Genomic DNA, 72,089 nt, shown 5'->3' with positions numbered 1-72,089 from the left:
TGCTTAGCTGGAATTAGCGGAAGACAGCTGGAAGAAAAGTGTACGGTGAGGGTGGATACGCAGCTGTACTCGTCGCCGTTTCATCCTTTTATGTCCACGTGGTCCCCTCACCCCTTGTCTCCCCACCGTATTTCTTTTTACCAAAAAAACCCCATTTTCACCTTCTTTTTACCCTAAATGACATTAATGTCCTTCCCTTTATTCAAGGTCATAAACGTCTTTTCATCCACAACTCAAATCTGAATGTTAACCCTTCTTTTTAAATGATTCAATCACGAACATATTCTATGGTGTAGAAGATTCACATTTCCTCTTTATTAAAGAATAAAATCTTTTAAATGAATCATGTTTGTTTTCTTAAAAAAAAATTGTTTATATGAAAAGTAAAATACTCAAAATGTCAATACCATGATACCTAAAAGAAGCTCCTTCGTTAACAAGAGAAATGAAATATACATTTTTTAAGTAAAAGATTTCATATAAAGATACCATTACTACTAGAAGATATATGTTAATAATGACATCGATCAATTAAATATTTTTTAATTAATATTTTAACTAATTGGTTATTAATTAGTATTTAGTATCAAATAAAAGAGATTCGTATTTTGAGCGGAGGATTTCCAACATTTTACCAACAATAGTTTAAAGAAAATGTTTAATCAAATAGCTAAAACTCATAATAATTTATAGTTTTATAATTTCTACTATAGAGATGTAACCTTACAAGAATATTTATATGTTAAAAATTATTGTTGTTGATAATTATAAGATAAATAAACCTTGTATAAGAAAATATAACAATTATACGATCATTAGTAAATTATTAAGGGTAAGTGAGATAGTAGATAATATAAATGTTTTACCGATACTTAAAAATATCTACCTTTTATAACAAAATATTTTCTTTCCATAGAATAACCCATAAATTAATTCAATTAATTAAGATTCTTTCGATCTTTTTACATCATATGGTCTGTTAAAGATGATAATTTATATTATTAATATTTAAATCTATTATTTTACCGGCAATATCTTGTTTAATGGTTTAAATGTTGTTAACCAATTTAAAAGAATAAACAAATACAAATTGCAATATAAAATGTAAAATAGACCACATGGTGAAGCTTGTAGAGTTGTAGTTGTCGCATTCTTTGCCCTTATCGAACACAACTTAATTGACTAGAGTTAGTAAAAGTTATTTAGTCAAACAAAATCTCTCTTTAAATTGTATTAGATTTAAAACAGAATAAAGGATACAAACACAAATTTGTATATATCTTTTATTATTGTACTTTTTTATCTTCAAATGATATAACAAGAATATTTATAGTTTTAAATGTATGACATAGGTTTCAATTCATATTTAAAAAATTAAGTACAATAGTAATATGCTAGGCCACGCTAGATAATGGAAAGACAAATGGAAAGCATGTAGTATAAAAATAGAAAATGACATGTATGATGATGGGCCGATGTAAGGCGTATGACGAATATGAAGTAATATATTCTAATGTCATATCAATGTTGTTTTAGGTGTACATAAAATTTTAATTTGTTGCATTTTACTATACAAATACAGTTTAAATATACTTTCTATGACATAAGATTTGGATCAATATTCTCACACACACACACATATATATATATATATATATATATATATATATATATATATATATATATATATATATATATATATATATATATATATATATATATATATATATATATATATATATATATAGGGTAAAGTGAATATACCTAATAACCTTATATAAACTTAAGTACCTAACTCCATAATACTACATCGGTTTGTATCATATTTACATTGTAATTGCCTAAGGTTCTTAAACTTCAACCACATAACTTGATTACTTCCAAATTCATTGGACTTTCAACAATATATTTCTTTTACAACACGTCTTTCTATCGAATACCACTTGATGGACTTTATATCCTACCGCTACAAATGAAAGGATGTAGGAGAAATATAATGATGAATTTCCAAATTTTTTTGATGTAAATCAAGTTTAGGGATGAAGTTTAAGAATCTTAGATGATTGCAATGAAAATTTAATGCAAAATGACTCATTATTACTGAGTAAAACTCATTAATTTTTCTATTTTATGCATGATAAAAGTTATAAATGTCGAAATATATAAACAAAATATTGCAAAATAAATATTTGTTTATTTAGGCCAACTCCAAATTCATTTTAATGCATAAAAATGACATCAAAACTTACTACAACCACATTATAAAATCTAAAATAAGGAAACAATTTAAGTTGATGATTAATTAATTAATTACCAATCAAATTTTGTATTATACTATTTATATTTTATGTTGTATAAAAAATTCCCAAATTTGATTTTACATATAAATGTTAGATATCCAGCTTAGAAAGTAAAAAACATAAATTACATAACATCTATAATTACCAAAATATTATCGATAGTTCTAGAATATTTATTATATATGAAATATAATTTATACCGAACATCTATCATTTTTATTCTAACAAAATTTTACAATATTGAAAACGAAGTACTATTTGTCATAATTGTTTTGTTTTAATAAAATATTAAAAAAACCCAGGGTATTTTCTTTTTTAATATTGAGTTAAAAAATCATTAATTTTGTGTTAGAGTTGAGATGGCAGATGAGGTGTATGATTTTTGAAAATCGAGAGAGAGAGAGAGAGAGAGAGAGAGAGAGAGAGAGAGAGAGGTGACAAATCCGTCAATTCACAAAGGTCTAAGGGCAAATCTGTCATTTATTGAATAATATATAAGAATTGAGCAGTTCGCTTCCCAAAACTTCTCTCTCAGTCCAAAGACCGCCTCTCTCTCTCTCTCTCTTTCGTTCTTTCTTTCTTTCTTTTCTCTCTCTCTAGGATTTTATCGAACACCTTGTTTACGTCTCACCAGCGCCGGTATTTCGCCGGAACAGTACTCCTCCGGCAAAGGACGCTGTGAAGTCTCCCAACAAGTCAAGAGTTTCCTGTTTCTTAGTTTGGCAACTGAATCGCAAAACGGAATATATGGCGGCGGAGACGGAGATTCTTTAACCAACTGATTCTTGAAGAAAGTAACGATAGAGATGGGGAAGGTAGGATTAGGTTTGGCGGTGGGGTGTGCAGTGGCGAGTTGTGCGATCGCGTCGGTGATGGTGGGGAAGAGAGTAAGGAGTCGGAGGCGATGGTGGAAGGTCGTTAGGGTGCTGGATGAGTTCGAAGAGGCGGCTTCGACACCAGTCGGAAGGTTAAGGCAAGTGGTTGATGCTATGGCCGTTGAGATGCACGCTGGTTTAGCCTCTGAGGGCGGTAGTAAGCTTAAGATGTTACTCACCTTCGTCGACAATCTCCCCGACGGGTTCGTATTGCCATTAACACATATCTCGCTCATAGATGCATATATTATACTCTAAAATTCATGTATTTGTGATTTTCTTCTATGGGTTATGGAGTTTTTGTTCCAAGCTTAACTTCTTGTGCGAAAACAAGCATTCCCTGATGCTAATTTCATCGAATTCTTAAATCTCCCTACATTCGGATACTTTTAATTAGTATATCGAATTCTCATACTGTTAATTTCATCCCTTTTTGCTAATGCTGCTGTTATAGACTAATGTGTCATCTTTGTGGGTGTTGTTTCACATTGTATTCTTCTTTAAAATATCAAATTTCTGATCAATGTGTGGTGGGTTTCTTGTAGAACCAATCTTGCCTTTTGTGTTTATTACTTGTTTTTTTGGGTTAGTGCTCTTAATATGCTTTATTTTGTTTGAAATTAGGGCAGTATTAGGTAACGTATATTATCTTGAAACATTTTCCCCTATTGACGCATCTTTTGAACCAGTCTTTCTCAAACTTCTTGTTTGAATCAATCTTTTGAAACTTCTTGCTGTTGTCATAACTCATAACTCATAAGCATTTATAATCTATGTTCATTAACTGTTCTCAACATTGTCACCTATTTTTTGTTTTTTAGGAGTGAAAACGGAATTTATTATGCTCTTCATATTGGAGGCACCAATTTTAGGCTTCTAAGAATCCAACTTGGAGGTCAAAGGTCAATCCTTAGTCATGATGTTGAACGAAAACCAATTCCACAACATTTAATGACAAGCACAAGCGAGGTTTTGATGACTTTTCATTTGTACTTTCACAAGTTTATATTATGAATTCATTTGATCTTTTTACACTTTCTTCCCAATGTTTGCAGGAGCTTTTTGATTTCATTGCTTTGTCCCTAAAGGAATTCATTGAAAGAAATGGAAACAATCAAGCTAGAGGAAAAGATCTTGGCTTTACATTCTCATTTCCTGTAAAACAAACATCTCTTTCATCAGGCACTTTGATCAAATGGACTAAAGGTTTTTCCATTGAAGACATGGTTAGCATCTTTCTTGAAAACCAAACCTATCAAATAGTCAAACATCAATTTAACATGGTCAACACTCAACAATGTGAATATGTGATTCTTGTTTCAGGTTGAAAAAGATGTTGTTGAATGTCTCCAAAAAGCGTTGTCTAGAAGAGGTGTAGATATGAATGTTGCTGCACTTGTAAGGACTATTGTTCATTGTTACTCTGTGTATTTAATTATTTATATAGTTATTAAGATTGTTGATATGATTATTAATATATTATATGTAGGTGAATGATAGTGTTGGGACTTTAGCTCTTGGACATTTTTATGATAAAGATACAGTTGCAGCAGTTGTAATTGGAACAGGAACAAATGCATGTTATTTGGAGAGAGCTGATGCAGTTATAAAATGTCAAGGTCTTCTCACGACTTCAGGAGGCATGGTATCTTTAGTCTTTCAATTATAATTTAATTTTTTTTAAAAAAAAATGGAAAATAATATCTACTCCAATAGTTCAAATTCACTTATGTAACTTAACTTTTCAATTAGGTTATAAACATGGAATGGGGTAATTTTTGGTCCTCACATTTACCTAGAACATCATATGACATTGATCTTGATGCAGAAAGTCAGAACCCAAATGATCAGGTTAATTTAATTATTATTATTATTTTTTTCATTCTGTAATTTCCATATATATGTTTTTTTACTTGATATAGTTTTTTGTGATTAATACAGGGTTTTGAGAAAATGATATCGGGAATGTATTTAGGCGACATTGTAAGAAGAGTAATTCACAAAATGTCATTAGAATCAGATATTTTTGGACCAATTTCCTCTAAGCTTTCAGCAAGATTCGTGTTAAGGTATGTCATAAAACGAATATTCTCAAAAAAAAAAAAAAAAAAATCTTTACTCTTTTGATCAAATTGGATTTTACAAAAAAAAATAATATTATATATTTTTGTTTCTTGAAAATACTCAGTACACCATTAATGGCTGCTATGCATGAAGATGAGACCCCAAACTTGAGTGAAGTTGCCAAGATTCTAGAAGAAACCCTAAATGTAAGATTTTTCCTAGTTTCTATATTAAAAAAAAAAAAAAACAGTTTTTGAATCTGGGTTTTTGACAAAAGATATGTTTTTTTAAAAAAAAAAAAAAAATGAATTATCAGATAAACGATGTTCCATTGAAAGTGAGAAAACTGGTGGTGAAAATATGTGATGTGGTGACAAGAAGAGCTGCAAGGTTGGCAGCTGCGGGCATTGTGGGAATTTTGAAAAAGATTGGTAGGGATGGGACTGCAGGGATTACAAGTGGAAGGGTGAAAAGTGGAAAAAGTGGAAAGATGAGAAGAACAGCTGTAGCAATAGAAGGTGGATTATATTTAAGCTACAGGATATTTAGGGAATATTTGAATGAAGCAGTTGCAGAAATATTGGGGGAAGAAATTGCTCCATTTGTGAGTCTGAAAGTGATGGAAGATGGATCAGGGATTGGAGCAGCTATGTTGGCTGCTTCAAATTCAAATGTGGATACACTAGTACAGGTTCTATAAACATATGTTTATATATATTTATATATATACTTATGATATATAAATATAGATATATATATACGTATAGGTCCTGTAAATTGTAAATTCCATTTTTCTTTGATGTTTTTCTTATTCATATGTATAGAAGAAGGGAAGGGAAGGTTGTAAATATGTCATATAGTTGGGTGTAGTCTCATTCTCACAATGTGTTCATTCATTTCTTAGGGAAATTTGGTTTTAGATTTTTTGTTTTTTGTTTTTGGTTTGTTGAAGGTGAGAATAGATACATGGAACAACACCTAAATGAGGACAAATTTGGTTAAAAAACAAACATATATCATGTGTTGAGGTATCCTATGAGAGAGTTTGTTTTGTTTGGAGTGGATACAATGATTGACTTGCTTTATGTCGACTATCAAAGTCAAGAACTTTAGTCCAAGAATTTCAGGTTGGCATCCATGGACCTACCTAACAATCATGATTGCCATTATAGAGACATGATGATCTTGATGATGTTTGACTAGACAAGTGTAGATTTTGGTTTTTGGGGTCTTTGTGATTGGAGAATTTAAATGTTATGGTGAAGAATGAAGATGATGTATGATAGGATGGGAAAGATGATTAATTTACCATAGGAGATTTTGATGGTGTTTTGAGGATATTCGGTTTTCGGCAAGAGGGGGAATTACTTTTGTCATTGGTCAAAGATATATGGCAAAAAGAGTGAAAAAGGAAAAGTTGGTGAAAAGATATGATTTCATCAGAATACTCCCACCCTTTTTCATTTTTACAGAATGAGAAAATCCTAGCTTCTTGATATTGAAATTGGTTATGCATGTTGTTTTTATACATCTGTTCTTTTGAAAATTGTTGATAACTGAATAAAAGTGACCAAATCCTCCAAGAAAGGATATTCAACTTGTAAGTAACAAAATTGTTCCATCGAGTCAAAGAACCACCCCTAAATAAAGTAGGACTACATGATATTCACATTGTTAATGATAGTGAGTTTCTATCTTTTGCTTAATATTCATATTGTTGGTGATAATGAGTTTCTTTCTTCGTTCTTAACGACAATGAGCAAAATTCAGTAAAAAACAAATGCACATTGCACAAAATTTATTTTGATAATGATCAGTGTCATATTGGTATTTGTTATTCAGTAAAAAGTAAGGCGTGATCTAAGCCCGAATTTCGCATAGTGGTATTCACTATTCATTAATCATTATCATAATTTTTTTTTCTCAATGTGAAATTTTTACATTTTATTTACTGAATTTGGCCCATTATCATCAAGAATGAAGAAAAAACCCATTATCATCAATAATGTGAAGATCAAGCAATCAAAACCCCAAAACCCACTATCATTAACAATATGAAGACAAGCATCGATAGAAGGAAGTAATAAGAAATAATGATAATATATTGTTAGGGAAATAAACGATACTTGTCAAGACTCAGAATCTGAAACCACTTGCCAAGTTCTTATTACCATTGTTAGGAAGTAATGTGGATAACACACGAAACTAAAAGCACGCAAAGACATAGTATTTATGTGGTTCGATCAAGGTGACCTACATCCATAGCCAGGAGGGGAGTATTCTTTATTTATGAGCTCTCAAACATAAATTACAAGTGCAACCGATACAGATTCGACCTACTCAATAAAGATATAAAAGACACACCAAATGACTTATCAGACATCCCTATTTATAGTGGAAGGATCATACCTAAAACCCTAATGGGCCAAACCCATAGGCCCATAGGCCCATGAATGGTTTCAACAAATCATAGTCCGCCATGCAGTAGCTTGTGGAACATTCATCCTTGATTTACATTGCATGAGCATCCGCAACACCCATAATGGAGCATCATGATCCATAAAGGCTCATCATGATGCAAGAGTGGCACATCATGATCACCATGGCTTATCAACCATCATGGTGGCACATCAAGCAATAATCCTTGAGCATCTTCAACTTTTGAGCTAACTAGAACAATCTTGAGCATCATAGTGAATATCATAGCATAAGCAACTCATCAAGCGATACCATGGCTCATCAGGACCACGTATAGAACATCAGGAACATATGTGGCCCATTACGACACTTAATGGAGCATCATGATGCACAAGTGGTGCATCATGATCATTAGTGGCATATCCATGCTTTAGCCACACATCAATGCTTCAGAGTACTCCATGACACACTAGAGTGGCGCACCTTGTACTAAGGCGGTGCACCTTATCCATGAATGGCGTAACTTTAACCCAAGGTGGCTCATTTTCCATAATCATAACGCATCTAGCTTCAAGGTGGCGTATATTCCTTAAAAAACGATGCATCCCCTTCTCATGTAGCACACCTTGCTACCCAATAGCGCACCATACTACTTAATAGCACATCATGATTCATAAGTGGCGCATCTATGCTAGAAGTGGCGTATCTTGAGCATCGATGGCGCATCTATGCACCAAGGTGCTCCATTCCGCTCCCATGTACTCCATATCTTTCTCAGATGCTCCATTCCTTTCCCAGGTACTCCATACCCTTCTCAGATGTTTCATTCCCCTTTTATGATGATATGTTCCTTTGTCACATGATTCGTTCCTTTATTACATGATCTATTCCTTTGTCACATGATTCATTCCTTTGTCACATGCTCTATAAACTCCAAGTGCTCCTTTAAGTTCCAAGTGCTCCATCAAAACTAAAATGCAACATATACTTACTGTGATATCTTTGTTACTTTGTAGTGGTGATGATGGTCTTCAAAATTCAAAATGGAGATCGAAGGAACACAAGTTAAAATCACAAGGAACTAAGAAATGAGGGTTTTTCTTCGTAGGAAGCAAGAGACACATTGTAAGAGCCTATAATTTTTGTATAACTATTTTAGGTTGTTATTATGCGGTTAAGGGCATTTTGGTTTGATGTGTGTGAAAAAAACTAGTTTTAATCCTACTAACTTAAAAACAAAGACAAACACACGAAAGACAGTGCACCTATCGTTTAACTGTTTAGTTTAGGTAAGTAGGGTATCGAACACAGGGAACGGTAAACAATTAAAATAAATGGTAATATTATCTAAATAAAACAAGTAATAAAAGATGAGGTTTATCTAGTTTTGCAAGACTAGAAACTTAAATAATCAATTAACACTCCAAGAAAGACAATTAACAACTAAGAAGAATAAGAAAGGACAACTAGATTCAATGATAAAAGAGACTTCTGTTCAGATTTGATTCACTTATTCCTATGGTTGATTTCGTGGCAAGTTCAATGGATCAATATGTCAATGGTTACCGATTCCTAATGTGATTGGGTTCATGTTCACTATTACCAATCCTTTAGTAGACAAGTTAATTCAAACAATGGCTAGTTGATTAAACTAACAAGTTTCCTAGTGTTCGGTTCATATCAAGTAAGACTTGTAATAATAGCTAATCAAATTTGTTCAATTCAATCAACTCACATGTGGTTGTTCATCACACATGCTCACACATTAATTTACATATTTTCTAGTTAACCCTAGTTTCATGTTCACTATTCTATTCCTAGGCATACAATCTTGTATTCACAAAACTATATGAATCAAGTAATCAAGAAGATGTTCATACAACTCAATAATTTACTTAATAACAGAAAACATTTATCATCAATACATGAGGATCTTTAACAAGCTTAACAAGATGAATAACCAAATTAATATTAATCCAACCACTCAATCAAACCATGTTCATAAGATTATCTCATCCAAACATAAGTAAAAAGCTTTTAGCTCATATCCATAGCAAGTAATAACTTAAATTCAAAACCTAATGATTCAAACATGGTTCAAAACAAAGATTAAGAAAAGAAGAATGATTATTTGCCTTTAATTCTCTTCTAAATTGTTTCTTAGGTTGCAATCTCGAAAATTGAAGCTTCAAGAACCCTTCTGGTCTTCAATAATCGCAGCTAGCCTCTAGAAAAAGTTAGGGTTTCCGGCATAGATTTTCTCTATATATAGTTACAAAAAATCAACCCAACACGTCGAGTTTTTAAGAATAACTCGACGAGTTTTTTCTACAATCCGCATATACGGCGTGTACGGCAAGGCATCTTCGAATCTGGAACATTCTGACCAACTCATCGAGTTGAGGCCCAACTCGTTGGGTTCACATGGAATCAACATTTTCTCAAAACGCGAAAGTTGTCCGAAATTGTGTCTATTTTTCAGAACATTTTAACTCTCGTCAATCGGAGTTACGGTTCATGAGATATGGCCAAAACACTGACGAGGGGTCAACCTGTCCATCAACATCATTCTTCTTCAAAATTCAAGATCCAAGCTTTGAATCGCCAATTCCGCTTCCTTTTCCTTCTGAGCATGTCTTTATTGCTGAAATGAAATATTTAAGCTAATTAAGTACCTTTTGTTCATTAAATGAGATAAAAACAACATAAAGTATTAAGATAATGCATGAATTTTATAAATAAATATGCTCATATCATGGTCCTAGTGACAATCTTTTAAATTGTAGAATGGTATTAAGTGCATATTTATATGTTAGTTTGATGTTTGTGTTAGATTAGGTGTCTAAACCCATAACTATTATTGGTATATACTTGAGTCGATAGTAGCACATTCCTTTTGGGTTGCCCTCATGACTAGCAATTAAGAATGATGATTTTGGAGAAAGAGATTGATTTATAATTTGATTAATAAATTGAAAAAGTAATTTATTAATACATTATAAGAATAATATATTAATTAGAAATAGTAATATTTAATCAAAAATTAATTAGAACTAGATTATGACCCACGTATAACGTGGGGGACATATAAATACAAAATTAATCCTAATAACTAATCAATGTTTTCAAAAAAAATTATCAATTTACAAGGATAGATGTTTTATTTGTAAAATTATAGTGATTAGTTAAAATTAATATATACATTGGAATATCTGATCGACGTTATGTACGTGTGGATATTTGATATAACATAAGCGTACAATAGTTAATACAAACTAATCATGCAAAATGTTTCGCAGATACAAACGTTGTTTAAAAATTGTAATCTTAACTATATATATGTGCTAATATTGATTCTTTTAATTGTGATTTACATCGTATAGACAACATCAACACCATTTTTTTTTTATAATTTTGTTAAGTTTTGTTTTTTCATTTGATAGTATTTATTATATGTGCTACTTTGCCTCTAAAATCTGAAAGAAAATTCTAAGTAAAATAATGACTATAAGTAATAATTATTTAAAATTTGCATCAAGAGACATTCAAACGATAACTAATTCCAACACTTGAAAAGGCTTCAACATCATCAGCTAAATTGTCGGGTAGAAACTATAAAAGAAATAGTTAAAATGTTGAAAAAAAACTAAAAATTAACATTTTTAGCATTCTTTAGAAGATAAGATACTATATAATGGATAACAATAGTATAGAGTGAGTATCTTCTTTGCCAACTTTCTCCATATCGTTAGCAATAAGTTCACCGATCTCCCTTTCTCTACACATACCCACTCTTCTTTGAGCTTTTTATTTTGTTCATAGACGATAACCGAATGATCGTTTATTGTTTATATAATCTCACTGTCATGAAATATGGATGCAAAACATATGTTTCTTCCATCATGTTAATTAAATCTACAAATTTGATTCGTATAGAAAAGAATGAAAGAAGCATCCCAATTTTCAGATATTATTATTTTCCACGTTTAATAAACATTTGAATGTAAGCATATTAATATATTCTGTTTAGGGAGGATAGAGTAATGGTAAAATTTGGAGGTACCATTGGTACCTTCAAGACACCACTCCAGCTTGAGTGGGTTAGGAGGAGTGGGTTGTTTATGTAGCTTCACTAACCCACTTCATCCTCTCTCTCTCTCTCTCTCTCTCTCTCTCTCTCCTATTATCTTAAAACTTATACATACCATAGTTTTTTTTGTATTTTTTTTAAATTGAGTGAGTTGAAAAAGATAAGGTTTCTATGTGTTGTGGGTTGGAAAAGATGGAAGAAAGAGGATAGGGAAAAGCTGATATGGTAGTGGGTTCATGAATGATGGTTTCCATATTGATAGGTAATCGTAAAATCCAGATAATAGAATGAGTAATTCCGTTCCAGAAACATATTTGTGAGGCATGGAACGGAATATAATGAAAATTTAATACGATTTTTATGTTATATATTGAAATTTAAATTATAAAGATAATATTTCACATATCTTTTTTTAGTTATTATTATGTAATTTAAAAAGGTTTATATTGCGACTTTTATACTAATGTCTTATTTTATTGTTGAGAAAACCTAGATACTCATAATGTTCCCAACCCTATTTTCAAGAGTGTAGGGTATAACCATTTATCCTTGAGAAAGTAAACTCAATAAGAAGATTCAAACCATTTAAACGAAATAATAAGGTTGTGCAAGGTTCTTATTATATTTCTCAACATGCCCAAACAATGCAGTACTTTCATAGCATCACGTTCACAACTAAAACGTATTCCAAAAAAACAAAACATAAATTAGTAATGTGAGTTCTATGTATCTCTCCTTTGAAAAAACAGAATAATATATAATAGATAAATTAGAATACTGTTTTTCACAAAAAAATAGAATAAAATAAAATAAATAAAATAACCCTACTAAGTAACCAAAAGTAATCAATCATAAACATTTTCTAATAAGGTTTATCGAGGTAATCTATTTATATGTGGTATACTAAAACTTTATATTTTTTTTGCTATTGAGTCTAAAAGATGTTTTATAATATTAAAAAGGGATCGGTGAATAACTCCATTCTGAGAGTCCAATTTGTGTTTTTATAAAAAGATGAAATCAAAACAAATATCACTACCAGGTTTTGCTGAGTTATAGGACATGTGAATCATTCATTGGTATAAGGGTTTGAATTTCATCTCTAAATCCAGGAATGGATCAAATGGGTAAAGCATTATAGACATTGACTCGGGTATATCTTCCATTCACGATTTCTAAGCCACAAAAAAAAAATCATTGACTAAACACATATACAAAAAAACGTAAAAATAAAAAATAAAATCGACATATACAAATTTACTACCTAATGGACATATCTTCCAAATCGAAACAATGGATGAGAGGTAGTTGTGCTATTGTGTCCATCTTTTTTCTCTCAGATGCCTATAACTTAAAAAATCAAAATAAACAATACGGATCATAAGAAGAAAAATTGAAGCAGATTTAGAAAACATAACCATTATCGATCTAAACTTAAATCAAAAGATTTTATAGATTGGAACTTCATAGTTGAAACAAAATAAAATAAACATAATCTAAAACTTAACCAAAATCGATCTAAACTACGATCAAATTAAAGTAGAATCCAAATAAAATTTATCTGTATATCATTTCTAATTCTTCCATGATGATTGAACACAAGATTAATCCATACAGATCGAAGCCCACAAGTACTCTATTTCTTCTTTTTCATATTTTCTTATCCAGTACAAAACTTAGGTTAGATAGATTATGTAAAGAAATGACGAGAAAGTGTAGGGATACTGGTAATATGCGGTGCAGTGGGATATTTTATTTATTTTATTTTTGGTGAGATTTAATTGTCATTAATATAATCCTTAATTTAATTTATTTTATTTTTGATGCGATGTAATTGTTAGTAATAGAATTCCTAATTTAATTAATTTTACTTTTAATGAGATTTAATTGTTATTAATAAACTTGCTAATATAAAATGTAATATACGTTTTATAAATTTGGTGGATAAAAATAAAATGATTGACAAAGATAATCTCAACAAATAATCCAATGTTAGAAAATTTAAGATTGAAATGCAATCAATGACACTGATTTCTTCAGTTTAGAATTAAAGGTTCTCTTTTAATAATATTTAGAGATTAATTTACAAGGATAAATGTTTTATTTGTAAAATTATAATGGTTAGTTAAAATTAATATATACATTGGAATATTTGATCGACGTTATGTACGTGTGGATATTTGATATAACATAAGTGTACAATAGTTAATACAAACTAATCATGCAAAATGTTTCGAAGATACGAATGTTGTTTAAAAATTGTAATCTTAACTATATATATATATATATATATATATATATATATATATGTGTGTGTGTGTGTGTGTGTGTGTGTGTGCTAATATTGATTCTTTTAATTGTGATTTACATGCTATAGAGAACATCAACACCATTTTTTTTTAATAATTTTGTTAAGTTTTGTTTTTTCATTTAATAGTATTTATTATATGTGTTACTTTGCCTCTAAACCCTGAAAGAAAATTCTAAGTAAAATAATGACTATAAATAATAATTATTTAAAATTTGCATCAAGAGATATTCAAACGATAACTAATTCCAACACTTGAAAAGGCTTCAACATCATCAGCTAAATTGTCGGGTAGAAACTATAAAAAAAATAGTTAAAATGTTGAAAAAAAAACTAAAAATTAACATTTTTAGCATTCTTTAAAAGATACATACTATATAATGGATAACAATAGTATAGAGTGAGTATCTTCTTTGCCAACTTTCTCCATAGCGTTAGCAATAAGTTCACCGATCTCCCTTTCTCTACACATACACACTCTTCTTTGAGCTTTTTATTTTGTTCATAGATGATAACCGAATGATCGTTTATTGTTTATATAATCTCACTGTCATGAAATAAGGATGCAAAACATATGTTTCTTCCGTCATGCTAATTAAATCTACAAATTTGATTCGTATAGAAAAGAATGAAAGAAGCATCCCAGTTTTCAGATATTATTATTTTCCACGTTTAATAAACATTTGAATGTAAGCATATTAATATATTCTGGTTAGGGATGATAGAGTCATGGTAAAATTGGGAGGTACCAAACCACTCCAGCTTGAGTGGGCTAGGAGGAGTGGGTTGTTTATGTAGCTTTACTAACCCGCTTCATCCCCCCCCCCCTCTCTCTCTATCTCTCTCTCCTATTATCTTAAAACTTATACCATAGTTTTTTTTGTATTTTTTTAAATTGAGTGGGTTGAAAAAGATAAGGTTTCTATGTGTTGTGGGTCGGAAAAGATGGAAGAAAGAGGATAGGGAAAAGCTGATGTGGTAGTGGGTTCATGAATGATGGTTTCCATATTGATAGGTAATCGTAAAATCTAGATAATAGAATGAGTAATTCCGTTCCAGAGACATATTTGTGAGGCATGGAACGAAATATAATGAAAATTTAATACGATTTTTATGTTACATATTGCAATTTAATTTATAAAGATAATCTTTCACATATCTTTTTTTAGTTATTATTATGTAATTTAAAAATGTTTATATTGCAACTTTTATACTAATGTCTTATCTTATTGTTGAGAAAACCTAGATACTCATAATGTTCCCAACCCTATTTTCAAGAGTGTAAGGAGAAAGTAAACTCAATAAGAAGATTCAAACCAGTTAAACGAAATAATAAGGTTGTGCAAGGTTCTTATTATACTTCTCAACATGCCCAGACAACGCAAGTACTTTCATAGCATCACGTTCACAACTAAAACGTATTCCAAAGAAACGAAACAAAAATTAGTAATGTGAGTTCTATGTATCTCTCCTTTGAAAAAAAAAAGAATAATATGTAATAGATAAATTAGAATACAGTTTTTCACAAAAAAAAAAAAAAACCCCTACTAAATAACCAAAAGTAATCAATCATAAACATTTTCCAATAAGGTTTATCGAGGTAATCTATTTACATGTGGTATACTAAAAGATCTTTTATAATATTGAGTCTAAAAGATGTTTTATAATATTAAAAAGGGATCAGTGAATAACTCCATTCTAAGAGACCAATTTGTGTTTTTATAAAAAGTTGTTTTTTACAATAAATCAAAACAAATATCACTACTAGGTTTTACTGAGTTGTAGGATATGTGAATCATTCATTGGTATAAGGGTTTGAATTTCATCTCTAAATCAAGGAAGTGATCAAATGGGTAAAGCATTATAGACATTGACTCGGATATATCTTCCATTCACGATTTCTAAGCCACAAAAAAAATCATTGACTAAACACATATACAAAAAAACGTAAAAATAAAAAATAAAATCGACATATACAAATTTACTACCTAATGAACATATCTTCCAAATCGAAACAATGGATGAGAGGTAGTTGTGCTATTGTGTCCATCTCTTTTCTTTTAGATTCCTATAACTTAAAAAATCAAAATCAACAATACAGATCATAAGAAGAAAATTGAAGCAGATTTAGAAAACGTAACCATTATCGATCTAAACTTAAATAAAAAGGTTTTATAAAATGGAACTTCATAGTTGAAACAAAATAAAATAAACATAATCTAAAACTTAGCCAAAATCGATCTAAACTACGATCAAATTAAAGTAGAATCCAAATAAAATTTATCTGTATATCATTCCTAATTCTTCCATGATGATCGAACACAAGATAATCCATACAAATCGAAGCCCACAAGTACTCTATTTCTTCTTTCCCCTATTTTCTTCTCCAGTACAAAACTTACGTTAGATAGATTGTGTAAAGAAATGAGGAGAAAGTGTAGGGATACTGGTAATATGCGGTGCGGTGGGATATTTTATTCATTTTATTTTTGGTGAGATTTAATTGTCATTAATATAATCCCTAATTTAATTTAATTTATTTTTGATGAGATGTAATTGTTATTAATAAAATTCCTAATTTAATTAATTTTACTTTTGATGAGATGTAATCCCCCCCCCCCCCCACACACACACACACATTGACTATGGATGGTTTCTAGAGCCTTAAGGTTTCTAGAATGGTCTCTTATGGATAATCAAGGAAGTGGATAATAACCCGGTTTAAGATAATTTTGGATTTGGGCTTATCTAGGGTTTCCTAACTGCACTATAAATAAGGCTTATACCCTATGATTTTGGCCACTTCTTCCTAGAGAACACTAGCCAAAAATTTGTCTCCTCTCTCGTTCTCCATAATCTTCTTCAATTGCTAGTGTTGGGTGTGAGCTATTAAAGGCGTAACAATTGTGACGCTTGTTCTCAAAGTCTCAACAACACTAAAGGATGTAGATTGTTATTACTATATAACAATCAAATGTATGTTTTGTAAACCTAATTATGTAATTTTGATTATATACTAGTGTTCTAGGGTTTCTACATTGTTGTTCACATGGTATGTTAAATTAGAGAAACCGTAGATCAATTTTAAGGTTTCATGCACACGTATGTTATGCTCAAAACCCATAAGTGGTATCAGAGCGTATGTTTAGTTTTCTTTTGAATTGATATTAATGTGAACTTAAACTAGGAAGTGAAAATAGAATCGTCATTCTATTCATCAAACACGCCGTGAAGTTCTTCCTAAACGGCGTGTTGGCTTGCGAAATCGACCCAACAAGACGTGGTGATTACTCACGACGACGTGTTAAGCTGTCAGATCCTAAAAATTTAATTTTTTTCAATTTTCTCATGGATTGATTATGATAATTACCTCAATATTGTTTTCATTAGATAAACCTGAATATTTTAAAATGTAATTTGATATCTTTATCTTGAATTCATGATTGATTTTATTTTTAATTTAATTAATTGAATATTAATTTTGAAAATTTAAAATATAACCTAGTATTTTTGAAAAGTTTTAAAAATACATCATTATATTATATATAACATTAAAAATCTAATATATATATATATATATATATATATATATATATATATATATATATATATATATATATATATATAAGACAAGCCAGTCGAACTGCTAGTATGCTTCATTCACGGAGTTGATCTATAAGGGGAGTATAAGGAGATTGCTTATAAAATGACGATTGAATGAGTGTCCACTCTCACTCATCGTTTCCTTGATTGGTGGAGGGTTGTTTATCGAATGTGTTTGATAGGACACTTAATCCTCATTAATAAGTATAATGATTTATAAAGTAACTAAATACATTTTATAAAATTTCCAATCTTAGTTACTTTAGGAAAAATATGAAATTGTATGCTGATCCATAAAATTACATATTGCACTTTATTGGCCGTTAGTGAAGCGTGTGTGGATAATCGGCACACTAATAGAGACTAATAAAGAATGGCAATGGGTGTCTCGTAAATTATCATTGATTAATGGATCACATGTGACTAATCGACACATTAACATGGGATGATAAATGGCATCGAGAGTACCAAGCTAATTTGCATGGTTATTCACATCTTGTTTGTGATCCTCGGCATCCCAATCACAAATGGAAGAGCATAATCGAGATCAAACATGTCATTGAAAAGTTCAATGATTCTCAAAAGATCTTGGAATTTCATTCAAAACCTAATTTGTTCAAATTTTGTTTTTGGTGGTGAAATTGGTAAATCGTCATTTACCTACCTTTATATAATTTACAATTAAATTACGACATTCCTTTTCTAAGTTGTGAATTATTTAGTTGTTTCCTAGCCTTGATATTTTATTTGGGGTGTTATATTGAGGATTATTCTTATCTAACTAAAACTTTCTTTTCTACTCTTTCATATGCCTAACTACGCCAAATGATGCTTCTGGTTCCTCCTCCTCCAACAACAACTTCTTTCTATTGAACATTTGCGTAAATGTGCAATTGGATGGCACCAACTACAACGATTGGAGCTAAGAAGAAGTGGGGATGTGGAGCATGCAAAGATGGACCTAATCTTGGGCAATAGGAGATCTTCACATGTTACCACGATTGGAGTTTATAACTTAGTGCTTAGTAATGGTGTTAGTTTAGATTTGATGAATTGTTGCTACTCGTTAGAAATGCCACAAAACATTATTTCTTTTCATGCATTGTTCAGACAAGGTTTTAGATATTCTTTTGAAGAGACTTTATTTTTTTTTTACATTCCTCCCAAGTGTTGTATGATATTTGTATGGATAGCCGAGAGATTGCTTGTTTCATTTGACTTACGATTTAGTTGGTTTTCTTGCTTATTTATGTAATGCAATGTAATGTAACAATTCATTAGTATGTATTTTTTATTTTTTGATGACTCAACTTTTATAAATGTATATTTGCATATATTAGAAACAAAAATAATATGATGAATTCAAATAAACAAATACTTACATTAAATTGTAAATGACTATTTAGTTGGTTTTCTTGCTTATTTATCAAATGCAATGTAACAATTCACTAGTATATGTGTTTTTTTTAATGACTCAACTTTTATAAATGTATATTTGCATATACAGTATTAGAAACAAAAATAATATGATGAATTCAAATAAACAAATATTTACATTAAATCGTAAATGATTACATTAATTTTAAAACATAAATTCATAATAACTTTCATTTCTTTCTTATTTCAACATGAATATTTGCCATATAATATGTTTTTTTATGTAAAATATAAATTAAAAATAAATCTTAATTTTTAATTATAAAAAATGATATAGAACCGATCCTAAAAAATTAAATATTAAGAAGCTAGATAAAAAGAGCCTTATTGTTATTATTTTAAATAAAAATTTATATGTAATATATAATAAACAGATCCTAAAAAATTAAATATTAAGAAGCTAGATAAAAAGAGCCTTATTGTTATTATTTTAAATAAAAATTTATATGTAATATATAATAAACAAATGGCTCCCGTACAATTGTCCATTTTTGCCCTCCCACAACACCCCATGAAGTGATGTACATTGTTGCTCCTATTTAACTAATAAATATAGAATTTTAAATCAAAATATCATTTTCCAACCAATAGGATTTAGCAAATCATATCAAGAAATCGGACAACCTCATAGTGAATATTACCATCCTGATAAATAAACTTACACAACATGGTCGACCTTTAAACCCCACCTTTGGTAACTTTGAATGAAAGAAGTCGACATGCAAAGGTTTTTGAAAAGCGACATATTGAAAAACATTATAAAAAACCTATGAAAAATTGTGTTCCCAAACATTCAATATATATTGTAAGAGTCTGCAAACTTAATTTATATGTACTTAAGATGTTAGGTGCATTTAATATCTTAGGTGAGGAAATATTTCCAATTATTTATATTTAATTCCAATACATACGAAACGCTACATGCATGTAATACGTTATGTGAGAATATTGTGAGACACTCGAGCAATATATTTTCAACTGATTACCTACAATATAGTGAAATTAATCTTTAACGATGTTGAAATTATATAACACATTGTTACATCAACAACGAAATAAATAAATTCCTTAGAAGATAGATGCTATTTGCTAAATAAAAAACCACTATTACACCTACTATAGAAGATACTTTGTTTGAAAAAGTATAGTAAAATTACATATATTATAAATATGATATCATCAAGGGAAAGCCATGCATGTATTATATAATGTACTTTTACTTTGTTTTTAGGCTGATCTTAGACCTTTTTTGATAACAAATGTCGGATTAATCCTTTAATTATATTTATATTTTGTGTTGCATCGTTAATTATTTTTCCTTAATCTTTCATATGTATTATTTTCGTGAATAACATACAGAATATTTTTCCTTAATAGCTCAATAAAAATTTGGCACGTCTCATAATTATCATCAGCCGAAGAGGCTTTAGGGTTTGTACGCGTCACTTTTTCGATCATCATTTCCCAGTGTAACTATAAATTCCGCATTCTTCTAGCGAATAACAATAACCATTTCTCCAATTCTTCCCCTACAATCTCCTCACTGTCTCACTTGAAACTCCGATCGAAGAGATGGCTGTCATTACTTTCTCTGATCTTCACACCGAGGCTGGCCTCAGATTCCTCGAATCCTTCCTCTCCGGGAAGACATACATCTCCGGGTTCGTAGTTATCGTTTTCGATCGTAGTATATTCGAGGTTAATTTATCTTATGTTTCGTGGTTAATTTGAATTTCGTTTTATGTTACAGGAATCAAATTACAAAGGATGATGTGAAGGTTTACGCTGCTGTTTTGGAAAAACCCAACGCAGATCTCTATCCCTCTGCCAGCAAGTGGTACGATTGCGTTTCTTCGAAACTTGCAACAAGGTTTGTCCGATAATCACACTTTCGTAATTGAAAAACTCGGGTTGCTTCAGTGTTTGTTCTTAATTTGATCCGCATTATATATGATCTAAACGTTTTTTTTTAATATGTATGATATGATCGTTATATCAATTAGTATCGATGTCAATTTCTTAGTGATGTGGATTCTTAGTTTTGTATGATTGTATCCTTATTTATTTATTGCAGTTTCCCTGGTAAAGCAGCTGGAGTGAGAATTTCTTCCCAAGCTCCATCAGCAGAAGCTGCTCTCGTCAATGGAGTTACCAATGGAGTTGCCAAGGTGTGTAATGTGTATGGATGTTTATTTTTATTATTTATTTAATTTTTTTAAAATGTCAATTTACAAGAACGAAATAATGATAATTCAGGAAGATGCTGCTGACGAGGATGATGACCTGGATCTCTTTGGTGACGAGACAGAGGAGGAAAAGAAGGCAGCTGAAGCACGTGATGAAGCAAAAGCATCAACAAAGAAGAAAGAAAGCGAGTTTCCTTTTTTTTTTTTTTTTTTTTGATATAACTTTTGACGACAATATGAAAATGCAATTTGGTAAATGAATTGTGATTCAGGTGGGAAATCATCTGTTCTTATGGATGTAAAGCCATGGGATGATGAGACAGACATGAAGAAGCTTGAGGAAGCTGTTCGCAGTGTTGAAATGGAAGGACTTTTGTGGGGTGCATGTACGTACGCTTTCCTTAATTTCTCGATCTAATTAACAACAAATCAAGACATATAAAATTGCAATGTAATTAGAAATTGTTGTACAATGTGCAGCAAAACTTGTACCAGTTGGGTATGGGATCAAGAAGCTGACGATTATGATGACGATTGTGGATGATCTTGTTTCGGTGGATACTCTGATAGAGGAGCGGCTTACACTGGAGCCCATCAATGAGTATGTGCAGAGTTGTGACATTGTTGCCTTCAACAAAATCTAAAATTCAGCCTATATGTTATCATTTGATTTGCAACAATTTTGCTTCGATTAATTAGTGTTTGGGGTTTTAATTTCATTAATTACTTTGAATTTTGATTTGGTTTTGGTTTTGCTAGCTTTTGAGTTTATCTAAACTTAATGGAAAAATGATGAAGTTCCAATCAATCTTTGTTTGAGTACTTATGTTTGTAAATCTTAACGTATAATCTTTTGGGAAAATGACTTAAAAACCCAACGAAGTTTTCAAACCGTTTAAAAAACCTCAATCATGTTTTGTCTTTTCAAAAAAACCCAACAAACTTAACATTTTATCTAAAAAACCCAACTAAGTTACACTTTCTCGAAAGTCAAATAAGAGAAACAGATGACGTGGCTTATTACCGTATCGGAAAAATGACTTGTTAGATCAACGAAGTGTCCAAAACGTTTAAAAAACTCCAATCATGTTTTGACTTTTCAAAAAAAACCCAACGAACTTAAACAAAACAAAATTGGAATTTTCTGAATGGTTTGAAACTTTGTTGGACTTTTTGGACAAAAGATTAAATTCGTTGGGTTTTTTTGAACAGACAAAACATGATTAGAGTTTTTTGAATGGTTTGGAAACTTCGTTGGGCTTTTAAGTTATTTTTCCTAATCTTTTTAGTAATAACAATCTTGTTCTATTGAGTACTAGCATGTGATGAATGCTAGGACTCAATATTAGTCCCAATTGTACAACATAACAAGTTAATATGACAACAGTTAGTGGTTTGTCTGAAAATCCATGTAATACCAAAGAGTTTTTGTACAATTTTTCCGATTGAAAGTATGTATATAAATTGTTCTATCAAATAAATGATTTAATAAGATGCAAAAAGATGCAACTTTACCACTTTTATCATAGAGAATTTAGACTTAGGATTGTAATTTAGTTAATGATCAATTGTAGACACGTTTTGGAACTTTAAATAAAAAAAACGATTGTTATTGTCCAGTTTCTCAAAAGTTGTTTTGTAGATGTTATTTTTATACATTTTAACATAATCATTCATATGTTTGTAACGAATAGATGATAGATTGAAGAGTTGCTAACTTTTGTTTTTAATTGTTTATAGCTTTTTTTTTTTTTTTTTTGAATAAAACAAAAACATTAAAATTCATAGTTTTTTCTACGCTTTACAAACAAAACTCCATATCGGTATATAAAACATATATTTTTTTTCGACTTGTTGACATTCACATTCACAATGTGAATATAAATTGCTCCTAACATTTACAAAAGCTAATTCACATGAGTGATTATTGTATATATTTTTAATAATAATCTTTGATCATTCACTAATTAATCATTAACATATAAATTATTGATACTCGACATTCGATGTAAAGTTCATCGTATACAAGAATCATGTAATAACTAACGAATGTTGAATGATATATATATATATATATATATATATATATATATATATATATATATATATATATATATATATATATATATATATATATATGTGTGTGTGTGTGTGTGTGTGTGTGGGGGGGGGGGGGGGGGGGGGGATCATTGATATGATATATTGAATTTACATATTAACTCAAATAAATATTCACATGCACACATGTCTCATATTAGATGGTTAATAACTCTTATTCACATGTAAATGTTAGTAAACTCATTTCCAAAGTTTGTTTTTAATATTTTGATCATTCACAAGTAAACTATTCATATTCATCTAACATTGAATTAACATGCGAATTCAAATAAATAATCACATGTATATATACATGTCTTTCTTTTTAGATCGATAATTTGGTTTTATGTGAGTAGATTCATAGGTGAATCTCAGTAAATTCACTTACAAAATTTTATTTACTATTTCAACATTTTAATAATTTATAGGTGAATCTCTATAAATTCACTTGCATTTAAGTTTCTTAATGGAGTTGATGTTCTAGGAGTTTATGTTGGGGTACCTAAAACTAGTTATGGAAGTTGGTGGTTGGTTCTATATCTACTTGTAGAAGATGATGGTGGGGCTCATAAATGAGGTGATGGAGATGATGGTGGGGTGCATAAGCTTGATGTGGGAGATAAGAGTGATGATTCCATTCTTCGTCAACTTGTTCTTGATGAGGGAAGTGTTAAAGATATTGCGCCAAAACCCATGTACCTATATCAATTTGATATTGTAACTTTAATACAATTTGGATACACTAAAGATGACATACAAGGCTACAAGCTACCATAAGGATACACATTCTACCATAAAATATGTCACGGTTGAAAAGAGTAACATTGTATTTCCTCTTAAATTACAAATTGAAAAGGGTAACATCGTATTTCCTCAACAAGTTAATGATATAAATAACATGGTACTTTAAGTTACACACAAGTTATGATTTAAACATAAAACGACAAACAAAATTAGAGAGACTAATTTATTAACACGTCACCTAATGGTGAGTTAATTTTAACTAAAGAAACTAAAGGGTCGAAATGTAATTATTCTATATTTGAATTGGTAAGTATACATTTATCTCTTAAATAAATGGATAAATATACAAATTTTAGAAGATATTGTGCATCAAATAAAACCCAAGGCTTGGCCAAGAAGGAATCGACCTCTCTCCTTATTTCCCCTACTCCCCTCTCGGTATCTCTTTAATTCCCGATTTTAAAGATCGAGCTACATTGTTTGGTTAATTCTTGGAGATCCAACGGTCGAAATGTCTTGTTTATTGGACAACAACTTCCTAACACCCATACCAACGTTCTGAATACTTGGATCTTCTAGATAAGCTCTGAAGGACCCAGAAACACTACTTCTCTTTGTTGGACAACAATATTTTCTGGGTTCGGTTTTTGCTACAACAAAGAGAATGACTTGTCATTTTGCTTGGTTATTGTATTGGGGCGCAACTACATTATAAGACTTCTGGTTTTAGTTTTCCCTCATCCAAGACAACTAAAGATATCAACTCACATACACAAGTAAGGTATTGGTTCGATCCATACTTCTAGGATTTAAGTTTTTGTTGATAAAAGGTCACTAGAATAAGATCCTTAGTGAGATATGATGATCAAGTTTTATATTTCGTGATTCTGTTGCTTTGGTGCTCTAATGATCATCATAAGCAAATAGTGGTTTAAGAGCCAATGTTTTAAGGTTCTACCACATTATTAGTGATTTGGTCATAACAAAGTTTTTATGGGGTATAAATTTATACACGTAAAAATAATGCATTGTGTCCTGGCTTTTAAAAATCACAATTAATTCTAGAAAATTCGTTTAAAGACAAGATATAACAATTGGTAAAAATAGGTTAACGTTGACGGTCAAACCACCGCGAACCAATATGTGTAAAATACCAAAATTGTGTAATTTTATGTTTATAAAATATATTAAATATATTATACTCATCAATACTTTAAGAATGTCTTAATTTACTCAAACAACCATCTATTTGTGACAAAAACTAATTCTATTTGTGACGTTAAAAATAAAATTTTGCATAAAGTATGTTTAGGACCAATTTATGATCAAATTTGATAGATTATGCTCTCAAGACTTTGTGGATATAAAGAACGTAAAAAACGGAGGCTGTATGCACAGAACTTACGATCGTTTTAAGAAACCAAATCAGTAAAATACTCATTTTCTTAATAAATGAAAACCGAATTGATCCGTTGAGGTATTTGCAAACCTCATATGGAAATTTTGAGAACGTTGTTGGACTCTAACACATGTCTAATATTTGATTTCATAATCACAATATTTTAACCCGTTAATTTAACAAAGTCGTGAAATCTGTCAAATCTAAAATGAATAAATCACGAAACTTTAAACGAATTTTCCCAAAGTCCTACATTTCGGTATTAGGATTCGTCTGAATTTTTAGAACCTTTGTACTATTATTCGCCAAATTCATAAAAATTATTAGATGTTGGGTATTAGGATTCATCTGAGTTTTTAGAACATTTATACTATCATTGACCAACTTTAGTAAATTTATTAGATGTCGGGAATTAGGCATACAAATCAAGAAGGTTATTTTAATGCATGTTTAGACGTCATAAGTGTGATATCACCTTGTCTTGCACTTTTGGAACATGTTTAATAGACTAAATGGTCATCCATGTGACTAAAAATTCACCATCTATCTCTCAATAATACACATAAATGAATGATGAATTAAATCAATACATCAATACATATATAAATACATGAATAATTGAAGCAATACATTGCTTCTAAATCCAACAAAAGTACACCAATTAATTGACAGCCAAATTGAAACATTCACCCTTTACCTATGAACTAACCCAAATAAACATACATAACTTGCTATCTTAAACTCAAAGTACATTAATAACTAAATGTTAGATGATGGAAAAGGTTGCAAATAAACATACATAACTTGCTATCTTAAACTCAAAGTACATTAATAACTAAATGTTAGATGATGGAAAAGGTTGCAGTTCTAGAAGACAATTGGATCATCAATTTCTTTCTTTCTTTCTTTATTTTTCTTCTTATTCTTCTTATTCTTCTTCTTCTCTACCAAAGAAACCACCAAAGGTGGCTGTTTCCAGTGAGCAATGGAGGCAACAGCCTCTCCCGCTTCCTTCTATCTTCCCCTAAAGTTCATGATGGATCTAAGCTGAAACCACACTCACAAGAAAATTGTAACGTCCCGAAAACCACAAGGTAAAAAAATTCATTTTTTAATATACTCAAAACACCAATTCTCTTTTACTCAAACATTTATAAGTATATCATAATAAAACGGTTATCAGAGTACAATCCCAAAATCACTAAGTTGCGGAAAAACATGGATGTATGCGCTGTGATCAAGTCGGGTCCTTCCCTTTTGAACCGAAAGTACCTAAAACCATAAACAATAAACTGTAAGCACAAAGCTAAGTGAGTTCCCAAAAAATACCATATACCATAATATCATACATGTCATAGAAAGTGCTATGTGCGAACCACAGTCTTGTCATTATGCCACGATTCGTATCATGGTCGTTCCTTTCCAGACTAAGGGTCGAAACCCTAGGTCTCACAGACAAGTGCCAGGAGCCACCTCCTGGTCTTCCATGCAAGCATCACAAAGACAACTAGTATACAGTTTACAACTAACTATCTACTTAACTTCTAGGGTCCGAACCCGGGTTTGATTTGCCAGGAGCCACCTCCGGGTCTTTCATACAAATGCTAAGGGCCACCCCTTGGTCTTCCAATAATACATAAGTCAATGGGTTAACATTGGTGCCTTCGACGCATAGTACAGTAAGGAGACTCCAGATAACCGAACACTCGAGCTGCTGCTATCGAAATCCGCGCACTAACAACAACAAATAACATTCCATCAATAATTGGTTCCCAAATCAAACAAGAACTCTAGCCCAATGACCAACATTTAGGGTAAAAGTCCACTTTACCCTTTCCTTACTTTGCCAAAATCCAAGGACTAATCCACTTGCATCATAAGCGTAATACCTTAAATAGCACCACAAGGCCCAATACCCAAATTGGGCCCCAACCCATCATGAGCCTAATTTGAGAAGGCACAATATCCTAAAAGGCCTAAAATATCCAATGGTTAACCCAGGTCAAACTTCTGGTCAATGGTCCTAGGTCAAAAAGTCAACACATCAAGAAAACCCAACAGATTGGATACGCCCCGCGTACTCAGTTGGTACACTCAGCGTACCTCGATTTGACTCATTACGCGCTGCATACTAGGAAGGAGGCCCAACATACTCACTCTATCCATAATTTCAACAAAGGGGCTAGTACACATGCATGGGTTGATATCAACTATCAATATTATATTTTTATGCATTTGGGACACCTAAAACGTCTAGATATAGTGTCTAAACTCTTGGGGAAAGCTCAACCTCATAAAGACAAACCAAAGGGACCAAAATGTGCCATAAATCACCCCAAACAAGATCTATCCAAAGAGATGCCAAGATGAGAGCTTTTTACCTTCAATAGCATGAAAAAGGTGAGTAACTTATGTATCTACAAGCCCCACTCGAAGTGATGATCCTTCAACAACCTTCAATCTCTTAAAAATGCTCAAGAACACTCCCTCACAATAGCTCAAGAACTCCAAGATTCGAAATTAGGGTTTAGGAGGTATGGAGACTGATAAGAGGCAAGGTTCAAAGAATAAGAGGAGCTTAAATACGAACAAGAGCCTAAAATAAGAGTTTCTTAGCTGATGGGAGTACACCCCGTGTACCCCTTAGTATGCCCGGTGTACTAAAAAGGAAGTTGCGATCAATTCACCCTTTACACCCCGCGTACTTGACCAACCTCCAAAACACTTAAATTTCAATCGGCCATAACTCCTTCGCTCTAAGTCCATTGCCGACGTTCTTTATATCTGCAAAAAGGTAACGAGAAGTTGTACACTTCTATAAACTCATCATCGCCCTAAGACTTCCCAAAAAAAAAAACAAAATTCATAAAGACCCGAACTACCAAATTGAAACATCCAAAAATTATGACTAGAGATGCACACAAAAACCAGATTCACTATTCAAAATAAGATCCAATCCGAATCTGGATTAGGTCAAAACTAGTTTTGACCAAACCGGATTGGATCGAATTTAAAACCGGATTTTCAATCGGATCGTAATCCTATATTCCAAACCGGATTTGATACCGGATCGTAAACCGGATTCACAAAAAACCGGATCCAAATCCACCCCAAAATCCGATTAAAACCCACTAAAGTCGGCTTAAGCCGGTTTCAAATCGGAATAAATCGGATTCGGATTTTGGTTGGAACCGGATCGAATTTTGACCGGATCGGATTTTTGATGACGTAAGTGAAACCGGATCGGATCAGATTAGATTCGGGTTTTGTGCACCTCTAATTATGACCCAAAATTTTCATTTTTGATTTAAGTAAAAACAGTATTCCAAACATTGTTCATACATCCCAAACAAATAAATATGCCAAACATCATGAAAATCAGAGTATGTCCCATAAACAGAATCCATATGGTGTGTGCGATGCAGTCAAACCGAGCTCTTCCCCTTGGAACCGAAAGTACCTAAAACATAGACTAAAAACAATAAGCACAAAGTTTAGTAAGTTCCCCATATACCACATAGCAAACATATCATATAACGGGGCCCGCCAAATTAGATAAGGGCCCCGCCCACACTCACATAACGTGCCCCTGCCCAATGAGACATGGGCCCCACCCACACTCGCAATACGGGCACATCCCAATAAACATACATATACAAGAACATACAAGTATAGCACAAACAACAAGTATATCACCATAACCAGTCAAGGGTTGGCCTTGGTGCCTTAGACCCGCTAAACTCAGTGAGGAAACTCGCCTCGTAAAGCTTAATGAAGCGAATGATCCTTGATTGTTGTTCCTACAGCTCCTCGAGCTATCAGTTGCCAAATAAAAACTAATTAACATTTGGGATCTACATCCTAACCAAATATTCCTACTTGGGTTAAAAAGACTATTTTACCCCCCAACATAGCTTGGTCAAGAATGAAGCCCTTAACCACAATCCAATGGGCCCATAAGTTAAACAACCCATCAAGGCCCATACCATGGCCTAATTTCCAATTGGGCCCAATTCTTTCACATGGGCCTTAGCCCAAGTCCCAATAATGCTCCCATAGCCTAAAGGTTCGATTTAAGATGACCCACTAAGGCCCAAAACAACAATGTCCATGAAAGTATCCCAAACGAGGCCTAAAAGACGTAAAGCCCAATTCATTGAGTACACGGGGCGTACTCAATTGAATGCTAAGTGTACAGGTTGCATGACTTGTACGTTGCGCGTACGAGCTTGTAAGTCCAACATACTCACTTATTAAGCAATATTTACAAATAAGCTCTTAAATCCTTAAGTCTAAGGGTCCCAATAATTGATCTGAGTCATATGAAGTATCTTAAACCATAAAGTCATGAACTTGGTGGCTTTTCATGCCCCAAATAAACCCAATCTCGAAATAACACCCACTACTTCTATAAAATGAACTCAACCTCATGCATGGATGGTTCAAAGCTTCAAAGACGACAACTTTATGACTCTAGGACCAAAAGAACACCAAGAGTAGCAACTCTAACTTCATAAATGACAATAATCCACAAGATCTCATCTATAGGACCAAAAATGTCCAAAAACTCAAATAAAGGAGATCTAAGCATTAACAAGGCAAGTTCTGAGCTTTATACCTCAAATGAGTGCCAAATGATGATGGTAACCCGGATCTTCAAGCTCAAACTACAACAACTCTCCTTCACTAACTTCTTCTTCTTCCCTCAAAGGCACCAAACTACCAAAAATGCACTCCACAAGGTCAAGAACACACCAAGATGATAAAGGGTGTTCCTCTCTTCACCCAAGGCCCGAAGCCTTATGATAACTGATGATTCGGGTCACGACCCCGAATAATGAAGCGATTCGAAACCGAGTGTTAAAAGCACTAATATAATAGCATATCTCCAAAAGAGGTCATAAGACCTCAACCCAACACAAAAACATTTAAGTTTGTTTTCTTTCTAAAATTTGTATATGATTTGTATGCGTGTCTTCCCAAAAGATTGACATTTTTATAGTAAACTTTTCACTGAATGCTAATTAAACATAATATAAGTTTTAAAACTTTTGAGTGTTAAATCATAATTAAAAAAACTTTTAAGTTGCATTAATTAAAAATGGGGTTTCAAATAAATGTGGTTTGAGGAATTTAAAAAAGGGGGTTTCAAATGCATGAGATTCAAGAAAAAATACTAGTTCTATAAGTATGTATGATGATTGTGCAAATTCATGACTTTATCAAATATCTACACATGCAGAACGTCGATAGGATATTCAAACCAGTTTATATATTAATTTTAACTAATGATTATAAACTTACATACGAAACATATATCCTTGGAAACGACAAATGAATTAAAGGAAACCTATACACAATATTTCAACATGCACCCCGAGTTCGAGCTCTGCATAAGCGGGCAAACCCAGCCCCATAGGGATCTCCAGGGAAAAATTTCCCACATAGGTATCCCCCAAGGTTTGAAACCAGAACCTCAGCCACACATGGATATAAAACCCCACACATCAATTTGGCTAGGTTGGACGTCATTTGCTTATTACACTTTTGAATTATCAATAATGTGCCTTTTTTCTATCAACCATGGTGTCCAAGAGTTATAACATAGTATATTATTTATAATATTTGAGTTTCTAATAAATATGTGTAACGCCTGTGTTTCTGGGCTTGCTATTTTTAGCAATGTAATAGTCTAGGCTAACCTTTGTAACCCAATTTGAAATAATAAGAATGTATTATTTGTGAATTATGTGAATTATGTGTTTATTTTCTTAATTATTATAATTTAATGAATTAAGAATAAAATAAGCGTCAAAATTAAAGTGTGAGATATGCCCGATATCTTTGCATGAACATGTAGTGGTTGAAACAAGGATTCTGGAGATATAATGAATGCCGAAATCCGAGTTATAACGAAGAAGTTATGATCTGTCGAAGTTTCACTACAAAAACCGGTGTGGCATAGCGTGACGTAAATAGTGAATTTACGAAGGAGTGATATTTAGCCTTAGTGATCAACACGAAAGACGTAGATAATGTTGAACCGGGAGTGTGCATAAAAAGAACGCCTAAATCTGACTTCGTATGAGGAAGTTATAATTTTTCGAAGTTTCAGCTTAGTAGTAGACAGCCCAAAAGTTCGAATTGAGATCGAGCGAGTTTTAGCCAAAACTTTCTAAACGAGAATCGAAGATCTCGTTGATAGTAGTGCATTGGTGAAAAGACCGACGAAAACGAACGTCAGACGAAGAAGTTATGAATTTCTAACAAAGTTTTTCTGTACCGACCTACTAAAAAAATAAAAAAAAATGAAGTCAAAATTAACCGACGGAGTCTAAACGAAAGTTATAGAGCATAGTCTCACCTACGCGTGGATATAAAGAACGTCGAAAATGGAGTTCGTATGATGAAGATATGAATTTCTGAAGTTTTTAAATAATTAATATTTATTTATTTAATCTTAAATCAGATAATATCCGAGGAGTCATCAACCTGATCCGAAGGGTATGCCCAGCGTAGCCTTGTGCACACCCAGCGTACCCCGGTTGTATGCGGTCCGAGAACGAGCCACGATTCACCACCAAAACATCGCCATGTGGAGCCTTATCTGGAGTACGCCCAGCGTAATGCGAGGTTCAGCACCTATAAAAGGGCATGCGAAGGTAGCCTAATTCTTTTGCCAAATTCTTACTTCCTCTCTAGCTTTTTCCTTGATTTGCGTGTCAATTATACCCCGAAAACCCGATATCATTCCCGAGCCCCGAAGCAAGTTCCGAAGCCCGAGGATCCCTAGAAATGAGATTCCCAAACCGAAGCCCTGTCCGCGAGGAGCCTAGTTTTTATGAAGATCTTCCAGATCTACCGAAGAATACTACTTCTACAAGTCGTAGTGTTGCCTGATCATCTTCTGATCAAGTGAGTGTATAGACCCTTTCAATACACGATATTATATAAGTAATCGTTGAATGTATTTAAGAATATGGGTTGTGTGAGGGTATTATTATTACCTTCTAACACATAGACTTATATGATTCTCCTTGAAATTTCTTATTATGTGTTTACATAATACTTGCTATTTGGATGGAGTATTGAAAAAGCATGATATACAGTCTTTCTTTTAAATTATGTATAAAACATGTATATTTTTATCTACTAATATGTTGGGTAGAACATGGGTAGACAGTTGGTGCGCAATGAAATAAATTGATGAGAGGCCTCGTTGATGGTGTTATTCTAGTCATTCAGCAGAGTATGGATGACGACCACGGACTATTCTAGACAGTCATGTGGAACGCTAGCAGACTTATAACCTGTAGGTGTTGTGAACGATGTGTTCACCGGTGTACTCTATCCCCCACATGGTTGCCTTTAGGACACTTATTGTGAGGAAGCCCCTCTGCAGTAATGTCCGTTCCGATGAAAATCCTAAATTAGGTTCCTTATAATAGATATTGTTTTTAGGGACGTAAAGTGAGGATAACGGGAATGGGTAATTGAGTTATTGTTGATTGTTGAAATTAAATATAATTATTTATTGTGGGTTGAAAACCATATATACTCATCAGGCCCCCAAGCCTGACCCACTCAGTTTATTTGTATTACAGGAAGTGGCGCATGGGCATAAGATAGATGAATCATCAAGTTGTTTTGTTTACAAGTATGTATATGTATATATTTGTTGTATGATTTGTAATGTTATCGTTTATACTTTATGATCTGTATCGGAACATGACATCCCGATTTTTGATTATGAAATAAAATTATATTTCTATATGAAATGTTTTGATAAAAATCTATTTTATCATGTTTTGTTTTTGGGAACAAATTCCGCATCTCTTTTAAATCAAAATGATTTACTCTAAAAATATTTAAAAAGCATAAATGAAACTGGGCTTTTCTGGCCGAGATTTTGGGGATGTCACAATATGTTTTGGTAATAGATGTGATGTTTTAAAAACCGGTTGGATCGGGAACCAGAGAAGGGAGCGGTTCAATTATCACCGATTTTATATCTATTTCTAAACCGGAATGAACAGGACAATTTTTACAAAAACATGATTAAATTGGTTAAATTAAATAAAAATACATGGAAATGAATCATTTTGCATAACAAACTTTGGTATTTTTTTCATATTGACTTAGATTTCTTTGAATAAAAACGCATGGTAATTATTATGAAGTTTTTTAGTGTGTTTGTATTTATCTAAAACTATATTTTGTTTTCGTATCATATGTTATTTTATTTTTGATGTATGTGGATTGATGTAAAACTCATGGCTATGTGTTTTTTAATGTATCTTGTATTGCTTTTATTCTTTGAGGTTGAAAGTTCAAATCTCGTTATGAACATAAGTGAAATTAAGTCTTAGTTTATGAATAGTTTAGATTCGTCGGTTAAAAAAGTGGATTGATCTTCAACTTGTATTTATATATATGTTTCATATTTAAACTCATAGGTGTCTATGTGCGTATAGGGAAATATGAAAATTATAGAAGGAGTTGAATCGACGATCAAATCAATTAAACCGGTTGAATTGGAAAACGGTAATTATACCGGTTCAACTAAAAAACCGGTTTTTAAAACATTAAATAGACGTGAACCCAAATTACACTTTATGAAAATGGAAGACATTTCTCAAATTAGTGTAAGAAAATCTCTTATTTCAAAAGGCCGACATAAAAAAAAATTAAAAATTAAAAAACAAATCTCTTAAAACCATACTAGTCGAGTAGTCGACATAAAAACAAAATCTTTTAAATCATACATGTCGACATAAAAAAACAAAATCATTTAAACCATAGTAGATAATCAAAAGCCTTTCAAATAGCATAAATTGACTATCCAAAAACAATCAATAACCAACAGATGATCAAATAATAAAAAAGCATACATTTAAAACGATTCCTCATACCCTTTGAAAGAGTTAATCTTTTAGTTTATATAATAAAATGGTTTTCAATACAAAACAAAACACATGAAATAAAATATTACTAAATCATATTATATATTTATAATTCCATACTTTATACTTTTTGTAATTAATATACATATTAATTTAACTTTGTTGGAGGAAAATAAAAATAAAAATACAAATAAAAATACAAATAAAAATGAAAATGAAAATGAAGGTCACATTATTCACAAATAATTCATGCTCGGCACGCGTTGTTACAGCGTGTAAAACACCTTGCAGAGCAGACTACTCCTCTTCTCGCTCTTCGGTTCATTTACGGAACCAAAACTGAAAAATTAGGTCAAGCAAAACGGAAAATGAAGAAAGCCGGAGCCGAGAAGAAGAGGGCCCGGCGATCCTCCGCTGCCAGCCGAGATCCAGCCACCGATACTCCTCCTAGGGTAACTTACCCCTCCTTTTTCCTTTTTTCTGATCCTACACCCACGCTATAATCGATTCACATCGTCCTTTTGTCATTTCTGTTTATCCGCTTTCGCTGGATCTGTGTGAGAAAACTCTATGCTGGTTCTTCAGCATTACATGTGTTTGTGATGAGACGCATTACGTTGCGATCATGATTTTGAACTTTGTATAGTATGTGTAGCTCTGCAGGTGTAATTCCTCGTAATTGCTACATTATAATCCTTTCGTTTTGCGAAGAATTTCGTGTCAGATTGTTAAAAAAAAATGCTTCTTATGTGGAACTATGGGGACTTAAAACGGTTGTTTTCCTCAGGGGTTTAATTACTTTCTATTGCATATGAGAACCAAATCCACTTCCTTTGGGTTTTAACTTATGAGTTGTTGATTGCATCATTGGACCATCATAGCTACTATGAAATCAATTGTTCCAGCTTTTCTCAACATAATATTTCATCAGAAAATGCTTTCTCATAACAATTGAGGTAAAAGGATGATGCATTCCTTCATGATTCCACACCATCACTCTCAGGTTATTGTTATCAACAATTGTAGTCATGTAGATGAACATCAATATGTCGAGAGTAGTGAGAAATGTGACTGGATTTTACTCTTGTATTCGTCTCCTTGTCATCTTTAATGGTTGTTTGTTAGTTTTTGTTGATTGTTGTTGCATGAATCCAGAAACAAGCGAACAAGAAAGATGTTTTCCAATTATTTGCTGAGAAAGTGAGAGATCATAAAGACTTGGTGTCTCGGTGGGCGGTGTTACAGGAAACCCGTGTTGAGTACTTTAGAGGAAAAGATTTTGTTACCTTTTTGAGAAATCATCCAGAGCTGAAAGACATCTTAGAATCAGATAGGCATCTAGAAGTAGAAGATATTGTCAATGTCCTTCTCAGCAAGAATCTTTTAGTCCGTTGCGATCGTGTTGTCAAAACAGTACGCCCTGGCAAGAGAAAACTCTCCACCTGGCCAGCTCATCTAGAGATATATCCCGTAAGTTGTTCTTAATTCTTACATATATATATATATATATATATATATATATATATATATATATATATATATATATATATATATATATATATATATCACAAATCACATGCTTTGGTTGAAAGTTTTTGATTGGGTTTGACTTTTGTTGACTACAGGATCAGGAGTTTTCTGATAATGATGCGTTTTTTGCATGGACGTTTGTAAACAAGCGACCTTTATGGCAAACACTTTTGTCATTAAGTTGGCCTGTTTTGACTCTTGCAATCTGCTTATTCCCTGTGTATCCCCACCAGGCAAAGCTGCTTATACTCTACTCTTGTGCTGGGGTACTCCTCCTTATACTTTGCCTTCTTTTGGGTAAGCCTATTCTTCTTCTTCTTATTATCTTTTTTAGAAACTCTTACTTTTAATGCATCTCTCTTGTATATTTATCATGTGAAAAATATATATATAATGTTTTCATGAATTGAATGTAGTTCGGGGGTTAATATTTGGTGCATCATGGATTTTACTGGGGAGGAGGATCTGGATATTCCCAAACATTTTGGCTGAGGAAGCAACACTGCGTGAGCTTTTCCGTTTTTGGCCCAAAAAAGATGAAGAAGAAAAGCCAAAACTTACAGCAAGATTCTTCTTTGCAATTGTTGCTGTGTTAGCCATTCTGCTTTTGAGGCATCATGCACCTGATGAGGCTGCTAGGGCTAGGTTTTATTTATTCTAATCGTTTTTATCAGTTTTCATTTCTCTAGTTGCACTTTGTTTATTTATTTGTTTTTATTTTTATTTTTCGAACAGGTATCAGAGGCGGGTTTCTAATATTATTGATGATGTCCTTGAGTGGGACCCACGGTTGGCTTTGTCCGGGATGATGGATAGTATGCAGTCAGAGGAGGTTAATGGTACTGAAACCAATGGGAATTTTACAGATGGTGAAAGGGCGGATGATGTTAATCGAAGTACAGATGAGAAAGATCATCTGTTTGATGATGATGATAATGATAATGATAAAGATCATATATAGGAGAAATGTAAACATTCAATAGAAGAAGATTACAAGTTTTTGAAAAAGGAATACTATTATTATTATTATTATTATTATTATTATTATTATTATTATTATTATTATTATGTATTTTCTCTTTTTTATATTGGCTTTGAGTGTAGAATTTGTGATTCAAGTTTGAGAATAAATCAAAATGGTTACTTACTTACAACAAAAATTAACCCCACTTTCACTTTGCCTTGAGGCTTTTGCATGCAAACTCTACTCTTCTCATTATCAAACTAATCACGAGTATAGGCTGATTATTGATATGGGTCGGGTTTGGGTTGGATACTTGGATGATTACTTGATTTGCAGATATTTTTGTTTATTTTTTGAATTTTAAAAAGCTAATGTGTTAAATCCAATTACAAAACTACAAATGTTGCTACCATAATAATGTATATTACCCTTTTTTAAATAAACAAGGATTGTGTTTTTTTAAACAAAGTAACCACGTCAATCTATTTATGTATATCTTAGTAATTATTTGACACCTCAATTTGAGATTGCAATCAAAATGGAATGTCAAACTATTTTTATCTATTCCAAAAAGAAATGTGGATGGTGCATAATTGTCTACAACATTGTTTGTGAAAATATGAGGAGTTATCTGAACCTTACCCATAAACGAGGGGTCTAAGTGAAAGTTTTTTGTTCTTTCACTAGCAAAACCAAAAAGAAGAACGCCACGCCGCCCACAAACATCGTCTCTGAAATTGTGTTAAACCTTAAAACTTAAAAGACAGCCGGAGGCGATGAGGAGTAAGCCAAACATGCTAGTCACCGGTACACCGGGGACAGGGAAGACTACGACGTCGGCGGCGCTGGCCGAGGCAACTAATCTACGCCATATCAACATCGGCGACCTTGTTAGGGATAAGAAGTTGCACGATGGTTGGGACGATCAACTCGAATGCTACATCGTCAATGAAGATCTCGTAATATCTTTATTCTCTATCATAACGATCTATTTCCCTATTTCACACACAAGAGCTAATTCCGTTTGCTACTAATGATTTGCTTTCACAATTTGATAAAATTGCGATTGTAATCGTGCTATGTATGAGATTTTAAGGAGTTGTTATCAAAGTTGTATCACGATTGATTGGGTAAAAATCATCAGTTTCTGTGAATGAATCTGCAAAGAGTAATTGGTTCAGAGATTGAAGGTTTAGGTTATGTACCTGATGATTAAACTGTCTGCAGGTTTGTGATGAACTTGAGGAGATAATGGAAGGCGGAGGGAACATCGTTGACCACCATGGTTGTGACTTCTTTCCTGAACGGTGGTTTGACCGTGTGGTGGTGCTCCAAACGGAAAACTCCATTCTTTACGATCGTTTGACCAAAAGGTGTGTTGTGCTCCTCTTTCTTCAATTCTTTTTGAGTTAATAGATTTTGATTGTTACACGCATCATATTGATGAATTTGTGGGGGGATTATGTAGGGGTTATAGTGGTGCAAAGCTAACAAACAACATTGAATGTGAAATCTTTCAAGTTTTGTTGGAGGAAGCTAAAGATAGTTACAAAGAGGAGATTGTTGTGGCAATGAAAAGTGATTCAGTTGATGACATGAACAGGAATGTAGCCACCATAACCGAGTGGGTTAGAACCTGGAGCTCCACGAGTTGACCCGAATGGTGTAAAATTTTCTATGTAAGAAAAAAGTATCTCATGTTCCATGGATTATAATGACTTTTCCATGGATTTTAATGACTTATGATTCCCCAAAGATGCTTTTAGATGGTGTAATGGTTATTGTTCCTCTAGTTGAGGTAATGATCTATGTTTTAATAGAACGATTTAAGAGCTTGCAACAATCTAATATACACTTTTATATAGGTTTTGAGTAGTTCAACTTGCTTCCTTGTTAGCTACATTTTCAGTTCTACAAATCAAGTTTTTATCGCTAAAACACAACCCTAATCATAGATCTATATTCCTTATACATTGATCAATGTAATGTTGTCCTTAATTTTCCAATCTATAAAAAAAACATGGGAAGTAAATTTGTTTGATAAAATTTGAAGTATCCTCGACAAATAACTACAAATAACTATAAGGACCATTACATAATTTTTACACAGAGACCATTACTGTAATTTTCTCAAACATAATGACCGATAAATAATTTTGCAAAGACCATTTCCGTAATTTTCTCAAACATGGGGACAATTAGATAAAACATAATTTTTTATACAGACTCCAATTTTCTCCAACATAAGGACCATTAATTTTCTCACATATATGGAACATTAGATAAATCATTAAAACCTTGATAAATGAACTAGTCACTAGCGTTACATCACATTATTCGATCACGTGTCTATTTGTATAATCTATTATGGTAAAAACCATCTACATAAAACCCTAAACAACTCAACTTTCATCTCTCAAACCACCGAACAAAATTGTTAATTTGAAGAAAAACCTCAAATCAATGGAATTGCAAAACCCCAACGATACTAAAAGGTGGGTTGATCTCAACACGAGTAGCTTTTCCCTCCAAAAACAACTGAGGCAAATTATTGGCTTCTTTGGGCTGAATGCCTTCAGCTGTCCATAAAGTCAAATGAGGCCACTCGTTTTTACAGTTAATCTTTTGACCATCAATTGACCCAGGGTTGACTTCCAATGCTGCTAATTTATCTGAAAAGAAAACCGCATTCACATCCACAGGGACCTTTTGGTTCACAAATTGACCATAGTTTGCAACCGCGGTTACACCGTGGCTTCTTTTGTGGGCCAGGGTTATGTGTGCCTTCTTTAGTTTCTCTTCCATGTCCTTCTTCTCCAAAAATGCTTTCACTTTTGCCTCCTTCTCAGCTATCTGTTGTTATATTCATAATAAATAAGTTACACAATTATACGATATACCAAAAAGCAACATCAAACCCTCCTCAACTTTCAGATATGACATTTTCCACCACCCCTCTATTTTTTTAAAATATCATTTTCACCCCCATACCTCTCTACTGACACTTTCCACCCCTATACTTTGTAAAATATCACTTTGACCATCTTAACTTTGTAGAATGACACCATACTTTTCACCCCTATACTTTGTAAAATATCACTTTGAACTTCCTAAAATGTCAGTTTCAGCCCCTCCATTTTCTAAAGTTATGTGTTTAACCCTTGTTGCACTTACTCACATTTGAAAGGAGATTATGAACGTCTGCAACAGGAACATCAATGGCAGCAAAAACTATGGTTCCAAATTTCCTTTTTTCACTTGATGGTGTTTCGTATTCTCCTTTTGTGATTTTTTTCAGCTCTTCTTTCACATGATTAACAGCAAATTCAAATGGAACCTGTAAAATAGAACTTTTTTTTATTTATTTCCATGTATAAAAAAATAATGAGCGTAATCTGGTCTTTTAATAATAAAAAAAAAAAAAAGATGTTACCTGAATAGATGTCAAATACTCAGCATTTTGAAATAAAACCTCACGAAGTTGCTTTTCCCATGTAACCCACTCCCTTATGTATGTCCCTTTAGTCGACTCTAATCTACAAATTAAAAAACAAAAATAATAATAATAATAATAAAGTTACACCAATTAAGAATTAAAGTTTTTGAGAGAAAAAAAAACCAACCTCCCGTGCCTATTAGTATGCAGCCTGTATAGATTAATTCCCTCTTCCAATATTGTCTTCACTGAATCAGGTAGTGGGCCCCTTTACACGCCAAAAAAATAAAAATAAAAATATAAAATATAAGTCACCTAAACATTAGAAAATTAGTATTTAGTATTTACATTACCTTTCAGATTTCAAGAGAGGCATCTTTACAAGGGATCCAAAACGCTCTATAAGTTCACTTTCAAATTCTCTACGACTCTGGAATATGTGAAAAATAATATTATTAAAAAATAATGGTTTTGTTTTTTTTGTGAGAAAATAAAGCATCATAGGGCTTTTTTGAGGTGTTAATGTTGTTATACCTTTCCATCATAAAGGTGATAGAACATTAGCAACACGTATCCAACATTTGGAGACGATTTATCGAGATTTCCCTATTAATTAAAAACATAAAATCATAAAAATCAAGAATTTAGACACCAAAGATATAAGAGAAGAAACTTACAGGGTGATTGATTCGGTTGACTACACGATACATGAAAACTGCTAATGCATCAAGAGAAAATGGATTTGATTCACTTCCTACAAAAAATTTAAGTAACAATCAATCAAATTTATATCCATTTATAAAAAAATAATAATAATAATAAGAACCTTCAGAATCTGGAACAATTGGTACAGCAGATGCTTTAGTGGTACGACACATGTTCTCAATCTGGAAAAAATGACAACCAAGTATAACTCCAAGGGCTTAATTGTAAAATCTTGGAAAGATGAGAAAAAGTTACCTGCCTCCATACTTCTTCATTAGGGGCATTTTTGTCAGCAAGGAGAATAGAATTCGGTTTCTTTCGTCTCTCATCCGCAACTCTTTGCCAATATTTCCCTTTCAGATTTTTATATAAATATTTCATTATAATAATATTATTATTATTATACTATTATTATACCTTTTATAAGGTCACCCATGAGACTATGAATAGGTCGATCATCTTCAAGACCTTCTGAGCCACTTAACATTTCCTTACAGAGTGCAGATTTAGCACAACCAGGTATTCCAGGAAAGAATATTATAAGACCTTCCTTTTTATGTACAGCATCTGGTTTTGGACTAGAAGCTTCTAGAACCTTCTCACTCTCCAAATCACCTTCTTCTTCTTCCTCTGCATCTCTACCTCCATCAACAATGGCTAAAAAATCTTCAGTTCTTACTAAATCTCCAGCACACCCTATCAAAGCTTGATTTTCTTCACTCCTTTTTGCATATTGTTCAAGAAAAGGCTCAGCTTCACTCAAGTAGATTGATGATGACAGCTGTTTGTTCCCGTATTTCCTTCTTATGTACACTGCCCTGAAATTTTATATAATTTATAATTTCTTTTCTTATAAAAAAATTAAAAAAATACTAAATCCTTCTTCCTTCATTACCATTCATCCAACATCTTACTGAGTTGTCTCTGCTTTCCTGGTGATGTGTTCCATATCTTCATTTGCCTACATCATGCAATTTGGTCTGATTATGACAAAATGATATCAAAAAATGACATAAATGCCCTTGTGTGTGAAGGTTACCTGAGGTAGTAGGTTTTATAGGCAGCTGGACCTTCTTTGAAAAGAATCGACAACCCGTTGCGAATCAAGAAAGTTCGCAGCTGTGTCATGACAGAATTATGTCACAAGGGTATAAAAGTAATTTCAACCACATGACTAGGGAATAATATATATATATATATATATAATACCTTATATGTAAGAAATTTCAGCTTGATCATTAGATTTGCATCTTCATCTGCTAAACTGTTTTTTGTAGACGTTTCATCGCCATCTTTGTAATTTTTTCCAAAGTCAGGGGTATTTTTGGAAATCTCCTCTTTACTTGCCTTGAACAGATTAATTTCAACAAAAAAACCTCGATATAGTGGCCATAAATCTGGCTTGAATCTCATCTCTTTTTGGTATCTCCTGAAGGTTGAATCACTATGCACATGGATCACCATTTTATAATGAAGATTATCACTAGACATTGAATTAATTTTGTGGAAATTATAGTAACACTTGAAAGCAGCAGGAAAACGTTTTTCTTTCATCAATCTGACCATTTCCTGAAGAAAAAAAAAATATATATATATATCATGTAATTAAAATACTGTTTTGGTGTGTTATTTATACTGAAACTTGATAAAAGAGTTTGGATTACCTTTAATTTAAAGGTAGTATGATCAGAAGGATTTGTTTGTAGAAATTTGGAAACAACTGATTTATCAGCATTTCTTGGAGGTATATCAGCAGCTTCAAATCCAAACCAATCCACATAATTTGGACAAAAAGATTTCCCAACATTTTCAAGAAGCGCCTTTATTTGCTGCATTGTATATCAAGATTATTAAAAGTCTCTAGTATAAAGTATTAAAAAGAGATTAAAAGATTACTTGTTTCTCATCAGATCTATTTGCAGCACATATTTCCCGTAGACCTGGTACCAAATCTTGATCAACTGCCACATAAGCAAAACAAAAATAAATGATAATGTATGGAAAACAATATATATATATATATATATATATATATATATATATATATATATATATATATACATACATGAAATTAGGTGAAAAGGGTAGCAAACCTTCCTCTATGGGTGAAGGGTAATCTTGTAAAACAAGCTCCATTTGTTTTGTGCTTTCATGACTTACAATACGTGCAACAAGACCCTCCAAAATCTCACCCTGCACCTTTATGTGGTCTATTGATCCTGTAATCATTCAACATTGTTTGTATATGTTTTAGGATTCTATATTGTATATAAGTCATACTTATTGTCGAGATACATTAGTGTTTCCATCTATCTATCCATGTTCTTTTCTTAATTCAGCAGTTAATTTGATGGAAATAAATGGTTGCACACCTGGCACAGAGATATCTGCCACCTCATCAAGAGCTTTACATACAGATGTAGCTGTGCCTTCCTCGCATAGAGCATCGTAAGAAGCAAAAAATGATGTTACAGAGTGCCTTGAAGAAACAAATAAACATGTTTCAGTTATTGATTTTTATTAAGATCCACCAATTTAATATGAAATGGAGGGAGTATTTGAGAAGATTACCTTGTGGAAAACAACCAAATATGATTTGTAGGTAAACGCCATTTTCTGCAAAATGCAATAATCTCTGGAGTGGAGTAGAACTTTGGCTTCCCATTGCCCAATTCAGTGACAGCTGTCACAACAACATAATCTTCACGAGGTCTCTGTCCATGGTCTCCTAGAACAGCAGTTACTAATTCCATTGATATGCTCATGTGTTCTCGCTAAGGGTATAATGGGAAGACATTAGGGAAATGAAGGAAGAACAAAGAGTTATCTTTAATTTACCTCATATTCAAGAAGAAACTAAACAAACAACTTTTGTAGTATCTATTATATCAATGATTATCATCAGAATGTTAACATCATAATTACCTCAAGGAATTCATTGAATTCTGCTTGCTTTTTGCTGGCTTCTGTCCCCCATGCCTTGCGAAATATTCTTCCAAGAATAAAAACTCCAACTGCAGTATAACTACATGACATACAAAAAGTTTAATAAGAGAAAACCAAAATGGCCAATTTAAGCAAAGAGTTTGATAACTGGATTGAAGATGCATTTAGTAGAAAAACAAGAAAGAAAGAAAGAAAGAAAGAAAGGGGCTCTCATCATACACATTCCCAAAGCTGTTCTTTGCATACGCTCCACCCTCATGGCCAGCATACATAAAAAGAGATCCAGAGTGTTTGAGTGAAACCTAATAACACCATGGAAGTCAATCAGAAGATACCAATGAGCATTATCAACCATAAAAGTATGTTAAAGGAGCATCAGAGATTACAGGGACTGCATACCTCCACTGTAGCTAGGCCTTTTGAGACCATTTCAATCATCCTTATCCTAACCTGGAATCAAAGAAATACAAAGAGGTAATGTTTATAGACCCCCAAACATCATAACTACAATGAAATGAACAAGAGAATTTCTTTACCTCTTGATCAGACTTCTCATTTTCAAATTTGGGATAGAATGTTGCTCTGATTTTGGCAGTGGAGTAAGTCGAGTTATCTACATTAAAATTCTCCAACAAATCTTTTTTGAACAAACGGCTCAAAGCAGCATTTTGAGCTGCTGTTTCCTGTCTTGTAGTTTCTTTTGCAGCATCACCAGAAACTGTCCCATAATACTTTGGTTGGTAGACGTATTTTTTACCATGTAAAGAGTTGGCATTTATTACGGGAGAACATCCAACTGAAACATCGGACGACTGCCCATTGCTTTGACCATGAGGAGGTGCTACTGCTACATCATTCACGGTGATACTCCCAAACTGTGGCACAGGAACAGAGGATCGTGCACTGTTTTCAGCAATAGCAAGCCTATTAACTCCATTTGTGATAGCCTCAGTAGAAGCTGCAGACTTAACTTCTGCAGCATCAAACGTTTCATCCGTTTTGCTACTGCTTGGCTTCTGAATCCACCTCTGGTCTGGGTGACCACCTCTTTTCTGGACAAAATCAAACTTAGCCAATTATTAGTAGCGATGGAGCCAAATTACATGACACTGTACAGACAATAGCGCAATCATCGAGTAAAAATAATACGAAACATACTTCTCATATATGATTAATCGATTAAAGCCTAATAATTTTTCTCATAAACCCTTGCCCACCCACGAATAAAATAAAACCAATTACTAACGAAAAGTTAAGTAAACAGAGGTGTTATTGATGAAATACCTGGTTACGCGGCATGAAATCCGAGATGTTAGAAGCGATGATAAAGCGAGGACGATGAACGAACTGGATAGAGAGAAAGCGAACGAAACTGAAACTCCTCGAAGAAGAACAGAGAGTGCGAGTAGAAGTTATTGCAGAGTGGGATACGAATACCGACATTCACGTAGAAATCGGAAGGGAGGTGGCGAGTGGCGAGCTTGGTGCTCGTTTTTGGTCAACAGATGGCGGATTGAGAGGGGTTTATGAGCTTGTGTGTTCATAACCCCCGAAATCACACTTTTTTTTTTTTTTATTGAAGTTTTTAAACCTACCTCTGCTTTTTTTCTCCTTCTGTAAATACTAAAATACTTAGTACTTGAAATTAATAAATTTATGTATAATTAACATTTAGTCAAAAGTCATATGCTTTTTCATTTTTATAAAAGTACGATGCAATTTAAATGATGTAATTTACTCACTTGCTGATAGCCGTTATACATATGGTAAATGATCATGACAAAAACTACAAATAATAATAATAATAATAATAATACAAAAAGTCGTAAGGCAACATTTATTTTTTCTTTGTGGGATGGATGTGAATTTACATCTGTAATGTGGGGAGATTTTCTTTTTTAATGATTCATTGAATCCATGCTTTAGATCATAGGATGCATGTGTTTCACAACTTACATGTAACATTTGAGCCGTTTGATACATTCCGAATTTTTTTCCCCAAAAAAGTATATGTTTTCATAAACAGTTAACACACTATTTGGAGTTTGGGATATTATAATATGATTAAAAAATTAAGATCAAAATAAAAACGACCTGGAATTACAAATCTATCATTTATTTTGTATAACCATCAAATTATCTTGCTTGGCTCGTGGATTTTGCTAATCTCTGTCCAGCCTACAAAGTGTTATTTTCATTTCAAACAGCTATATATATGAAATCACCTCTTCTTTTGTATGCATCTAAAATTTGCATATTAATCATTCATAGAACTAAATAAAAGTAACATCTGAATAACTAACTTCAACCTCTTCTTCCATCTCTTCATTTTTTTCATCAACATCATCCTTATCCTTCACAGGAGGAATCAAATCAATTTCAACAGTCAACGGACCTTGAGGGTTCCCAAATACTGTGGTCAACATCTGTCTATGACATTCTTCACAAAAATAAAAATAGGTGAAATGACCCTCGTAAAGAAGCTTATGCACCATTGCTCCCGGTAGAATCCGATGCACATATTCACTCATTGATGGTGGCACCACCCTATCTTCCATCCCCTGTAAACAAACAGATCAGAACAGAACATGACATGACATGACATAACAGTACATAACATAACAGTACAGGTTTGGTGTGTACGGACCTGCCAGATATGTATTGGGCCAAGGAAGCCGGTCAACTCTTGTTGTGGTCTTTTGTATAAAGATTTAAGCCAAAAAAATACGCCTTTCCCTTGGTGTTTTTTCTGAACATTGAGATCACTTATGCTAAAACCCCAATTTGATACTTGCAACACTGCTTCCTCTACAAATGGCTTTACATTACCTTGTCTAACTGACTCCCCTAAATCCCGCGTCCAAAACTCTTGATATTTCACTTCTTCTATAATACCCTTGTCCTGAAAAGTGCCAACTCAGCACAATTAGAATTTTTTTTTATCTATTGATCAAGGTTATATAATAAGATTGATTACTAATTACCCTTGTTCCAAGTGACATTGAGAGCCACTTGTCTATTCGATCAAGATTTCCTGACAAAAAGCTGCGTTTGTAGAAATACGGAAGAGCTACCGGAAACTTCCGTGCTAAAAAGTACATAAATTTCCGTTTTGTTGTCCACTTGTCCCATGTCCTACGTGTCTCAACCTTATTCATGCTTGCTTCATATGGATTCACCAAAGGTGCTACCATGAAAGCACCTGTAATTTGAGTTCAAGATAATCAGATTTTTAAAAAAAAAAAAGTATTTGATTTAGAAAATGGTGAATTACCTGCAATTCTATCGGGAATGTACTTGAGTGCAGCCCATGTATGTATGCTTCCACATGAGTATCCAACTACCCAAAACTTGTCTGTTATATGAACAGCATATGATAGATATAACATGTCCATTGCTGATGATTCAAGGTTCCTTTGTGGGTGAGGATCACTTTCCCCAAATCCAGGAAGATCATATGTTATCAATCGAACACCAAATTCTTCTAGCAGTGAACCCTTGATTCCAGGTATTCCTGTTTAGATAAAAGAAAGAAAGAAAAAATATTGAAACATGTAATGAATTCAAATTCCACAAAGTTATCTTTTTGTATCATGTTTTTACCTGCAAGTCTTGATGAGAGGAAAGAATGTGGTGCAATGAGGGTAAATCGAGCGGAGTCAAATGAAACGCCTTGTTCATGGTAAGCCAAGTGTCTCCCATCTGGTAATAGTATACGGGTTGCATTTGGAGGGTATATGTGTAATTTTTGTATAAGTTGGGTGGTTGTATCGCTTTCAGAGGTTGCAATTAGAACTGCATGAAGTTGATTGTTGTCGGTCAGAAGTGTAATGGGATTCTTTTTTCATTTGCAATTTGAAGTGATCGGTTTTTAAAGATTGGAAATTGAAAAGCTTCATTAGTTTATCATCCCATCAGTTATTGACATTCCGAAACCTTTTAAGCAATTTGAAAACTGAAGTTAACATGTTCAAATGTGACATTAAAATCAAGGTCAAGTATATGAAGGGGGAGATGATCTTTCATAACGCATTTAGTGCAAAAGCAGATTAAGCTAGAAAATAACTAACAAAAATTCATCTCTTCAACGGTATTTATATGTAGAAATGTTGATCATATGAGCTGCTTTATTAGTACGTCAACCATACAGAAGAAGTAATTTGCGATACTAACGATTATGATGCTCGATTATAGTGATCAATGGATAACAAGGAAAATTGAGTTTGTTCTGTTGTAAATGAATATACTGAATCAAATTAGGTGATTCTTTTGGATTGCCTCTTTTTCCTAACCCAAAATAGAGAAGACAAAGAAACCAGCAGAGGAAAAAGTCAATTATTAATCATCCCTAGAAAAAAGTTCCACATCCAGATCGATTGATTTACAATTGATGAATTCTACCAGAAATGAGAGAAATAAAATCAGAAATCAGAAGACTGGATAAGATAATCGAATATAGTGTAGTTTTCCCTTCCAATTTCCGGAAAAACCCACGCAAAATCGCTTACAAAACGAAACCGATATTACCTGCAATAACGACGGCGAAAACGACGGAAACCACACTCCACGAGTGCATCGGATCGCGATCTTCAGGCAGATACTCGTTTAAAAACTTCAATTTCGTACAAGCGGCCTTGCACGGACCTCTGAAATGTCTCACAACGAACGAATCATCTCTCAATATACTCTGCCTCACTACATCCCTACATCCTTTCCCAAATTCAACACTCAATTCCGCCACTCCCTTCGCGAACTCCGTCGCGTGAAACCTCCAGTCCTCCTCCCTCGACACTTTCCGAAAATTGCCTCCGAATCCGACACCGACACCGACACCGGCGGCGTACGGAGGCACCACGCCGTTGACTTCATCCATAGATCAATCGTGATCCACAGCCACTTTAATCCCGTGATGTTTTGCTCATAATTGTCTGTGTGGAATTAATAGATGTGGGACTTTGCGGTGGTTGCATGAGCGGCTGGTTTGGCTGAAAGAGGGAGTGTGAAAGGGGCCAAAGTGTGAGATTAGAGAAACTAAAAGGGGAAATTCTGTAACTATGGTTAAAAGGTTGGAATGATGAATGATTAGGATCTAGGGGAACATGAATATCAACGGCGGATATTCCGCCACGTTAGTAAAATGGGGGATAGTGGGACGGTAGCTGATGACAGCGGTGGTTGGTTTTATATGGGGCCCAAGGGTTTGCTGGAAAAAGGTAACGGCTGTTACCTGATTTTGCCGGTTTAATGACCGGACAATACTCAATACCGTATATCACCGTATAAATACAAATTAATACTGTAAATTGCTGTGATTTTGTAATACTAACAAATTGTTGTAGTTTTGTAAAAAAGCTGTTACTTGTTAATCCTGATATTTAAAGTATAATATTTACATATTGTAATGTAATTTTGTAATATTAATGACAACGATGTATCCAAGTATTAGGATTAGTTTGGACCAAGGAAGGATAAGCTAGGACCGTAGGTTCTCCATTTGTCGCTTTCGAATGCAAAGTTTGCTAATAAGCAAGACAAATGAGTGTGTGTGTGTGTGAGAGAGAGAGAGAGAGAGAGAGAGGATTTTGGAAGGATATTGTGAAGTTAGGTTTGAAGGGTTCTTTTAGTCTTTTACGGAAGTCATGATCTCAAATACAAGGAAATGAAGACGTAGAATTAAAATAGTGAAATAGTATAAAAGTATTATATAATCTCAAATAATGGTGGAACATGCGATACCTACATACATATTAACATGTATATACACAAATTAAATGCATGTTTTCCTAGCTTCAATTGGTATTAGGCTATGCATATATAAACTTGTATAAATTTATGTTTTCATGTAACATGGTTAAAATTTTATCTATTTGTGTCCGTAATATCTTATATAAATTAATTATGTGTCATGTTTGTATTTGATACCCAAAACATGTCTTACAGTTTATGTCGTGTTCATGTTTCACAAATTTATGTTATGTAAATTTGTGTTTGACATGCACAACAAAAAAAAAAAAAAAAAAAAAAAAAAAAAAAAAAAAAAAGTGAGATCTAGGACACTAGCTTCATTTTTTGTGCGTTTTCCACCTAGTTTCACCGTTCTACTATTGTTTCTTTTCCCCCAAATAGCTTATAGCTTACACTGCCTCGTTTTTCTACATGTTTTACTTCTAGTATATGCTTTCATTGTTCTTATATATGTAACAATATTTACATTACTTGCCCTTGCTATATTTGTGTTTCATTTTATTGCATGTATATGTAAAATGTTTACATTTCCTTTTTAGCCGCATGTTACTATTTATCTTCTATCTTTAAATAATGTTTTATATCTCATATCTTATGAGTTTATTCGGTGTGGAGGTACATACAAATAAATTTTATTCATTTATTATCTTATTTATTTATTTATTCTTTACTTTGGGCTAATATTTCATATTGATGGAGCTTATGTAGTGTGGATGCTCCTCGAACAAGACAAGTTTTGCTTATTTAGTTATCTTTTCTTTTATGCTGCAAGTCACCCTCGAAAGCAACCTTCCTACTAATAGTAGATGCTACCTACTTCTTACTTCTCATTTACACCATTTTATAGGATAATGATAATGTTTGTGTTAGGGGTTATTTTGTAACATTTAAATGATTTAAAGTTGAACCATTTAGAGATGTGAATGATTCATAGGCTTAAATGAATATACGTTGTTTGGTAAGACATTTAAATGAGTGTGTTGAATGACATAAATTATCATTTTAACCTTTTTGAAAAAACAATGTTAAATATAACTTGAGCATTTGAAAATTAGAGCATGTATAATCAAAGTTGGAGCATTTGGAAGCATTCTCAAGGAGTCTTAACATATGCCCCCCCCCCCTCCCCCCCCCCCCCCTCTTCTGGAAACAGGATGTGCCCAAAGGTTACCAAGTGCATATTGCCAAATGCGTTGGGGGCATGGTATTGTGCACTTTAGAATGATGTTGGTCCGTATGTGGAATTGATGTGATGTTGGTATCATAATGTGCCCTTATAGTGTATGATGCACCCTTATAGTACATTGTGTACCCTTGGCTAGATGGTACACCCCATCTTGATGTGATGATTTGTTATGGTGTTCAAGGAGGTCCAAGGATGCATTGTTGATGAATGTACTGAATAAAGATGTTCCCCCATGGAGCATGATATGCCCTCATGGAGCATAATGCCCCTATGGCACATGATGCGCCCTTGTAGCATCATTTTGCACTCCATGTGCTTAGCTGGTTCCCATGCATTGTTACTCAAGGTGGACGTCTCTAAAAGCGATTGTGGTCTTGTTTGTAAGTTGGGTATTAGTTGTATTAGGATTTTAGGTATTTCCCAGTCTATAAATAGGGATCCTCATAGTACTTGTGGTCTTGTTTGTAAGTTGGGTATTAGTTATATTAGGTGTCTAAGCTCATAACTATAATTATGAGTTTTAGCCATAAGAACTTTCCTATGTGCGCATGCAAACCCTAATGCTTGGATCTAGGTTTCTCTAATTGAACATGCAATGTATCCAAGGCTTACAATTTTAGATCTAGTGTAAACAGTTGAATCATATCATATAAAACAGATCTAGAAGAATACCTTAAGTTGCTTGCTTGAAACTTCTTGTTCTTGGAGCTTAGAGTCACAATTGTCACTCCTCTAATGGCTTACAAACACCAACTAGCAAGAGGATGATATTGAGAGAGAGTGGGGAGGGTGAGAAATCGGCCCTAGGGTTTATTGTCTTGCATGAATGCCGATTTCCCTCACCCAAGGGATCTATTTATATTATGAGCTATTAGGGTTTCACCCTTAACCCTAATTGAATAACTTAGGCCCTAAGCAATCCAAAGATCCTCCTAGATATTATGCTTGGACGATTTTAAGATATCCAAACCCTAAAAATCGTCCACCCTTATATCCATAAGGATTCATAGCCCAAAACACAATTATCACACATTTGACAGTTTATGCCCCTTTATTCAATTAATCTCTTTAAGTCACCAAATTAATTCTTAATTAATATATGACTTATATTAATCAAATAATATTATTATTCCTTTAATATATTATTCTCATAATATATTAACAATAATATCTCTTCTCTCTTTACAAATCATCATGTCAAGTTGCTATGGTGAAGGCAACCCAAAAGGACCATGCACAACCGGGTCAAGTACTTACCAAATATAGTTACAGCCTTAGACACTAATCCAATATATAATTGGTATATACTTGAATTGATAGTAGCACAATCTTTTTGGGTTACCCTCAAGACTAGCAACTAGACAGGATGATTTTGGAGAAAAAAGTTAACTTATTATTTGATTAATAAATTAAAATAAATAATTTGCTAATATATTATGAGAATAATATATTAATTAGAAATAGTAATGTTTAATTAATATTTTATCAGAAATTAATTAGAATTAATTTTGGGATTAAAAGAATTGATTAAAAGTTTATGGACTGAATTGTAATTGTTCAATAGTTGAGCAATAATGAATTTACAACCCTCCTTAGGCTATTGACTGTTTTTCTAGTGCCTTAGGGTTTCTAGAATAGTCTCTAATGGATAATCAGAAAAGTGGATAATTACCTAGTTTAAGATAATCTTGGATTTGGGCTTATCTAGGGTTTCATGATTGCACTATAAATATTACTAATACCCTATGATTTTTTGCCACTTGTTCTTGAAGAGTACCAGCCAAAAATTGCAACCTCCCTCCTCCTTCTCAAACATTCTTCTATTACTAGTGTTGGGTGTGAGCCATTAGAGGCGCGACAATTGTGAACCTTGTTCTCAAAGTCTCAACAACACTAAGGATTCAGATTGTTATTCCTATATAGCATGTTTTGTAACCCTGATAGTGTATTTTTTTTTATTATATACTAGTGTTCTAGGGTTTCTACATTTTTGTTCTGTGACACCCATAAAAATCAAGCCAATTTAAAACTTTTTCAAGCATCCAAAAGCCATTAGTTATTACAAAATGTTTTCAAATAATATTAATGTTAGAGTATCCCAGAAACCATAAGTCCAAAACATGAGGATATGTACAGTCACGCCTTCGTCTTGCCGAGATATCTAAAGCACCTGAAACAATAAACTGAAACCGTAAGCACAAAGCTTAGTGAGTTCCCCAAAATACCATACACACAACAATACACATATAACCACAAACAGCATACTATGGGTCAATCAACCATCGGGTTGGAATGTCAACATAATATGGGTCCAACCATCCTCGGGATGGAATACTCCAGGCCCACAACCAACAGGTTGGAATGCCCATATACTACAAGTCCAATCATCCTCGGGGTGGAATACTCACGACCCACAACCATCAGGTTGGAATACCCACAACCATCCGGAGGGGTCAGACAGACAGTGATGGAGGAGGGTCATAAGTTCGATTCACCAGGGAGCCACCAAGATGTACCGTGATTTGAGTTCGAGTTATTGGTGGCCTAGTATGAAGTGAGATATCGCTTGGTATGTTGATAGGTGCTTGACCTGTAGGATGGTCAAGGCCGAGCATCAGAGGTCGCATGGTAAGTTACAGCCTCTAGAGATTTCCATGTGGAAATGGGAAAGGATCGCAATGGATTTCATCACGAAGTTGCCGAAGACGGCAACGGGGTTTGATGTTATATGGGTCATCGTGGATCGATTGACCAAGAGTGCCCATTTCCTAGCCATACGGGAGAGTTCGTCGGCAGAGAAGTTCCAGTTTCTATCGTTTCCGATCGAGATGTCAGGTTTACTTCCCGTTTTTTGGCAGAAGTTCCATGAGGAACTGGGAACACGACTACATTTTAGTACAACGTTCCATCCGCAGACTGATGGGCAAAGTGAGTGGACCATTCAGACCCTTGAGGATATATTGAGGGCGTGCATTATTGATTTCGGTGGAAGTTGGGATTCCCACCTATCGCTTGCAGAGTTCGCCTACAACAACAACTATCATTCCAATATTGGCGCCCCGCCTTTCGAGCTGTTGTATGGGTGGAAGTGTAGGACCCCAGTTTGTTGGGGCGAGGTTGGGCACAAAGTGATGGGTCGGGCAGAGGTAGTTCTACAAACTACCGAAATGATACAACAGATTAGACAGCGACTGCAGACCGCTCAAAGCCGGTAGAAAAGTTATGCCAACTGTTGCTGATCTAAGCTGGAATTTCAGGTGGGTAACATGGTTCTTCTAAAGGTCTCACCCTGGAAGGGTGTGATCCACTTCAGGAAGAGGGGAAAATTAGGTTCCCGTTACATCGGTCCATTCAGGATTATCGCCAGGGTTGGCAGGGTGGCTTATAGGCTAGAGCTTCAGGAGGAGCTTATCCGGATCCACATCACATTTCATGTTTCATAATTACGAAAATGCATTATGGACCAGGAGGCAGTGGTATCTTGGATGACATTCAGGTCGATGAGCGCCTGAACTATGTGGAAAGGCTTGTGGCGATTTTGGAAAGGAAGAAGAAGATTATTCGGAACAAGGAAATACCTTTGGTAAAGATACAATGGGAACATCGGAAGGGATTCAAATGGACATGGGAGCCATAGGCGGAGATACGCGAGCATTATCGGGCATTGTTTATTCCAACGGACTTCGAGGGTGAAGTATAGTTCAAGTGAGGGAGAGTTGTAACGCCCTGATTCTCAGGTATTGTTAACATGAGTTTTTGGATTAGGCCCTACTCGACGAGTTGGTTTACCTACTCGTCGAGTAGCAGTGAGAAGGATCGCGGGTTAAGTGACCTACTCGACGGGTCCATAATGGGACTCGGTGAGTAGGAGCTGGCAAGTGACACCCTAATTCCCAGGGTTTGCACCCCTATTTAAAGGGACCTTAGCCTCCCTTAGACCTCCTTACAGTTCCAAAGAACCCTTGAGAGCCTTATTCATGTGTGTGTGCCTTGTATGTGTGTTTGAAGCTTGAAAGAGAGTTCTTGGAGGGAGAAGACTTGGAGGAGAAGGAGATTGAAGCAATTGGAGTGTGGGAATCAACACTCATCTCAGTCATCAACTTCAAAAGGTACCCAATCCTTCATTCTCCCTATAGGTCTCCCTCATATGGTGAGTTTTAGGGTTTTCATGGAATATCAAGTTGTTATGTTGAGCTATGGACTAGATCTGAAGTTGTAACTTCAGATCTGGACTCTCTTTGGATTCTAGAAGCATAAAGTTGAAACTCTAGTCACGATTGAGGTCCCCTTTGTGCATAAAGACCCATCAATAGCTTAGATTTGCCATTTTGAGCCTTTAAAGCCATGCATGCACGTAAAGTTTGCAACTTTACGTGATAAGCATGCCCTATAAGCTTGGATCTGTGATTTGGAGTCGTTGCATGGATCAAAATGGATCTATATGGAAAGAGGACTGAATAGACTCGGCGAGTCGCATGAAGATGGCCATTGAACTCGACGAGTTGGTTGAACAACTCGGCCAGTCCGATGAAGATTGTCATGAGACTCGATGAGTTGAAGAACAACTCGGTGAGTCGGATGAGTTTTAACCAAGAATAATGTTCGAGAGTATATTCGTCGAGTCGTAGGGAGGGAACTTGACGGGTGGCCTTAAGGCCTGATCGGGATTTGAAGGAACTCGACGAGTCACCTCGATGACTCGGCGAGTTGGATTGTGCTTCAAGGGACTCGGCGTGTAGCTGGGTGTACTCGGCGAGTTGAGGTCAACATGGACTATTGACCTTGACTGAGGACTTTGACCTTGATCAGGGATTGACTATTGGGTTATGGAGTACCTTATAAGGTTGAAGACTTATGCATATATTAAACTATGGTTATAGGTGGCGGGGTCGATGTCGAGTGATCCGAGAGTTGGAGTTTACCTTCCGAGTCGACATTTGCGAGGTGAGTTATCCTCACTATATCGATATGGTCTACAGCACCAAGTTCGGCCCGTTAGTTGTTATTGTTATGGTATGTTGCATGTGGTTATGAATTGTTAGTCTAGAATCGAGGTAGACAATATGTTATGCTTTTATGATCCATAGTGATTGGTGTGTTAGTGACCTGCTAGGTCGGTGCTCTAGTTACAAGAGAATTCTGTGATTATGATGAGTGAGATAGATATGTTGATGTTTGTATATGCCAGTATATGATAGCTATGCGCACATGGTCATTTTCTTGTTGGTTGGGTTGAGGCGGTCCTGCTTTGTGCTGAAGGCCAACATACCCTATGAGCGGTCCGGGGAGACTGTAGGCCCACGTGGTAGACCAGTCATGCCGAAGGCTCGGGATAGATCCAGACAGACTGTAGGTCCGGTAGGGCGGTCCAGTCAGGCCGATGGCCCAGTATGCATGTTGATTGATTGATTATTACTGTTATAGTATTGTCAGTGTGGTGTTGGTATTTTGGGGGTAGCTCACTAAGCCCTCGGGCTTATAGTTTTCAGTTTACTATTTCAGGTACTTCAGGAGATCGTGGAAAGGCGAAGGCATGACCGTATCGCTCCTCATCCTTATGTTATGATTTTTGGGACACTCTGATGGAAAATGATTTGAAAACATTTTGTAAACAATGCTATGTGGTTTTTAATTATGATTGAAAAAGTTTAAATATTGTGTGAATTTTATGGATGTTACACACAACCATAGGGTTGGAATGCCCACATACTACGAGTCCAATCATCCTCGGGATGGAATACTCACGGCCCACAACCAATAGGTTGGAATGCTCAGGTCTATTGGCTTTTGCACAAGGCAGATTAGCCTCAACCACCAATTAGTGCACATATAACAAATAATCACATAACAATCTATAAATATATAAACTGATCTAATTGATCATAGCAGCATAATAACATCCTATCTACCAAGATACTAATCTAACAGATCATAATAGCATATAACATCCTATCTACCAGGATACCGATCTAACAAATCATACTATCATAGCATATTAGGATAACAATCCAAAAGGGTTGGCCTTGGTGCCTTAGACCCTTGAGTATAGTGAGGAAAACTCACCTCACACTGCTGAAATCCCGCCAATAAAACTCCAGCTGCTGGTTGACAGATTCCCGAGTTGTCAACATCAAACAACACCCAGTTAATAATTGGGTTCCAAGCCCAAGGTCCAACTCACACTCCAAATGACCAATAGTTAACCAGTTGACTAAAGCCCAACATATGGCCCAAATTTCCAAATTGGACTCAGACCTCTACATGGTCTTTCCTTAAGGCACATCTAATTATTCTAATCCAAACTCTTGGTATTCCCATGGCCCAATATCACATAATTATAAAGGCCCAATTATGGCCCATCTAAGCCTAATTTTCCAAATTAGGCCCAAGACTCTCACATGGGCCTTATCCTAAAACCCACACAATTATTTATTCCATTTACTTATTCTTGGACAATCCATCAGTAACCCAATCACCAAAGTCCAAAAGAAAGGCCCAACTCAAGGCCTACGTGAAATTAGAGTTTTCACATGAAATGACAATTAGGGTTAAGTGTTCCTACTTAACCTATTAAGGACTTAATCCATTAAGTCTAATATTGCCTTATGTTAATTTGCATATGATTATTAATTAATATTTTAAGTTTAATAAATAATTCTCGTGTGGTCCCGATAAATCCCAAAATTAGGGGCAATGGGTTTTCATTTGAGTAGGTTTCGGACCAGGGTATGTTGCTAGAAGCATAGGGCTTCTCGCCACCTTTCCATGGACATAAAGTTCGTCGGGAACGGATCTAGAATGAAGGAGTTATGATACTTTGAAGATATTGGCAACTATGACCCTTATGGAGAAAAATTAACGAGAAAGGGGCATGCATGCTTTTGGGACATGCGTGGCTACGCCCAGCGTAAGCTGGGTTACTCCTAACGTAGCGGGTATTTGGATCGCGGAGGTGTGAGGCGTACGCCCAACGTACGTGAAGGTACGCCCAACGTATGCTAAAGTTCATTAAACCCTAATTTGGGTTGAGCCACTATATATAGAACATAATGGCTTCAACCCTAGCCCCCATATCAGCCTCCCTAACCTCAGAAAAAACTAGGGATGTCAACGGGACCAAACGGGAGCGGGATTAGCTGCCCCCGCTCCCGCCCCCGAAATCAATTGTTGCCCCCGCTCCCGGTCCCGCCCCCGGAACCCCCGTTTACATAGCCCCCGGTCCCGCTCCCGGTTACCTCCATCACCCCCGGTCCCGCCCCCGTTCCCCCGGTTCCCCCGCTTAAAATTCGTTTTTTCTGCTAAATGACTACTTTGTGTTAGGCTAAAAAGCTTGTTTTTAATAACTTTAAAAGTTTAAAACATAATCTTTTAGAAACTAAACAATTAAAAATTCAACATTACGGATTCAATATTACAAAACGACAATTCCATCAATCTTAAAAATATAAAATATGACAAATCCAATATTACAAATATAAAATACTTACATATCCAAAAATATATGATTAATTCACTACCTCTTGAATATCTATTAATTGAAAACGGGAAAGTGAAACCTAACCTACACTTAAAATTAGAAAATCTATTTTGTATATGTATTTTATATTAAATATATATTTTTTACATAAATGTACAACCGGGGCCCCGTGGGAGTACGGGACGGGAATACCAACTCCCGCTCCCGGTCCCGAAAATAAGCGGGGTTTAATTTTGCCCCCGCTCCCGCTCCCGGTTTTTTTAAAAATTTAGTCCCATACGGGATCGGGATCCCACGGGAGCGGGGTTCCACGGGGGTTTTTGACATCCCTAGAAGAAACCCTAGAACGTTCCAACCTCCATTTTTAGAGATCTTGGCCTTGAAAAGCTCATCTTGGTGGTTTTTAGCTTGGAAGAGAAAGGAAGAAGATTGTGAAGAAAGAACCTTGGAAGCTAGAGCTTATAGATCTGGGACAAGTGTTTCATTTCAGACCTCTTCAAGGTAAAAAGCTTTGATCTTGATGAATAATTTCTTAGATATCTCTTAGTACAATTTTATGGACTTTTTGGTCCCAAGAATGCATCTTTATGACTCTCATTTGTGATTATGCATGAGATCTAGCCACCTTTATGGAAGTATGATGTTATATTTCAAGTTTGGGTTCATTTGGTGGGTTGCAAGCCACCAATTAGCTGACTTTATAGCTTAAGACATCTTAATAGACTTGGATATGTAATTATAGCACCTGGATTGAAGTGTTAAGCACTTAATGAGGAAATGACTTAACAGAGCACTACGCTGAGTGTACGTGCAGGTACGCCAAGCGTACCGTCATCGAGCTTGTACGCTAAGCGTACATTGAATTACGCCCCGCGTAACCCTGTCTATTGGATCATGAGTTTTGGGTCGTGGTTTGGGGCATGTTTGGGTATTTGGGCCTTAGTGGGCCCTCAGAAATCATGTTATATGGGCCAAGGAATATAGTTTTAGCTTAGGGTGAGGCCCATTAAGGGATTGGGACCAATGTAGCAAATTGGGCCATTAGTGGGTCATTAGTGGGCTTGAGAAGCTTACCTAGTGTTGGGCCTTAGCCATGGACCAGATTTGGATTAAGGGTAAAATGGTCAATTTACCCTTAGAAGGATATTGTTTTGGGCTAAGTGTTATTGTGGCATTGATAGTTCAGGGAGCTAGAGGAGCAGCGGTGCGGGGATTGTCAAATAGCAGTCCGAAGGATACCAGCAGTGTTTCAATAGTTCAATGTGAGTTATCCTCACTATACCAAGGGTCTAAGGCACCAAGGCCGACCCTTTGAATTGTTATTTGAGTAATTTCTGTTTTGATATGTCGGTTTGGTATTCTGCTAGAAAGGATGATTATATGCTAGTATGGTTGATTAGATTGGCATCCTGGTAGACTGGATGTGGTTATGCTTAGTGACCTGTAGCTGCTCGGACTGTCTGTGTGCTGGTAAGAGATTGCTTGTGAGATGTGTGCATGTTTGAAAAACTGTAAAGGGTATTCCATCCCGGTAGGATAATAGGGCCCTAATATGTTATTTCAGTAGACTGTTATGTGATTATTTGATAAATGCACATGTTTGCTAGTATGTGGTCATTCCAACCCGATGGTTGTGGGCCAGGAGTATTCCATCCCGGTAGGATGATTGGACTCGTAGTATGATGACATTCCAACCTGATGGTTATGGGCCTGGGGTATTCCATCTCGAGGGATGATTGGACCCATACTAGTTATTATATGTATAGGTGTGTGGTCATTCCAACCCGATGGTTGTGGGCCGAGAGTATTCCATCCCGAGGATGATTGGACTCGTAGTATGTTGGCATTCCAACCCGATGGTTCAGGGACTAGGGTATTCCAACCCGACGGTTGATTAGACCCATGGTATGATGTTTATTGATGTATGTGTATGGTTATGTGTGTATGGGTGTTTTGGGGAACTCACTAAGCTTTCGAGCTTACGGTTTCAATTTATTGTTTTAGGTATCAGATGATCGTGGCAAGGTAAAGATGTGATCGTACCGCTCCTCATAATTCATGATTTTGTGATTTGGTTATGGGGATACTCTGATGTTTAAAACTGTTTTGAAAACAAGTTGTATTAACTTAATGGTTTTTGAATGGATTGAAATGTTTAAAATTGGTTAGAATTTTTTGGTCATTACAAAAATGTTTTAAGACTATGGGGTAGTCGTATCATTCACCAGGTTGTTAGGCAGATGTGGAAGTGTTATAAGACTATGAGGTAACCGTAGCACTCATCGGGTTGTTAGGAAGTTGTGGAAGTGTTGTAAGACTACGGGGTAGTCGTAGCATTCACCAGGTTCTTAAGCAGTTTAGGAAGTGTTGTAAGACTACGACGAGATCATAACATTAACCAGAATGCGGTAGGTCATTATGTGAATGGTCGGTTGGACCGTGGAAAGATCAGCGCATGTCGAGTCGAGGCAGATAGTATTGATGGAGAACCACCACTTGACTAGTACAGGGATTGTTGGATATGAGGTAATGTTGTTCGATTGTGTAGTATAGGTGAGATCTGGAAGGATTGGTGAGGGCAAGGTATCAGGTTCGTTTAGAGAGAGATGACTTTGGGGTAAATGGTTGGCATTCATGTGGTGGTTAGGCTTGAGTAGCCCTTATTAGTTGGACTTTTATTCAGAGACGTGCATAGGGACCGTGTGTGAGTCTGTCAGCCTCTGCAGTGGGTTAAGGACTTTATATTTCAGTTCAATGAAAGGTCGCCTTAGAATTTTAAGAGTTTGGATAGAATGCAGGTGTAAACCCTTGGATTTCGAGATAGGAGTTATATTTATGGTTGATGCAAGGGGGTTGCGAGTCGTATTGGAAATCACCAATGATCTCAATTAAAGTATTCAACAGTAATACATGGTTGGTTATAATATCGTTGGTTGGATTAGGGCCCTATTATCGGTTAATTGGTAAGTCTACTTGAGACCATCAGCCTCAGCAATCGGTTGGAAATCTAATATATCGGTTAATTGGTAGGTAATTATGAGACCAGGGAGGTCTCGATTGCATCAGAAATGTAATTGTGGGATAACAAGATGAGCCTGAGATGGTACTAATGTTGAAAACTCATGCTAAGAGTCGCCTTGGTATCAAGTGAAAGTTTTTCGGAAGCAATGATTAGACATGGATTCTGTTTCCCAGATAATCCAGGGTTAGAAGGGTTATTGCTCAGTTGTGATTGCAAATTGGAGTCGGATTAGCAGTGATTTAGAATGGTCTTCCTGTTAGGGAGTTAGACAAGGTCTTAGGCTTTCGGATTTCTGGTAGAGCGGGGATGGTTATTCTTCAGTGGCTAATGCTTGTGTGGTAAGGGTTTGTTCGTATTTAGGATTTGGGAACCCTGCTAAGGTTTGGTTCAGTGATAATATTAGAAGATCGTTGTATGTAAAGAGTCGACTTCTCCGTCCGTATCGGGGTTGTGGACGAATTGTTCAAGTTGTATGGCGTACCTGGGGTGGTAGGGAATGATTTCAAGGATAAAACTTAATTTAATTGGGGAAGAATTGTAACACCTGGTTCAAAGTACTTTTCAGTTTAGACCCTTGGTGTGTAAATGTTTTGCAGATTTGGTCACTAGGGGGTAGTTTTGCCAACTTTGAAAGTTGGAGTACGCTGGGCGTACATATGCAGGGGACAAACCCTAATTTTTAGGGTTTGGGCACTATTTAAACAACATTATGACCCCCCTTATTCTCTCATTTATCAGGCACTATTTCCCTTAGTGTGCCATTTTGAAACTCTAGACTTCCTTGAAGAGTTTTGACCCTCTTGAGTGTGTGTTTAATATGTGTTGGTAAAAGTTGAAGAACAGGAGCTTGGAGAAAGGATCATTGATCAAAGGAAACTTGTAGATCTAGAATCCTCACATAATTTCTAGCTTCATTGAGGTATAAAGTTTGGAACTTGCTCATTGTTTGCTTAGATCTAGTCTTTTTGAAGTTTTGGTTCCATTTTGGTCATATGATTAGGTCTAGTGGATTCCTTCCAGTATACGAGTTATAAATTGCTTCTTTGGATATTTCTGAGGTCCTATGTCCATAAAGTTAGCATCTTGATGGTTGTAAGTCTTTATGGTGAATGTAGAATGCTAAAAGTGCGGTTTGGGTCCTTGTGAACCATGAAAAGGCCCCAAGTTTATGACTTTATAGCCTAAGATGTTTGATAAGACTTGGATCTGAAGTTTGGGCTGTTAGTTGCAAGTATTAAGCAATTAATGGAAAAGTCAGGTGTAAGTTGGGCACGTACGTTGGGCGTACGTTTGTGTACGCTGCCTAGTCCCCTATCATGGCTCGCTTGGTGCTACGTTGTGCATACCCAGCTCGTACCCTACGCGTACTAGGAATCCTTGAAGAACGTCGAGCGTAAGCCTAAGTACCCCGGGCGTACTAATTCGTCGTTGACTGTCTCGGTTTGGGCCACTTTTGGACTAGAAGGGGTTTGGGGACTTCTTAGATAGGTCCATGATGGGTTTTGGGCCCAATTAGGAAGTTGGACCTTATTGAGATTTTGGTGCTATTGGATTCGACTTTGGTTTTGGGTCAAGTGAGGAAAGGGTAAAAGGGACTTTTACCTTGAGGATTGTCATCAAACTTGGATTTTGGTTATGGGATGTGGACTAGTTATTAATTGGATATTATTTGATGGTGTTAGAGTGGGATTTTTCTGGATTAGCAATTCGAGTTTTTATCCGAGATATTCAACAGCTAAAGGTGAGTCTTCTCACTATATCCATGGGTCGAAGGCACCAATGTCAGCCCATTACTTATTGTGTGGAATGCTAGCTGTCTCCGTGATACTTACATGAAATACTAGGATCTGGGTCCTGCCATCTGTATGAAAGACGACGATATGGCCCTGACAATCGCATAAAAGACCAAGATTTGGCCTCTGTCACTCATATGTAAGACCAAGATTCGGCCCTCGACATTGCAAGGAAAGATCATGGGGGTAGCCCATGGCTCCTGTACGTTTTGGTATGCGGTATTGTGGGGAACTCACTAAGCTTTTTGTTTACGGTTTTTGATTTATATTGTACTTCCGTTTTCAAAAGGAATGGTTCGTCTTGATCGCAACACATCCACTCATGTTTCCGCACTTTATTATTTTGGGAATTGTACTCTGATAACTATTCTACTCTGAAATACTATTGAATAATTGTAATGGTTAAATGGTGTTTGTGGTTGAACTACAAATGAATTTTTTTAGTCTTAATTTTGGGACGTTACATTGTAACTATGTTTGAAAGTTCGTGCATAAGAATATTCTATCCTTCATGTTGACATAGGTCACTTTGACCGAACTTTGTTAAATGTTGTGTCTTTCTTGTTTGTTTGTTTTCCACACTTTCTTGTTTATTTCATTGAAAGTTGTTGGTGATTTTATATCACCAAATATATTTTAGTGTAATGGATTTAACAAGTGTTTCAAAAATAATGTTTTAGTTATAATACAAATTAGGAGGTGTGGGAGTGCACACTTGTATTTACTAAACATTGTTAGAACAGTACAAGGACTAATCTATCATTCTTGAAAAATGCAAATTCAGGGACTAATCTGTTTTTTCTGAAAGATACAAACTGTTATCATTTATCCGTTAAGTGGATAAATCCGGGAAAATAACGACTCCTTTAGAACACAGAAAAGCGGGAAGCGCTTCCTTCTTCATCTTCTTCTAAAATTGATTATGATTTTGTGTCTAAAATCAGAATTGTTGCATCATGAATTATCCTAAGTTTGGATTTCATGATACCCAAGGCATATAGGGTCGAAATATCAAACAAGGAAAGTGATTACACGATTTCTGTTTTGTTATCCAGATTTCCATAACCCTATTTCGATATTTCCAACAGAAGCGGCATTTGAACTTTGCAAGTGATATCAATCACTTTTAATTCTTGACAACCAATACATGATTCATAATAAGTAATATTAGTGCACTTCCGATTCTTGACAAGTGAGACCTTATTTATAACAAACAATTTCAGTACTTGAACAACAAACAACCAAAATCATATTTAAGCAAACAAAATTCAAAATTCAAAAAATTAGGTTTCAACAATATCATTTCAAAATTTACCAACATTTCATAAATAAAAATTTCCTTAATATTTTAGATAAGCTATTTTAGATTTCAGCAAATGGTTTATCAGATTTCAACAATGTAAAAAAATAAATGAAAAAACTTCATATTTCAATATCTTACCAACAATTTCATTAGAAAAAAGAGAAAACTAAACATTTTCAACAAAGGGTTTGATAACAACGTCAGCTGCAAGGAGAAGGAAGATCAACGTTGGTGAGGTAGAGGAAGCACTAGTGATTGTAATCAGGAGAATGAAGGTTGTCGTCGTCGCCAATGCCGTTATGTTTGGAGGAAGAAACACATAGAAGTGCAAATGTTGTTGTTGTTTTTTTTTTCTTATTGAATCATAAGAGTATGAGATCAGATAATCGGGTGTAACTTTAATAACATAATCATCTTAAAATCGCACAAACTTTCAAAAAAGATCACATAATCACTTACCCGACCCAAAACCCATCACATAAGTTTTAGGTTCGTGTATTTTGGTCATCTCTAGTTCTCTGTAAGCCTAGTCAAACAATCGATATACTCTCACACTCACATCTTTGATATATAATCTTCTTTATATGCATGAATACATCACAACGGAAATAAAAATGCAATTGCTTTTTATGAACCAACATTTCTACAATCAATGTGGTCTATTCGTTTATTATTTAAACACTACAAATAAAGTACTTCATATACAAAATTCACATTTTTTAATATTGGAAGTCTGGAATGACCGACCGTGCTAAAAAAAGCATGTGTCACATAAATGTCGTTTAATCTATTTGCCTCGAAACTTTCTATCATTATGTTACTTTAATTTAGAGATAAAACTTAAAAGTAAAAAATATCAACACACTTTAATTGAATTATTCTCTTTTCTAATTAAAATATTGTTTCTAGAAGTTTTTATTTAATTATAACAACATCATACAAATATAAAATAGTTATCGTTCATATAACTACGTAGATTTAGCTCTTATGTCAAGATGTTAGCCATCTCATGGGCAGATGGACATTTTATTTACATTTCACGACTTGTTCAACTCCTTTATATATATATATATATATATATATATATATATATATATATATATATATATATATATATATATATATATATATATATATATATATATAATTTTGTAATACTAAAAATTAAATTGAAAATATATTATTTTATTACCTTTTAAAATCAAACATCATCCAAGAAACATAGTAAAAAGATACAACAAAGAAAGAGATTTGTTGATCCGATAAACGAGTGGTCCCTTGCATCAGAACTAAACCGTGGTGTCCATGTGCTGCCTGGGCGTGGTGCTGTTTATTATTTTTACTTTTTTCGTTATGATGCATACATGTTAGAAATTATTAGAATAAAAACAGTTTATTAAACGTGGTCATCATTTTATTATTAACACATAAAGAAGTTAGGAATATTTAATATATTTCTAAAAAGTTATTGGTTAATGTTATAAACTACATCCTAAAACTCAAACGGTTAGATTGAGGGAAAAAAATAAAAGCTGGAGTTTGGTCTAGTTATATTTATCTGGTTTATAATACTTTTTATAACATTAACAACAATGAAAGAAAAATATTTTATGCATATACTTATAAAAAAATACGTTTGAAACGTCTATTGATTTTAAAGGGGTTTAATGAGACTAAAAATCGTTATATCTCTTCAAATATAGTATGGAATTAGACATGAAAGAAACAAGTGATATGATCACATCAACAATCCATTTAACCCATAGACATTAATCGAATAGAGTGTTAAGTGTTGGAAAATTTAGGGTTTGTGATGAAGATCTGGATATCAACTTGGATTGTGATATCACTTTCCGAACTGATATTTCTACCATATATCTGGGTTACAAGAAATTCAGCATAACATAATCCAAATGAACACTTACGTTTCTAGGCACAGAAAACGTAAGCCAATATGCTAAAGCGTTCTGTGAATGTGTGATGAAAAACGAGAGCTAAAGAACATAACCCTCTTCTGTATAAAAAGAGTTGTTTATATATTAAACAAGATTATGGTTTCATTAGGGTTGGACCGTCATTAGTTGCATTGGAAGCAAGTAATATTAATCCGGATTAGGGTTACCAAAACTAACGAATTTCGTTAGTTTTACCATAATCACCCTCAAGAAATTGAGTTTTCCATTATGTTCCCACATGCAAAATTCGGTGAGGCCAGGGGCTCTGCCCCTTAGACCCCGCTAGGGGCGCTGCCCCTTTGCAAACCCCGGACCCAGGGTCGTTGCCCCCAGACCCCCGACTAGTCGTCGAACCGGCTTCTAATTCGATCTTATACATGCGTGCACTCCGCACTACTCCATACATATATTAGAGTACAAATTATAAAGCCCCTTAGCTCACATGTTAGTTTCAGTTACTTAAAATGACACGGTGATACTAAAATCACCAACAATCCTCCCCCATTTTAGTGTAACCCTTGAACAAACATAACCTTATCAACAACAAACCAAACTAGTACATAATGAAAATATTGAAACGACTGAATTTCCACTTAGTATCATACACTTGCAAATACTCGAGAATCAGGGTGTTTTAAGAATTGAACCCATCAACCCATTTGAATACCAGAAATTAAAATACATACTAGTTTATTGAATTTATAACATAATACATCTTGACACTATTATAAAGTCGTGTGTCCCAATCCTCTCATGATCGATCAAGGACAAGTCCACAACCTCTTGAAATGCGGCTACACTTCATAATCACGTAGGTAACTCCTTTCCATGTATCTGCACATACATCTATCAAAGGAATTATCAAGAAGTTAAACTTCAACCTGGCTAACTTGCAGAACTGAACACATACCTGGGATGAATACTTCATGTGTTCCAATCTATAAGTATGAGCTTTCCACATTGAATTTAACTCCTAACATTATATTAGGAGGGAATTGGGTGTCTCGTCATTATAGAATTAAATGGATTTAATCCCATCCCGATTACCGACTTGTGCACTAAGTCTCTTGTCAGACCTTTAGTCAAGTGATCTGCCAAATTTTGTTGCGATTTTACAAACTCAACCGAAATCACACCATTCATGATTAGTTCTCTAATCATACTATGTCTAACACCTAGGTGTCTAGACTTGCCATTTAAACCTGGCTATATGCCTTAGCCAAAGCGGCAGAACTATCACAAAGGATAGAAATACGTGTTATCGGTTTAGACCACAAAGGAATCTCATAGACCAAATTCCTTAGCCACTCTACTTATTTACCAGCAGCTGCTAACGCAACAATCTCAGATTCCATTGTCGAGTTTGTAATGCAAGATTGCTTCTTGGAAGCCCAAGAAATGGCACATCCCCCAAGCAAGAATACCCAACCAGAAGTTGAGGAATGGTACTCCATGTTGGTAATCCAACTTGCATCTGAATGACCTTCTAAAACCGAAGGACTCCCCAAGTAACACAAACCATAATTCATGGTTCCCTTGAGATACTTAAACACTCTATTCACTGCTTGCCAATGTTGAGCATTAGGATTGCTAGTGTACCTGCTCAACTTACCCACAACAAACGCAATATCAGGTTTGGTACTTGTCATGACATACATCAAGCTACCAATAGCCTTAGAGTATTCCAATTGTGAAATGGGAATACCATTATTTGGTATTAATTTCACACTTGGGTCCATAGGAGTACTCACAGGAGAACACTCGGTAAAATTAAACCGCTTGAGAATTTTGTCAATATAATGATTTTGAGTCATTACCAATCCTTTGTTCATCCTCTTAATTCTTATTCCAAGAATTACATTAACCTCTCCTAAATCTTTCATGTAGAACTTGGATGACAACAATTTCTTTGTTTCACCCACTTGATTTTGATCGGTACCAAAAATCAACATGTCATCTACATATAAGCAAATGATCACTCCAGCTCTAGTAGCATCATCAAATCTACTATAAACACATTTTTCACATTGGTTTGTTTTGAATACAAAAGACAAAATCACCTCATCAAAATTTTGATGCTATTGTTTAGGCTCTTATTTAAGGCTATACAAAGATTTGACAAGTTTACAAACCATATGCTCTTTACCGGGCATAATGAAACCTTCTGTTTGTTTCATGTAAACTTCATCGTCAAGATCACCATTTAAAAAGGTTGTTTTCACATCCATTTGGTGAATAGCCAGATTGTGGATACTTGCCAAGACAACCAACAATCTAATAGTAGAAATACGTGCAACTGGAGCATACATATCAAAATAGTCAATACCGACTTTTTGTCTAAAACCTTGAATGACTAACCGGGCTTTAAATTTTTCAATAGTCCCATTAACATTCATTTTCTTTTTGAAAATCCATTTGCAACCAAGAGGTTTAGAACCCGGAAGCAAATCAGACAACACCCATGTATTGTTCTCAAGAATTGATGACATTTCATCATTAATTGCTTCCGTCCAAAAGGCATTATCACGAGACTCCATGGCCTCTTGATAATTCTTAGGATCATTTTCAATACTATATCAATAAGAGTATTCAAGATTAATTTCATCCCTTGAACCTTCCACCAAGTACAGTTGGAAGTAGGATCCGAAATTTTTCGCAACTTGACCTCTTTTGCTTCTACGAATATCTTGTGGTTCTTGCAAGATACCACCATCTTGACTTTCTGAATTTTTCTCTTTATTAGCATCAAAATTCAGATCCTTAGGCCATTGAATCGATGAAAACCTCATCTCATCAAAAATTGCGTCCCACGATTCGATAACAGTGTTAATTGAAACTGAATCATTAGGTTTTATTACATAAAACCTATATGCCTTGGAATGTTCAGCATATCCAATGAATATACAATCAATTCCACGTTCTCCCAAAATTTTCTTTTTGGGCTCGGTAAGTTTTACAATTACCCGACATCCACAAACCCGGAAATAACTCAAATTCGGCTTTTTCTTGAACCAAAGTTCATATGGGACTGTTTTGTTCCTTTTATTTGGAACCCTATTTAACAAATAGCAGGCCGTTGACATGGCCTCTCCCCAGAATCATTCACTTAATCCCGAGTAAGACAGCATCGAGTTTACCATTTCCTTTAAAACTCAATTTTTGAGATCAGCAATGCCATTATATTGAGGCGTGTAAGGTGTCATGGTCTCATGAATTATACCCACTGATTGGAAGTATATGGGATCCATATATTCAACTCCTCTATCAGTCCTGAGACATTTAACCGGAATACCCAATTGCAATTTCACCTCGGTTTTGTATATTTTGAATTTATCTAAGGCGTCATCCTTAGAGTGCAACAAATACACATAGCAAAACCGAGTGTAGTCATCAATAAAAGTGACTACATACTTTGACATCTCATGCATCCTTCTAAAGTTGACATGACCTAATCTTACATGCCAAAGCATAGATTTATCAACATTAGAAGCAGAAGATACAAATGCAGAATTCTGAACAGGTAATAATTTGTCAACAATATTCAAACGAAACATTCTATTATTTAAATATCCAAAGCCAACAAACATTCCACCCTTAGACAAAACAAACTTATCCGACTCAATAACTTGTTTAAAACCATAAGAATTCAAACAACTAGAGCTAACACGATTCTTGCGAATCTTGGGAATAAACAAAACATCAAATAACCTAATTGTCTTTCCATAAGTAAATTCAAGACGCACGACACCCAAACCACAAATAGGAATAAAAGAACCGTCTCCCATTTTCAGCACCGGCCCATCTTCAAGCGGAGTTAATTTTTCAAACATCCGTTTATCCTTGCATACATGGTTCGTTGCTCCGGAGTCGATCCACCAAGCAACATCATCATCCTGCACATAGAATGATTCAGGGATAAATGAAACACAATAAACATAATTCTGATTAGAATTATCAAAGTTAGTAAAAAACTTACCTCTTTTAACTTGGGCTAAAGACCGGTTCACTTTCCCATTGGATCCACTGTTTCTAGCACCATTGTTGCCCAAATTCACACGACAATCACGCTTGCAATGCCCAACTTGATTGCACCTCCAACAAACCAGATCCTTTCTCTTTTTGTTGGAGTTGCCTATGACATGTTCCTGCTTACGTTTGCCATGTCATTTGTGGTTATGGTTCCTTGGTTTGTTTTCAACCATATGAACCGAGGGTTGTCCAGGTTCAACTTTTCCTTTGGGTTTTTCAGATTTGTCACTTTCCTTGGCACGAAGAGATTCTTCAATACGAATGTGACTAGCAAGTTGAACCAATGACAGTTCCTCTTTTTGATGTTTCAAGTTATGTTTGAATTCTTTCCCGGACAGAGGCAGTTTGTCAATGATAGTGGACACAACTATTGATTCATTTATATTTATTTTGTGTAGTTTAAACTATCCGTCTACGCCAAGGAGTTCATTGTACTGTTCAGTGACAGACCTTGAATCTTCCATCTTATAATTATTAAAGTCACTAACCAGAAACTTCTTGCTAGAAGCATCCTCAGTAATGTATTTCAGTTCAAGGGTATCCCACAACTCCTTGGCACACAAGGCTTCACTATGGATATCAAATAAAGCATTAGACATACCGTTCAGAATGTGACCTTTGTAGATGTAGTCATCATTGTCCCACTTTTGTCTCTTCAGCCGTCTCAACAACACCTTCTGCAGGCCCTGCTGGTCTTGCAGTAGTCAGCACGTATGCTGCTTTCATAGTGGTCAACATGAAGTGCATCTTTTTCTTCCAACGCTTGAAATCGACGCCTTCAAACTTCTCCAACTTGGCAAACTTAGTGGTCATCTAGGGGATTGAGTCACCCATCTCCAAAAACAACAAATATCAGTTCGAATGTTGGAAAATTTAGGGTTTGTGGTGGAGATCTGGATACCAACTTGGATCGTGATATCACTTTCCGAACTGATATTTCTACCCTATGCATGGGTTACAAGAAATTCAGCCTAGGATAATCCAAGTGGACACTTACGTTTCTAGGCATAGAAAACGTAAGCCAATATGCTAAAGGGTTCTATGAATGTGTGATGAAAAACGAGAGCTAAAGCACGTAACCCTCTTCTGTATAAAAAGAGTCGTTTATATATTAAACAAGATTAGGGTTTCATTAGGGTTGGGTCGTCATTAGTTGCATTGGAAGCAAGTAATATTAATCCGGATTAGGGTTACCAAAACTAACGAGTTTTGTTAGTTTTACCATAATCACCCTCAAGAAATTGAGTTTTCCATTATCTTCCCACATGCAAAATTCTGTGAGGCCAAGGGCTCTACCCCCGGACCCCCAACTAGTCGTCGAACCGGCTTCTAATTCGATATTATACATGTATGCACTCCACACTACTCCATACATATATTAGAGTACAAATTATGAAGCTCCTTACCTCACATGTTAGTTCCAGTTACTTAAAATGACATGGTGACACTAAAATCACCAACATTAAGAATATATATATATATATATATATATATATATATATATATATATATATATATATATATGTATTCAATTCTTAAAAAAAAAAAAAAAAAAAAAAACTATAATTTTTCAC

At 34.5% G+C, this 72,089-nt stretch overlaps 6 protein-coding genes across 7 annotated transcripts; 4 read left to right on the top strand and 2 right to left on the bottom strand.

Annotated features, from left to right (window-relative positions):
* Positions 1-2,818: 2,818 nt before the first annotated feature.
* Positions 2,819-6,172, top strand: HKL1 (hexokinase-like 1). The gene is made up of 9 exons (XM_078960074.1): positions 2,819-3,378; positions 3,997-4,144; positions 4,231-4,401; positions 4,499-4,573; positions 4,665-4,820; positions 4,928-5,026; positions 5,117-5,244; positions 5,364-5,445; positions 5,556-6,172. The coding sequence occupies exons 1-9, from the start codon at positions 3,107-3,109 to the stop codon at positions 5,937-5,939; spliced, it is 1,515 nt and encodes a 504-aa protein (XP_078816200.1). The 5' UTR covers positions 2,819-3,106; the 3' UTR covers positions 5,940-6,172.
* A 14,402-nt stretch (positions 6,173-20,574) lies between these two features.
* On the top strand, positions 20,575-22,008 carry LOC145001193 (elongation factor 1-beta 1-like). The gene is made up of 6 exons (XM_078960550.1): positions 20,575-20,756; positions 20,846-20,965; positions 21,170-21,263; positions 21,352-21,466; positions 21,554-21,667; positions 21,762-22,008. Exons 1-6 carry the CDS (start codon positions 20,668-20,670, stop codon positions 21,923-21,925), a joined length of 696 nt encoding a protein of 231 aa, XP_078816676.1. The 5' UTR covers positions 20,575-20,667; the 3' UTR covers positions 21,926-22,008.
* A 12,688-nt stretch (positions 22,009-34,696) lies between these two features.
* Positions 34,697-37,010, top strand: LOC145001554 (translocation protein SEC62-like). The gene is made up of 5 exons (XM_078960925.1): positions 34,697-34,876; positions 35,580-35,894; positions 36,050-36,251; positions 36,371-36,599; positions 36,690-37,010. The coding sequence occupies exons 1-5, from the start codon at positions 34,793-34,795 to the stop codon at positions 36,913-36,915; spliced, it is 1,056 nt and encodes a 351-aa protein (XP_078817051.1). The 5' UTR covers positions 34,697-34,792; the 3' UTR covers positions 36,916-37,010.
* Positions 37,011-37,616: 606 nt separating this feature from the next.
* On the top strand, positions 37,617-38,761 carry AAK6 (P-loop containing nucleoside triphosphate hydrolases superfamily protein). The gene is made up of 3 exons (XM_078962542.1): positions 37,617-37,877; positions 38,146-38,291; positions 38,387-38,761. The coding sequence occupies exons 1-3, from the start codon at positions 37,695-37,697 to the stop codon at positions 38,571-38,573; spliced, it is 516 nt and encodes a 171-aa protein (XP_078818668.1). The 5' UTR covers positions 37,617-37,694; the 3' UTR covers positions 38,574-38,761.
* A 311-nt stretch (positions 38,762-39,072) lies between these two features.
* RNL (RNAligase) lies at positions 39,073-45,563 on the bottom strand. 2 transcript variants are annotated; one of them, XM_078961130.1, is made up of 23 exons: positions 45,290-45,560; positions 44,542-45,057; positions 44,405-44,455; positions 44,225-44,307; positions 43,985-44,084; positions 43,631-43,833; positions 43,432-43,538; positions 43,153-43,278; positions 42,956-43,020; positions 42,724-42,888; positions 42,269-42,628; positions 42,099-42,178; positions 41,955-42,020; positions 41,477-41,877; positions 41,315-41,412; positions 41,181-41,241; positions 41,032-41,108; positions 40,889-40,960; positions 40,708-40,784; positions 40,542-40,622; positions 40,352-40,454; positions 40,097-40,255; positions 39,073-39,771 (listed from the first exon to the last, which is right to left on the bottom strand). In XM_078961130.1, exons 1-23 carry the CDS (start codon positions 45,446-45,448, stop codon positions 39,379-39,381), a joined length of 3,603 nt encoding a protein of 1,200 aa, XP_078817256.1. In that variant the 5' UTR covers positions 45,449-45,560; the 3' UTR covers positions 39,073-39,378. The 2 variants fall into 2 exon arrangements, with proteins under 2 accessions (XP_078817256.1, XP_078817257.1); XM_078961131.1 differs by having other exon boundaries at positions 39,634-39,771; positions 40,093-40,255; positions 45,290-45,563.
* A 542-nt stretch (positions 45,564-46,105) lies between these two features.
* LOC145001785 (uncharacterized) lies at positions 46,106-49,025 on the bottom strand. Its single transcript, XM_078961132.1, has 6 exons — positions 48,533-49,025; positions 47,609-47,800; positions 47,280-47,519; positions 46,990-47,207; positions 46,653-46,907; positions 46,106-46,566 (listed from the first exon to the last, which is right to left on the bottom strand). The coding sequence occupies exons 1-6, from the start codon at positions 48,876-48,878 to the stop codon at positions 46,279-46,281; spliced, it is 1,539 nt and encodes a 512-aa protein (XP_078817258.1). The 5' UTR covers positions 48,879-49,025; the 3' UTR covers positions 46,106-46,278.
* Positions 49,026-72,089: the final 23,064 nt, after the last annotated feature.

Source organism: Lactuca saligna, chromosome 6 (assembly GCF_052625555.1).
Source record: "Lactuca saligna cultivar CGN05327 chromosome 6, ASM5262555v1, whole genome shotgun sequence".
NCBI lineage: Eukaryota > Viridiplantae > Streptophyta > Magnoliopsida > Asterales > Asteraceae > Lactuca > Lactuca saligna.
This window is presented reverse-complemented; position numbering and strand designations above follow the sequence as displayed.

Bases quoted from the DNA above. Each gene is read 5' to 3' on its own strand.
- HKL1 (XM_078960074.1), top strand. From the start codon at position 3,107: ATGGGGAAGGTAGGATTAGGTTTGGCGGTGGGGTGTGCAGTGGCGAGT. The intron at 4,574-4,664 runs GTAAGGACTATT...TATTATATGTAG, and splicing joins ATATGAATGTTGCTGCACTT to GTGAATGATAGTGTTGGGAC. The intron at 5,446-5,555 runs GTAAGATTTTTC...ATGAATTATCAG, and splicing joins TTCTAGAAGAAACCCTAAAT to ATAAACGATGTTCCATTGAA.
- LOC145001193 (XM_078960550.1), top strand. From the start codon at position 20,668: ATGGCTGTCATTACTTTCTCTGATCTTCACACCGAGGCTGGCCTCAGA. The intron at 21,467-21,553 runs GCGAGTTTCCTT...ATTGTGATTCAG, and splicing joins ATCAACAAAGAAGAAAGAAA to GTGGGAAATCATCTGTTCTT. The intron at 21,668-21,761 runs GTACGTACGCTT...TACAATGTGCAG, and splicing joins AGGACTTTTGTGGGGTGCAT to CAAAACTTGTACCAGTTGGG.
- LOC145001554 (XM_078960925.1), top strand. From the start codon at position 34,793: ATGAAGAAAGCCGGAGCCGAGAAGAAGAGGGCCCGGCGATCCTCCGCT. The intron at 34,877-35,579 runs GTAACTTACCCC...GCATGAATCCAG, and splicing joins CCACCGATACTCCTCCTAGG to AAACAAGCGAACAAGAAAGA. The intron at 36,600-36,689 runs GTTTTATTTATT...TTTTTCGAACAG, and splicing joins GATGAGGCTGCTAGGGCTAG to GTATCAGAGGCGGGTTTCTA.
- AAK6 (XM_078962542.1), top strand. From the start codon at position 37,695: ATGAGGAGTAAGCCAAACATGCTAGTCACCGGTACACCGGGGACAGGG. The intron at 37,878-38,145 runs GTAATATCTTTA...AACTGTCTGCAG, and splicing joins ACATCGTCAATGAAGATCTC to GTTTGTGATGAACTTGAGGA. The intron at 38,292-38,386 runs GTGTGTTGTGCT...GGGATTATGTAG, and splicing joins TACGATCGTTTGACCAAAAG to GGGTTATAGTGGTGCAAAGC.
- RNL (XM_078961130.1), bottom strand. From the start codon at position 45,448: ATGTCGGTATTCGTATCCCACTCTGCAATAACTTCTACTCGCACTCTC. The intron at 42,889-42,955 runs GTAATCTTTTAA...TATACAATGCAG, and splicing joins ATAGATCTGATGAGAAACAA to CAAATAAAGGCGCTTCTTGA. The intron at 40,455-40,541 runs GTTGGTTTTTTT...TTTAATTTGTAG, and splicing joins CATACTAATAGGCACGGGAG to ATTAGAGTCGACTAAAGGGA.
- LOC145001785 (XM_078961132.1), bottom strand. From the start codon at position 48,878: ATGGATGAAGTCAACGGCGTGGTGCCTCCGTACGCCGCCGGTGTCGGT. The intron at 47,801-48,532 runs GTAATATCGGTT...AACTTCATGCAG, and splicing joins TTTCGCCGTCGTTATTGCAG to TTCTAATTGCAACCTCTGAA. The intron at 47,520-47,608 runs GTAAAAACATGA...TTATCTAAACAG, and splicing joins CCTCTCATCAAGACTTGCAG to GAATACCTGGAATCAAGGGT.